This window comes from Amblyraja radiata, chromosome 5 (assembly GCF_010909765.2).
Source record: "Amblyraja radiata isolate CabotCenter1 chromosome 5, sAmbRad1.1.pri, whole genome shotgun sequence".
NCBI classification, from domain to species: Eukaryota; Metazoa; Chordata; class Chondrichthyes; order Rajiformes; family Rajidae; genus Amblyraja; species Amblyraja radiata.
The window spans coordinates 22,880,572-22,951,663 of record NC_045960.1 but is presented as its reverse complement, the minus strand read 5'-3'; the positions used below and the strand labels follow the sequence as shown (position 1 = coordinate 22,951,663).

At 45.5% G+C, this 71,092-nt stretch overlaps 3 protein-coding genes across 7 annotated transcripts; 1 reads left to right on the top strand and 2 right to left on the bottom strand.

The window, feature by feature from the left end:
• Window positions 1–13,260: 13,260 nt before the first annotated feature.
• On the bottom strand, window positions 13,261–21,572 carry glo1 (glyoxalase I). 2 transcript variants are annotated; one of them, XM_033020766.1, is made up of 6 exons: window positions 21,393–21,572; window positions 19,067–19,149; window positions 17,250–17,390; window positions 15,209–15,276; window positions 14,634–14,723; window positions 13,571–14,079 (listed from the first exon to the last, which is right to left on the bottom strand). In XM_033020766.1, the coding sequence occupies exons 1-6, from the start codon at window positions 21,465–21,467 to the stop codon at window positions 13,988–13,990; spliced, it is 549 nt and encodes a 182-aa protein (XP_032876657.1). In that variant the 5' UTR covers window positions 21,468–21,572; the 3' UTR covers window positions 13,571–13,987. The 2 variants fall into 2 exon arrangements, with proteins under 2 accessions (XP_032876658.1, XP_032876657.1); XM_033020767.1 differs by lacking the exon at window positions 14,634–14,723 and having other exon boundaries at window positions 13,261–14,079.
• A 10,522-nt stretch (window positions 21,573–32,094) lies between these two features.
• On the bottom strand, window positions 32,095–49,445 carry yipf3 (Yip1 domain family member 3). Of its 2 annotated transcripts, none has more exons than XM_033020762.1 (9): window positions 49,314–49,443; window positions 43,063–43,275; window positions 41,888–41,994; window positions 40,043–40,088; window positions 39,364–39,456; window positions 37,703–37,834; window positions 35,701–35,814; window positions 34,811–34,934; window positions 32,095–32,585 (listed from the first exon to the last, which is right to left on the bottom strand). In XM_033020762.1, exons 1-9 carry the CDS (start codon window positions 49,395–49,397, stop codon window positions 32,458–32,460), a joined length of 1,041 nt encoding a protein of 346 aa, XP_032876653.1. In that variant the 5' UTR covers window positions 49,398–49,443; the 3' UTR covers window positions 32,095–32,457. The 2 variants fall into 2 exon arrangements, with proteins under 2 accessions (XP_032876653.1, XP_032876654.1); XM_033020763.1 differs by having other exon boundaries at window positions 32,105–32,585; window positions 43,075–43,275; window positions 49,314–49,445.
• Window positions 49,446–49,518: 73 nt separating this feature from the next.
• polr1c (RNA polymerase I and III subunit C) lies at window positions 49,519–69,039 on the top strand. 3 transcript variants are annotated; one of them, XM_033020758.1, is made up of 9 exons: window positions 49,519–49,729; window positions 49,829–49,900; window positions 53,843–53,950; window positions 55,266–55,398; window positions 58,149–58,268; window positions 59,542–59,694; window positions 61,859–62,008; window positions 67,144–67,260; window positions 68,464–69,039. In XM_033020758.1, the coding sequence occupies exons 1-9, from the start codon at window positions 49,652–49,654 to the stop codon at window positions 68,580–68,582; spliced, it is 1,050 nt and encodes a 349-aa protein (XP_032876649.1). In that variant the 5' UTR covers window positions 49,519–49,651; the 3' UTR covers window positions 68,583–69,039. The 3 variants fall into 3 exon arrangements, with proteins under 3 accessions (XP_032876649.1, XP_032876651.1, XP_032876650.1); XM_033020759.1 differs by having other exon boundaries at window positions 49,644–49,729; window positions 53,851–53,950; XM_033020760.1 differs by lacking the exon at window positions 53,843–53,950.
• The last annotated feature ends 2,053 nt before the right edge of the window (window positions 69,040–71,092 follow it).

The window sequence follows — 71,092 nt, the reverse complement described above, 5'->3', positions numbered from 1 at the left end:
ATTCCTTCTCTCCAGAGATGCTGCGTTTCCTGCTGAGTTATCCAGCATTTTGTGTCTATATATTAATTGGAGCTAGGTTTCCAATGGCATATTCCATTTCCTTGTTCCTTGCATTAATTGGGAGCGTAATTGAGCAGTTTAAGCATATTCCTTTTGCCAGCAAGTCCGCATAACTAGACTGCTGTGACATTGGTAATTTCCATTTGATGTGCTTGGCTGGTTCTGAAAATAACCAATAATACCTGATCTGAATAAATGTCTACAGAGTGCTTGAATAAATTCAGAGAGCCACCGCTGTTCAACCTCAAGCATTCATGTTCCTGCAAAGTAAGAAAGTCAGTCTTGGTTGGACAACTTATTCAATGCCCCAGGAAGGTAAGCTCGTGGCATCTGCCTTGTTAAACCAATGGGCAATGCATGTATATCCTTCAATTCAATCAGAACTTTTCAGTATTCTGGATTTGCTGCTCTTGCCAGTACGTGTGAGGATCCTTTGACCACCATTACAAAGGAAAGGACCAATGTTCCATTTAAGAAAAACTGCACCTTGCCTTTGACTCCAGGGATTGTTACATTTTCAATTTTCCAGTGAATTGGGTTCCTTCCAGAATCCACAGGTTCTTGAAAGATGACAATACATCCATCTGCCGTCTGCCTGGAAGCATCGTCCGAATTGTGCAATGACTTCCTGCACTTCTTTATCAATAAGGTTGTTTCTATAAGGGCTCTCATCTCAGCTCCTGCCTCTGACCCCTCTGTTCCGGCCCCATGTGGCATTCGATAAGTTTGTGCCTCTGACATTGTCGGGTCTAGAGGATGTGGTTAGCCATATTAAGCCGTCGGGTTCCCCTTGTGATGCTGTCCCTCCTCTTCTTTTTAAAGAGGTTTTCCTGAGTATAGGGCAGTCGGTTCTCACCATCATAAACAGTAGCTTGTGTTCTGGGGTTGTCCCCGTAAATTTTAAACATGCAGTAGTGCAACCACTACTTAAGAAACCTGGCCTGGATCAAACTGTTCTGGCCAATTTTAGGCCGATCTCCAAGTTGCCATTTATCTCTAAAATCATGGAGAAAGTAGTTTATACTCAGCTGAAACTCTTCCTGGATGAGCACAATATTCGGGAGGTTTTCCAGTCTGGATTCAAAGCTATGCATAGCACAGAGTCGGCTCTGCTAAGGGTTTTTAACGACATCCTCCTGGCAAACGACTCCGGTAATTATGTGGTTCTTGTCTTGCTGGACCTATCTGCCGCCTTCGATACAGTGGACCATGGAATTTTAATTTCCTGATTACAGCACCAAGTGGGCATTTGTGGCAGTGCCCTGGGATGGTTCAGGTCCTATCTGGCAGACAGAACCATGCGTGTAAGCCTTGCTGGCTTTGAATCCTCCTCCACTCCCTTGGCATATGGGGTTCCACAGGGCTCAATTTCAGGGCCCCTGCTCTTCTCTCTATACCTACTTCCTCTGGGCTCAATTTTAAGAAGGCATGGCATCTCCTTTCACTTTTACGCAGATGATAGCCAGTTATATATGCCACTCAGGAAAGAAGACGACTATTCTCTAAAATCACTTCTGTCCTGTCTTGAGGACATTAAGTCCTGGATGGCCTTAAACTTTCTGGGACTTAATGAAAAAAAGACAGAGGTGATTTTGTTTGGCCCCAATGGCTGCCGTGAACCTCCCTTTGTTGACTTGGGTCCACTGGCATTGTCCGTAAAGCCAACAGTTTTAAACCTGGGTTTTAGGATGGACGGTGATTTTAAACTAGATAAACAAATAGGCGCGGTGGTTAAGTCCAGCTTCTTTCACCTAAGGAAGCTGGCAAAGGTGAAGCCCATCCTCGAGCGGCAGCATTTTGAAACAGTAATCCATGCCTTTATTACATCTAGGCTGGATTACTGTAACGCACTCTACTCTGGAGTCGCACGAGCTTCATTGGCTCGTCTCCAGCTGGTTCAAAATGCTGCCGCTCGCCTTTTGACCGGAACTCGAAAGAGGGAGCACATTACGCCAATTTTGGCCTCCCTTCACTGGCTCCCAGTGCACTTTCGAGTTCATTTTAAAATTTTTTTATTTGTTTTCAAATCGTTGAATGGGCTCGCCCCGCCTTACCTCTCTGAGCTGCTCCACCTATATGCTCCTGCCCGGTGCCTCAGGTCAGCTGATCAGCTGCTCCTTGAGGAACCACGGTCTAAGCGGAAGCTCAGAGGGGATAGAGCCTTTTCTGTTGCTGCTCCGGCACTTTGGAACACCTTGCCGTTGCACATCAGACAGGCCCCCTCACTGTCCATCTTCAAATCCTCCCTAAAAACTCATTTTTATTCTCTGGCTGAGACACTGGCTGAGACATTGCTCCTGTTCTTAGTGCTTTTAATGTCTTTTAATTTTTACTGTTTTTAGTCCTTCGTTTTACGGTTTTTAATGGTTTGTAATAACTTTTTGTCCATGAGTTCTCATGTACAGCACTTTGTGGCAACTGCGGTTGTTTAAAGCGATTTATAAATAAAGTTTATTATTATTATCATCTGCCAATTCTGAGAAGCTTGTGTTCAACACCACATCCAAGGGAGTTGTCATCTTTTACTCTCATTAGTTTGCCTGGTTCCTTCTCTCCAGTAATGGCGATTGCTGTAAGTTTCTCTTTTAAGCTCTGCTTTTTTGTATTTTAACATCTTGCCCCGCAAATGTGTATGTGATAACTTGTGAGGAAGGCTATAGATCTACAAACATTATAACATAGTAATTATTGCTAAAAGGTCTATTACCTCCCTCTTTGGTAGTTTACATTCACTAGGGATACAAGAGAAGGAGTGATCTTACTGTGTGTATTCTATTTGCAATATTAGTGGTTCATTTCAAAGGAACCGATCACTTCAAGAATCTGAATGGAGTACATGTCCTAGTCTGCATCAATGGTGCTGAAGAGATGGTCACAAACTTCCTGTTTCTAGGTGCAAATATCAACAATTTGTCTGGGTCCATCTACATTAACACTGGCCAAGAAAGCATAGCGACACCTCAACCGCCTTCAAAGGCCAAGGAAATTTTAAAAATTACCCGTTCCTACAGATGCCCCTTTCCTGACGCATCACAGCTTTGTATGGCAACTGCTCTGCCCAAGACTGCAAGAAACTGCAGCGAGTTGTGAATGCAGCCCGGTCCATCTCACAAGCCAAACACCCTCCCATCGACTTCAAGTCTTAAAAGCATGTATCACCAGATCAAAGAGCGGCTTCTTTCCTGTTATCAATTTCTTGAATGGACCTCTCATATTCTAAAGATAAATCGCAACTCAACCTTGTTGCCACCCTTGCATTATTTTTTCATCTCTACTCTCTCTGGAGCTTGGTTTAGAGTCTTCAATTAGCCTGAGTTAATTGCCTTCAATAGTATTTCAAGATTATAAATAGATACTGTTTCAAAGTTTAGAACATGGAAACAGGCCCTGTGGCCAACCGAGTCCACGCCGACCATCGATCACCTGTTAAAACACTATGTAATCCCTCTTTCTCATCTGCTCTATAATAGGGGCAATTTACAGAGGCCAATTAACCTACAACTCACAGGTTAATTTGGGATGTGGGAGGAAACCCGCCATCTTTAAGATGTAGGATTGATATCAGAGCACTGATGCAGTCGCAGGAAGAAAGTGCAAACTCCACACAGGCATCACCCAAGGTCAGGATCGACCCCGGGGTCTCTGACGCTGTGAGGCAACAGCTGCACTGCTACTACAGAACCACGACACTATATTCTGCACTCTTGTTTATTTTATCTTTTACACTACGCGATATTTGATTTATACAGCATCTACTGATATCTGGCCTGACCACAGTAACTTACAGCAAGAGTTTTGAAATGTTCGGAGTACAACACCAGCCAAATTTTCATTTCAAGAATCATTGCGCAGTATTTGGAAGATAAATACTGGTCAATGCTGCTTGCACTAGTTTGTTAATTCCAGAAAGTGTTTCGCTAGTTGTTTTTCTATATATTGCCATGGTTTAATTTCGCTGGTTGACTACAATGCTATTATTTAGCTGGAAGATTTATAACTTCCAAAGATTTCTTGACTCAAAATTCCAGTCTTTGCAATTTTATTCCGTTCAATTGCGTTTCGAGAAAGGAGTTTGAATTTATTTTGAATCAAGTTTGAAGGGTACTGCCCAAGACGTCATTACAATCTTTTTCTATAGCCTTTGTCCACCCATCTGCCAATAAAAACATCCCTCACCGGTATCCACCTCTCACTTGCCAGACTTTGTCCTGCCTTCACCTCCTTTCCAGCTTTCTTCCCCTGTCTTTGAAAATATCATTGATGTTCAGCGGGTTGGGCAGTGTCTCTGGAGAGAACTCAAAGTAAACAAACATAAGTCATAGAAAGCAGTGATCAGCTAAACAGCCCTCCTAGCTGCTGTTCTGTTCAACAACACCAAATCTGATTTGATGTTAGTCGCCTCTCAGCGCTTGAATTTTTTACGGTGATGATTAAATGCACTGATGACAACAGTTTGATTGATGTAGTCTACTTGGACCTCAATAAGGCCAGTGACAGTGCAGTTTCCTGCCACATCCAAAAGACATGCAGTTGAAATAAGGAACTGCCCGATGCTGGTTTATACCAAAGATAGATACAAAGTGCTGAAGTAACTCAGCAGGTCAAGTCAAGTTTATGCGTCACATACACATACGAGATGTGCAGTGAAATGAAAAGTGGCAATGCTCGCGGACTTTGTGCAAAAAGACAAACAAACAAACAACCAAACAAACTATAAACACAATCATAAACACACACATATTCTTTTACATATTAAATATTGGAAGGAAAAACGTTCAGTAAAGTTAGTCCCTGGTGAGATAGGAGTTTACAGTCCGAATGGCCTCTGGGAAGAAACTCCTTCTCAACCTCTCAGTTCTCACAGCATGGCAACTGAGGCGTTTGCCTGACCGTAGCAGCTGGAACAGTCCGTTGCATGGGTGGAAGGGGTCTCCCATGATTTTATTGGCTCTGGAGTTGCACCTCAGATCAGATCAGAATGCTTTATTGTCATTGCATGTGTCACATACAACGAGATTACTGTGTCTCTCCATTTAAAAGAACTTCAAACATTCACATACTCATACTTTTTACACTCCCTCCCTCCCTCCCCAAACCCACCCATGGTTCACATTTACATAAATTAACACTGTCTCCCACCCCCCCTCCTTCCCCATAACCCGCTCCCGAGACAGAGTTCAGTTCCAAGATTGCTGATGGGTAAAAGCTGTTCTTGAGTCTGGCAGTGCGTGACTTTAGCGACCTGTACCTTTTTCCTGAGGGCAGCAGTGTGAAAAGGTGGTGACAAGGATGTGTAATGTCTTTCACGATATTACAGGTCCTGCTGCGGCATCTGGAGTGGTAAATGTCCTCCAGAGGGGGCAGGGGGAGTCCAATGATACCCTGGGCAGTTTTTATCACCCTCTGGAGAGCTGCTCTGTCAGCTGCTGAACAGTTCCCAAACCAGGCAGTTATGCAGTAAGTCAGTATGCTTTCTACCGAACAGCATTAGAAAGACTCCAGCAGTTTAGCAGACAGATGGGCCTTCCTCAGTGTTCTGAGGAAGTAAAGTCTCTGTTGCGCCTTTTTTACAACTACAGCAGAGTTCACCTCCTGATGTATAGTTCTTGCAGGGGGGCGAGTGAAGTTCCCATAGTGCGTTCGGCCGAACGCACTACTCTGCAGAGCCTTCTTGTCCTGGGCAGAGCAATTCCCAAACCAGATGGTAATATTTCCGGACAAGATGCTTTCCACAGCCGCATCTCAGGAAAAAAAGGATGGGTGACGTTTCGGGTCAGGAAACCTCTTCAGACTGAACTGCTGCACGACTCGCTGAGTTACTCCAATACTTTGTATCTAAAGACGTGCAAGTTGGTGGGTTAGTTGGCTGCTGTAGATTGCCCCTAGTGTGTAGATCAGTGGTAGAACCTGGGGCTAGTTGTTGAGAATGTTGGGAGAATAAGAATGGGGTTCGTATAAATGCCAGGGTCTTGCCATTAATCTTTATAATCGGCTGGGTGGGGTAAAGCACCTCTCTTTTGGCACTGTAAGGCCCATCCTCTCGCTGATGACAGCATGGCCTCTGAGCATCTGCATTTGCCAGCGTTTGTACACAGCTTAACTGCTGAGATTTCAGTAGCCTCGATCATGATGATCGGTATGGAATTGGCAGACAGAAATACTTCTATGATTCTAAGTCTTCCAGATGCTAAAAATCTATGAATCTCGGGATTCTGTAAATTCAATGTGCCTCTAAGGTAGATAATTCAAAATATAATAGCGAAGGAATCTTTCATTTCAGTGCCAAATGGTCAATTTGTTATTCTGTGACTGCTACTACTGTAAACAAACTCAACACATTTCTCAACCTTCCTCGGTTCAAAGTTGTCATAGGGTAGAGCTAATGAGAAATTGTACAGCATAGGACAGGGTTACTGAATTCTCCATGGTAAGCAGACAATTCTCCATGGTAAGCAGATTTGGAGATGTTCAGAGGCTAAACTAACATACATCAGAGGATGGGCCTTGCAACTGACCTCCACAAGACAAAGGTCTTCCACCAACCTGCCTCTTCTACATCGTACTGGTCTCTGATAATAAATGTTCACGGGACAGCCTTTACCAGCTCAATCCTGGCCCTTTGTCTATCACCAATATTTAGCCATTATCATTCCTTCAGCTGCCTCAGCAACAGGTTTTGGAATATCTTGCCCCAAAGCATTACCATTCTCTATGTGTATTCTTAAATTTGGCCTTGTTTCTGTACTTGGAGCCAACAACTTCTCCCCTCCATGCACAAGGATTAGTGCAACAAAGATTAGTGCCACAAGGATTAGTGCAGGGGCCTCACTATTTACGACCGCTGAATGATTTAGATAAAGTAACTGAGAGTACTATGGTGATTCAAAACTAGACAGCAAGCAGAGGATGCAAAGGGATGTGAAAGGATTTCCCATGTCCTTATGCAGGACGTGGGAAATCAGGGAATTCTCTGATATTGCTGACAGCTACATCTGTAGGAATTATGTCTAGCTGACTAAAGTGATGAAGGCCAGTGCCAAAGATCATCACCGCCCTGCCCACTCATGTCGCCACTTTCATGGACCTGAACCCCTAGGTCTCTCTGTCCTTCAATACTCTCAACACCCCTGCCTTTTACCGTGAAAGTCTTGCCTGGTCCTAAGCATGCAGGTACGGCAGGCAGTGAAGAAAGCAAATGGCATGTGGCCTTCAAAGCGAGAGGATTTCAGTATAAGAGCAAGGGGCCTCACTATTTACGACCCCTGAATGATTTAGATAAAGGAACTGAGAGTAGTATGGTGATTCAAAAATAGACAGCAAGGAGAGGGTGCAAAGGGATGAGAATGGGTACAAAGTTGCCATTTGGAGTATAAAGTGGATTTTGTTTAAATGAAGTGAGACTACAAAATGTGGCGAAGAATTGAATCTGGGATGCCATCTACATGAAACAAAAAAAAATCAGTGCAAAAACAACACGTAATTAAGAAGTCTAATGCAGTGTTGGCCTCTAATGGGGTATAAAAGTAATAAAGTCTTGATACAACTTTATAAGAAGTTGATAGTGGCGACGCCAAGACACAGGGTGGTGAAGAAGCTTTTGGCATGCTTGGACAGCGCAATAAGTACACGAGTTGGGACATGTTACAAAATATATAAGCGATCACGAATATTGGGAGCAGGTCTAATTGCAGTTATAGCGAGGCTGTCATTAAGCTGGAAAGGGTGCAGATTGTTATGGGTCACTAGACCAAGTGGGACCCGTTGGGCCCCATTCCCCTACGCGGGGGGGGGGAGCGCGGCGGCGGCTCGTTCCATTTATGTACCACCTACCTTGTAAAGTTTTGAGCGGCTGTTTTGGGAAGTTGCTACATTTGAGTTCCATGTGCTCTGCGTGAGGAATAAATGCTGAGGCTTGGGCTTGACTGACTTTGGTGGGGAGGCCGAGCTGAGGTACAGGTAAGAACAGGGCACCTCTTAACTTTACTCTTCGGTCTCAGTGTAGTCGGAGTGGAAAAGGAGCAGTGGTATGCTCCTTATGCAGGACGTGGGAAATCAGGGAATTCTCTGATATTGCTGACAACTACATCTGTAGGAAGTATGTCTAGCTGCAGCTCCCGACTGACTGAAGTGATGAAGGCCAGTGCCAAAACTCTTCAGCGCCCTGCCCACTCATGTCGCCACTTTCATGGACCTGAACCCCTAGGTCTCTCTGTCCTTCAATACTCTCAACAGCCCTGCCTTTTACCGTGAAAGTCTTGCCTGGTCCTAAGCATGCAGGTACGGCAGGCAGTGAAGAAAGCAAATGGCATGTGGCCTTCAAAGCGAGAGGATTTCAGTATAGGGGCCAAGAGGTCCTACTGCAGTTGTGCGGGGCCCTGGTGAGACCACACCTGGAGTATTGTGTGCACTTTTGGTCTCCTAATTTGAAGAATGACATTCTTGCTATTGAGGGAGTGCAGCGTAGGTTCACCAGGTTAATTCCCGGGATGGAGGGACTGACATATGATGAAAGAATGGATTGACTGGGTTTGTATTCAGTGGAATTTAGAAGGATGAGAGGGAATCTTATAGAAACATACAAATTTCTTAAAGGATTGGATAGGCTAGATGGAATTCTGTGCCACAGAAGACAGTGGAGGCCAATTCACTGGATGTTTTCAAGAGTTAGATATACAGTGGCTTGCAAAAGTATTCATACCCCTTGAACTTTTCCACATTTTGTCACGTTACAACCACAAACGTAAATGTATTTTATTGGGATTTTATGTGATAGACCAACACAAAGTGGCGCATAATTGTGAAGTGGAAGGAAAATGATACATGGTTTTCAAATTTTTTTACAAATAAAAAACTGAAAAGTGTGGCGTGCAAAAGTATTCAGCCCCCTTTACTCTGATACCCCTAAATAAAATCCAGTGCAACCAATTGCCTTCAGAAGTCACCTAATTAGTAAATAGAATCCACTTGTGTGTAATCTAATCTCAGTATAAATACAGCTGTTCTGTGAAGGCCTCAGAGGTTTGTTAGAGAACATTAGTGAACAAACAGCATCATGAAGCCCAAGGAACACACCAGACAGGTCAGGGATAAAGTTGTGGAGAAGTTTAAAGCAGGGTTGGGTTATAAAAAAATATCCCAAGCTTTGAACATCTCACGGAGCACTGTTCAATCCATCATCCGAAAATGGAAAGAGTATGGCACAACAGCAAACCTACCAAGACATGGCCGTCCACCTAAACTGACAGGCCGGGCAAGGAGAGCATTGATCAGAGAAGCAGCCAAGAGGCCCATGGTAACTCTGGAGGAGCTGCAGAGATCCACCGCTCAGGTGGGAGAATCTGTCCACAGGACAACTATTAGTCGTGCACTCCACAAATCGGGCCTTTATGGAAGAGTGGCAAGAAGAAAGCCATTGTTGAAAAAAAGCCATAAGAAGTCCTGTTTGCTGTTTGCCACAAGCCATGTGGGGGACACAGCAAACATGTGGAGGAAGGTGCTCTGGTCAGATGAGACCGAAATTGAAGTTTTTGGCCTAAATGCAAAACGCTATGTGTGGCGGAAAACTAACACTGCACATCACCCTGAACACACCAGCCCCACTGTGAAACATGGTGGTGGCAGCATCATGCTGTGGGGATGCTTTTCTTCAGCAGGGACAGGGAAGCTGGTCAGAGTTGATGGGAAGATGGATGGAGCCAAATACAGGGCAATCTTGGAAGAAAACCTGATAGAGTCTGCAAAAGACTTGAGACTGGGGCAGAGGTTCACCTTCCAGCAGGACAACGACCCTAAACATACAGCCAGAGCTACAATGGAATGGTTTAGATCAAAGCATATTCATGTGTTAGAATGGCCCAGTCAAAGTCCAGACCTAAATCCAATTGAGAATCTCTGGCAAGACTTAAAAATTGCTGTTCACAGACGCTCTCCATCCAATCTGACTGAGCTTGAGCTATTTTGCAAAGAAGAATGGGCAAAAATTTCAGTCTCTAGATGTGCAAAGCTGGTAGAGACATACCCCAAAAGACTTGCAGCTGTAATTGCAGCGAAAGGTGGTTCTACAAAGTATTGACTCATGGGGGGCTGAATACTTTTGCACGCCACACTTTTCAGTTTTTTATTTGTAAAAAAATTTGAAAACCATGTATCATTTTCCTTCCACTTCACAATTATGCGCCACTTTGTGTTGGTCTATCACATAAAATCCCAATAAAATACATTTACGTTTGTGGTTGTAACGTGACAAAATGTGGAAAAGTTCAAGGGGTATGAATACTTTTGCAAGCCACTGTAGCTCTTAGGGCTAACGAAATCAAGGGATGTGGGAGAAAGCAGGAATAGGGTACTGATTTAGGGTGATCATCCATGATCATATGAATGGCGGTGCTGGCTCGAAGGGCCGAATGGCCAACTCCTGCACCTATTTTCAATGTTTCTTGCCAACATTAACTGAATTGAACTCCACCTGCCATTCCTCTGCCCGTTGACATTTGGTCAGGATCCTTCTGTTCCCAACATTCCCTACTTCTATCCCCCCCCCCCCCCATTTCACTTTTATTCCTCTTTCCTGTTCCACCAATATCCCTCCCTCCAGCTTTACATTTCTCTCTTCCTTCCTTATCTTACACCCTTTTGTATCCATTTCACACTTCTAGACTTTGTCACAGCTCCATCCACACGTCAACCTCACTCTCCCCCTCACCTATATCCAGTCCTTTTTATGCTTTGTTCCACCCCTACCTGACTTTTCCAGCTGTATCCCTCCACGCCATCAATCTAACGACTAGTCCCAACAGCAACATCGTCTGTTCAGTATCCTCCACCGATTCTGCCTGACCTACTGAGTTCCTCCAGCACTTTGCGGTGTGATTGTCTCTTAATTGTCTAACAATTCTTTCAGTTCTGGTCACCATATTACCGTAAGGACGTTAAGGTTTTAGAGAGTGCAGAAGATTTTCACCATAATGTTGCCGAGATTGGAATGTATTAGTAATGAATGGCTGGGCAAACGTTGGATTTTCTCTGGAATGTCAAGAGGCTGAGGGGCAATAAAATACAAGTATATTATGAGAGGTAGACACAAATGCTGGAGTAACTGGACAGGCAGCATCTCTGGAGTCTGAAGAAGGGTCTCGACCTGAAACGTTACCTATTCCTTCTCTCCAGAGATGCTGTCTGTCCCGCTGAGTTACTGCAGCATTTTGTGTCTACCTTCGATTTAAACCAGCATCTGCAGTTCTTTCCTACACATATTATGAGAAGCATAGAGTAGATTGAGTTTTTTTTCCTAGAATGGAAATGTTAAATGCTAGAGGGAGAAGGTTTAAGACAAGAGGGGGAAAAGTTTAATTGGAGATGTGCAGGCCGTCTTTTTCTTTAGACACAGCTGGAATATGCTGCCAGGTGAAATAGTCAAAGCAGATACGATGGTGGTGTTTAATAAGCAATTAGAAAAAGACATGAACAGGCAGGTAATGGTGGATACAGACAAAGTTCAGGCAGATAGGGTTAATTAGATTGGCCTGTTCCAGTGTTCATCTCGCCTATGTTACAGAGCACATGTGCTCCAGAAAAAGGGTGGTGAAAGGATTTCACCAACTACTGGCTACATTGATGCAGCCACACCAAAATATGACAGCACCAGAACGCAAAGTGTCATTGTGTGCTGGCCTCTCTGTTCCCACTGTTGTAAAGAGAGGCCTGGCCACTATAAGATCCTCCATTCAGTTGGACTGCTGCCCAATGTTCCTCAATAGAGGACTACTTTCACCACATGTCCATCAGGCAGCAATCTGTACAGAATGTCCTGCAAGAAAAGGTAGACTTTGGTGGAAGGTTCTGCTGGAAGGACATTTAGACCAATGCTCATCATCAAAACCTTTTAGGGAGTCTAATGCCCCTGTCTCACTTAGGAAACCTGAACGGAAACCTCTGGAAACGTTGTGCCCCACCCAAGGTTTCCGTGCGGTTCCCGGAGGTTGCAGGTAGTGGAAGCAGGTAGGGAGACTGACAAAAACCTCCGGGAACTGCACAGAAACCTTGGATGGGGTGCAAAGTCTCCAGAGGTTTCCGTTCGGGTTTCCTAAGTGGGACAAAGGGGCATTAGTGTTACAACACAACCTTCAGCCAGCTGAGGTGGGGATGAGACAACCTATTTCTGGAATGTGCCTTTGGCAAAGGGTCAGGACAGAGAAGTAATGGTCCATGTTGAGGATTGCCATAGAAGACTGTGGAGGCCAAGTCAACTAATATTTTTATGGCAGAGATTGGTTAATATGGGTGTCAGGTGTTATGGGGAGAAGGCGGGAAAATGGGGTAAGGAGGGAGAGATAGATCAGCCATGATTAAATGGCAGAGTAGACTTAATGGGCTGAATGGCCTAATTCTGCTCCTGGACTTACGGACAGCTGAGGCCCAAACTCTGTAGTACTGAGATAAAGAACGTTTGACAAAAGACATACGAATGGTCTGTCTGGGACCTGGGTATTCCAGGCCAGGGAGGTGCCAGTGAACAGACTGAAGGTCAGGAGGACCTGCAGGGCAATATACTGTGGCAGCTGCACTGAGCTTCAACAACACTGCCATGAATCAACAGCCACCAGTCCTCCTGCCGTTGGTCACTGAGGGGCTAGAACTCGCATTAACACCCTACACATTTTTGTGCATGCATCAATATAATATAAATTATGGAGGTGAAAATGACAGGGATGTTATCAAGAATGACAACGTTTTGAGTGATGTTTTTAGAAAGAAAGACAAGATGGCCATGGAATGGTAGACATTGGGTTTCACCCGGGAAGGCCACTGATATAAATGGTTTAACTGGTTCCAGAGGTGGGGAGTGATGTGGCGCAGGCGCGATAGGGATTTGCTAGTGTGTCACAATATTAGAAAACCATTTGGGATTAACTCCAAGAGGACTTCAAGCCCATTTAGATTTTATTTTATTTTGTAAAAACAGGCAAAATTCCAAAAATGAACATTAAGGAAAAACATTTATCACAAATCAGGCCCTGCATGATGATAATTTCTATTTAACAGAAATAGACATTCAATTAATCTACAAATTTGCAGGTGAGACTGTTGCCAAAAGTGTGCCTGGCTTGCTGCTGTTCAAAGCACAATAAGAATCCTCCTGATTAAGAAAATTTAAACACCAACAGGATTTTAGTAAGCGACGAGCCTGGGTATTTTTTACTCAAATTCTGGGCAGTGGTGACAGATTAGTCTTTAATACTGCAGTTATATTTCATATTGCTAATAGAAGTTAAATTAAGACTGGAAGGAAAGCAACTTCCAATAGAACAATTTCTCGTTAACAATTTTAAACAGCTGTGGGTCCCAGATTATCTCCATCAAGACAAATTTTCACCAACTACAATCCACTTCAGGATTTTCCAAGTTAAAATCGCTCATTGCAAGAACTGAGGTTGATTTTCTCCATCCTTTTGGCATTGAATTTACAGTTGACACTAGAATTTGAAAGTACTCCAACAGAAATGGAAATGGGGATTTGTAATTTAAAACTGGCTTCTAAACATATATGCTGCAAAATTTTAAAAAAATCAACTTCATTTTACCCTGCTCCTTTTGGTGAAAATTGCAAGGAAGAAATAATTGATGAATTAGGATCAACTCTTGACTTTAAACATGATTAGTCCAGGCTTCACACATTCGGCTCTTGGGGACTTCATACGTGTAGAACATTCAAGCTGCAAACTTCCTTTACAATTTATAATTTACCAGGAAGCTGGTCTTGACTGCCCAGAGACAAGCTAAAAAATACTATTCACAAAACCAGTTTGCCTGAATTCCAAAACAGTACAATTATATTTATAGTTGTGGCAAATCTCTGTCCTGCATGGGGCAGGTGATGTTGTCTAGTGTATCCAAATTGTTGTCGAGTCTCATAGTTCACGCTTCACACCTAAGGGACTATGGTAAGCATTTGGTTTGGGCTGAGAATCTCAATCCAATAACCATCTGGGTCCTGAATGAAAGCAAGCCCCTTCATTTTACCTGAAACAGAGAAAAATAGATTGGTTTACATATCATTTCTCAAAACTTCCGCTCAACTCATGTCTCACCTGACTTGCCCTGGAACAAGGGAATGGTAAAGCAAAACAAAACAAAAACCATAGTCCCTTAGGTGTGAAGTGTAGGAAATACAAAAGAAAAACAAAAGATGCTGAAAATATTGAGCAGGCCAAGCAGCATCTGTGGTGTGAGAAATGTTTCAAGTCAATGACCTTCCATCAGAACTGGAAAATTGAGAAAGCAAGTATGGTTTAGTTGCAGACGGGGAACACTGTGTCAAAGGCCTTGTGTCATGTGGACAGCCTTACTTCTCCACTCTATCCTGGATATTTCCCATTCTCTCCACTGTCACTGCAACAGAACACTCGTTTTCTCACATGTCCAGTTCTGACAAAAGGTCTTCAACCCAAAACATTGCCTCTGTTTCTCTCTCCTCAGATGCTGCCTGACCCGTTGACTGTCACAAGGACGTGAAATCTGCCTCCAATTCACTCAACAGTTGTTGAATGGGGCAGGATGACGACCTATGGACTCACCATCATCCACCTTCTTCACAAATTTCACCCCCAGTTCCTCAAACCGCTTGCAGGCTACGTAAACATCAGGGACAGCAATGCCCAGGTGACCTGCAGGCAAGGAGCATCGCCAGGTGAACATTACAAGCACGGACAACCCAAGACAATTGAACATGCAGCCACTTTCCCACCATCACAGTAAAACTAGGCCCACATTAGCCACCCCCTTCAAAGTCAGCCTGTCAACAGGAACCACAGCTGTCCTACACTGATCATGTACAGTCAGGATGGGCCGAATGGCCTTCTCCACTGTTAGTTCTATGATTCTCTCGGATGCCGTTCAGCAGCAACGGGAAAGCCAAGGAAGGAACTGTTGCACACGGATTGAGACTAAGGATCCATGCTGTCCCCCCACATGTAAATAACCACAACAGATGTTATCCAGATAGGAGACCATCTCCTGCAAGGTCCCCACTTCTCCATCACCCAGTACAATACAAACACTGAAGAAAGTCCTCCTCCTCATCTGGAAGCTTTTGTTCCAGTTTAGTCTCATGACTCAAAAACTTTAAGAGAGTCAAGGTGACCAGACTTACCAAATCCTCTGGGGTCAGAATTCCCATTGTGGTAGGCTTGGTTTTCATCAACCTCAGTGCCCCAGTTGCTGCAAGACAAACACGTGGATGAACAACAGGTGCCCCGTCCAACAGATCCTCCCCCCCAATTGATCAGCCCACTCCTTGTGCTGGCCTGAGGCCATGAATCAGGCAATGTCTCCGGAGAAAATGGATAGGTGATGTTTCAGGTCAGGACCCTTCTTCAGATTCTTCATCTCACGCCCGCTTCTATCTCTAGCCTTTGTCCAACAATCTGCCTATCAGGGAACCACCTCGCCCGAGGTCATCTGTTGCCAGCCGTGATTTGTTCAGCTCTCTATGCCCTGCAATCAGTCTGAAGAAGGGTCCCGACCTGAAAAGCACCCATCCATTTTCTCCAGAAATGCTGCCTGAACCACTGAGTTACTCTCCTGTGTCCATCTTTGCCAATCCGACTAATCTCCCTTTCCAGCTCAGTCCTGTTCTTGGCCAGCTGACTTGTACTCGTGGTCAGAAATTCTGCCATCACCAACAATCCAGATGGCAAGTTTCAAAACACACCACTGCCTTGATGAGATTTGTTTTTCTCAGCTCTCTCTACACCCCCCACCCGTAAAATAGGACACAAAACAGTACTGAACAGGAAAAGGACCTTTGCCCCACAATGCCTGTTCTGTACATGATGACAAGTTAAAATCATCTCCTCTGCCTCCATTAATCTGTATCTCTCTATTTTCTGCACAACCATGGGCCTATCTATTTGCCTGAGACTCCTTGGCATTAACATCTCAGATGACATATCCTGGGCCCAGCACATAGATGTAATTATGATGGCCGCACACCAGCACCTCTACTTTCTTATAAGTTCAAAGAGATTTGGCATATCACTGAATATTATAACAAACCTTCACAGATGCACTGTAGAAAGTACATCTACATTGTGGCCCAGAGCAGCAACACAAGAGTCTGCAGAGAGTGTTGCACTCAGCTCACAGGCACAGCATTTCACACCAGCCAAAGCAACCGAAGGCACTCCCTCAGGTAGGCCGGCATCAGTCATCACGAACCCCATAGTGCGGGCCATGCCCTCTTCTCGCTGCAGCCTCAAGTCCCACACTACGAGGTTCAGGAACTACTTTCCTTCAACTATCAGGTTTGTGAACCAACTCACATAACCCTAACCCTACCTCGTCATCTGAACACAATGGTCCACCTCTTGCACTATCTTGGATTTTTATAATTGTTTTTGCACTGTGTTGTTTATTAAATGCTTATTTTCTTTTAACTGTCTTGTGCAATTTATAAGTAATTTATGTATAAGAAAGTATTTAGGAATTCATGTTTTTTGTGTTCTCCGAGTCCATGTGCCTGTAATGCTGCTGCAAGTAACATTTCATTGTACCTATACAACACTCTTGTGCATCTGACAATAAACTCAACGCGACAGACTGCTAATCATGACTTGGCTGCAAATTGGAATTGGAAGTCTGAAGAAGGGTCTCGAAGAAACGTCACCCATTCCTTCTCTCCAGAGATGCTGCCTGTCCTGCTGAGTTACTCCAGCTTTTTGTGTCTATAATTGGAATTCCTTCCCCAGTTCTCTCCATCTCTCCTTTCACATGCACCTCAGAACCTCTCCCTTTGGCCAGGCCTGTTTCGCGCGACTTGTTGAGCATGTTCCTGTGAAGCAGCTTACTTAAGACAGTTTCCTGCATAATAGGTGATGTACAAGTGAAAATTGAGTCATAGGGCATGGAAACGGGCCCTTCATCCCATTGGGACTCTGCTACCTACTTATACTAATCTAATTATCAGACACTGCCCAGAACCCTATTCACCAAGGCTGAGGGCTACACATAACAGGCAAGTGAATTTAACTTCATAAAAATGCAAGCCTGCATGTGAAGAGCCAGCTGTGCATGCAAAACTTGCCTAGTGGTGGGTTCCCATTCACAGGGCCTTCAAACATGACACTGCAAACATCAGACGCTGCAGGTAACCAGCGAGATATCCAGTAGGCTTGAGCAGCCAACATACTCACTGCGTCAGCTCGATGGTGGCTCTCCTAGAGAACGTCCAGGCCTTGTGCTCATTCTTTTCTCTCGGGATTTCCTTTTTGTCCTCGAAGCCCAGGAAGTAAAGTGTGAACTTCATTGAGGGAAAGTCAAATTTCTGCAGCAGCCTGAGAGCAGGGTGGGGAAAAAATCCATCATAGAAAGGGAGCATGCACGCAGCAGGTTGAAGGTGCTTATTGTTACAAAATTCCTGGGAAACGTATGGAGCAAGATAGAGAGAAGGAAGGAAGGAGCAGAAGGATCATAAACCGATTAAGCATGTTTGAGAAGGCATAAGGGTCTGTGGACTCGCACAACTGCACTGGATTCTGCCCATTTAACTCCTGCTGGGATCACTTTGAATTAAGCTCCAGCGACACTACGACATTGAACGTATGCAGAACCTGCCTAGTGGTGGGTTCCCATTTACAGGGCCTTCAAACATGACACTGGGATGAAGGAGCACACCCAGGTTTCACATCAGCTGGGAACACTGGGGAGACAAGCAGGGGATTCTGTTGCTACAAACAGGACTCCAGGATGGTGTGTTGCCTTATTTACAATCATGAAGGATCTGGATGGGGTAGCTGTTCCCATTGGCAGAAGGGTTAAGAACCAGAGTACTTGGGAACTTGTCCATCACCAGGGGAAGTGATTCAATTAATTATTTTTTGTAAACTAGCAAGTTATTTAAGATCTGCCAGAGTTAGTGGAACTGAATGTTTCAAGGCAAACAAGAAATATCTTGACAGGAAGTCGTGCATTTGAGGGGTGGGACCAGTTGGATTGCTCTTGCCGAGAGCTGGCCTGGACTCAATGGGCCAAATGACCTCTTCAGTTATCTTTTGCAGCTCTGAATGCTGGTTCATAGAATGAGGCATAGGGGTTTAAATAAGGGAGAAACAGAGTATGGCTGCAGTGAAGGGTGATCATAGAGGAACAGTGCATCTTGGGACGAGTTGGATTGCTCTTGCATACAGCTGGCCTGGACTCCATGGACCTAATGCCTTCCTGCAGTTACGTTCTGCAAATGCTTGGGAACTGATCAGAGGTGCCTGTGGGACAGGCAATTAAGACATTTGTAAAATAATCAAATGGGAACAGAGGGAATTATTGGAAGATAACAAGGAACAGGAAATGTATTCCCTGGTTTTAATATGAAACAACAAATTCTAGTCATGATAAGGAGGTGTAATACTGGAGAAAGGTCAGAGGGTAATGGTAAAGAGCCAAATAGTAGCTATGGACAAAATACGACACAAGACCCTTGTGGTCACAGAGCGTTCTGTAAGCAGAAGCTACACCGTTACATGCTGGGTGAGGCAGGAAAAATTAATGTGTAATGTTAACAGAATGCAGACAACATTTCTGACATGTGTTTACCTGCAAGTTACTGTAGTCAGGACACGTGTCCCATTGACTCGACCGCAAAGTGGGAAATAATAAAAATAAATTGGCAAAAGAGGTAAGCCTCCAGAAAGCATGTAATATATCGAGAAAGATATGTACATCAGGCAAATCAACAATCTTTTAAAATCTTAACCTTTAAGATGGTTCAAATTCTTTGTAAATTCATCTATCTGCAACTAATTATTGCTCACTTCTGTCCCTGCTTTGGGAAATTTAGCTGTACAGAGGCATAACCTTTAAATAAGAGAGACCTGCACAACTTAAGATACAACTTTACACAAGACAAACTGAATGGTGTGTTGCATTACATTGTTTAATCTGTGGCTTCCTCTGTACTTCTTGCTTTCATTCTACCTCTAAACAACTCACTCACTTTACTTTCAATGTTTCTTACGTCATTCCAATGATTCTGGTATAAAAATCCAGAGATTTTTTTGGATCTTTCACTCTCAGCATGGTCTGTTGCATAATGAAATCCTGAAAGAGACAATGAGAACACTGGAAAATAGATGCACTCTGGCTGAGTTTTATTTATAACATATAGTGACTGAGGAGAAATCAAGTTACATGCCATACATTCATTTTTCCTCATCTCCTCTGCCTCAATGGTGAGGGAGGAAAACAAAAGCAACAAGCACTCACCTCTCAGCTGGAATTACACAGCACAGAAACAGGCCCTTTGGCCCACCACAACGAAACTGCCCATCATACCAACCCCATTTACCAGCACTTGAGCCATGACATATCCCGTGCTGATTCAGGTGCTGTGATGTTCAGAGTTTCTGCCTCCACCATCCCTTAGAAAGAACCTAACCACTAGATGAAAAGGTTCTTCCACAGAAACCCTCTACACCTTTTACCTCTTCCCTATATCTATGCTGTCTAGTTTTACACTATTTGGGGGGAAATGTTTCCATCCATCTACCCTGTGTCTGCCCATTATAATTTAGCAGATTTCTATTAGCTCCCCCTCAGCCTAATTCATTGAGTAACACAATCATCCTACCACAACCAGAGTCCTGAACAACGATCTACCTCTTTGGTGACCCTCAAAGACTATCCTTAATTGGACTTTGCTGGCTTTACCTTACACTAAACGTTATTCCCTTATTATGTATCCATACACTGTAAATGGATCAATTGTAATAATGTATTGTCTTTCTGCTGACTGGTTAGCATGCAACAAAAGCTTTTCAATGTAACTAAAACTGAAACCCAGTTACCCCTCATAACTGAATCTCTCTGGCCCGGGCAATATCCTGGTGAATCCCCAGCACCTATAGCATGGCCACTAGAACTGCACACAGTACTCCAGCTGTGATCCCATCGATGATCAATAAAGTTGCATTATAACCTCTTTGTTCTTATATTCTATGACCCATCTCATGATGGTGAGCATCTTGTAGACCTTCCTGCTCTGTCTAACTCTGACTGAGGTTCACATTCAGTGTTGACCGCACCCACTGATATCCCACGACCTGTGTCACTGCCTTAGCCTGGCATTCAGAAGCAACCAGGGTGGGCAGTTAACACTTCCCACCACACTTTTGTGTTTCCTGACCTCAATCTTAAATGGCTGTTTCAATTTCAATATAGGTCTGGATTCTCTCACCACAGAAAATAACTTCTATTTATAAAACATCCTCTTATTTTAGTCTTTCAAAGCTTAGTATGGTTCAAGTACATTAGGAATCTACAGCACCAGATTGTAATTCAGCCGTTGTGTGAACACTTGGAACAGACAGTAACTCCTCCAGAACCATTATAACATCCCCGATTACTGGTATATTATTGTCATGTGTACCACAATACACTGAAAAGCTTTGTTTGTGTAGCACACAAATGTAAATTCCGAGTAAACTATGCCATGAGCATATGGTGTCTATACTATACACAATAATTCTTATTCAGAACTTGGCCCTATAAATAGGCCAAGCACCATGTACATTGACACTTCTGCAGTCCAATCCAGAGCTGAAACTCCAACTTTCATCATCTGTGCTGGATCCCAAGTTCATTTGTTCATCTACAGCCAAGTCTTTAACCATTAAAACATTCTGATTTTCATGGATTTTAAAGGCGTTACCGTTGCCTTTAAAGATTGTTCTTGAAACATAGAAAAGGGCCATGTCAGCCCATCATGTCTGTACCAGCTCATAGAGCAATCCTCCACACTAATCTTTCTTTAAATCTAGTGTAAATCTAGTTAAATCCCATTAAATATAGTGTAATTACACCCATTGCCCTTACAGGGGGGGGGGGGGGGGGGACACGATATGGGAGGGTACGGAGAAGTTGGGGAAAGCCACGGCTTTGAGCCACAGAGAGAACGAGCAAAGTCCACACAGACTGCACTAACTTCCTTTAGCAAAGGGGAAAGGGAGTTAAAAAAATTGGAGAACAGAGATTTAAAATAATTAGCAGTATTGGAGCAAAGAGGCAACTTTTCACGCCCATCGGGTGAAGGCATAATCCCCTGGGGTGAATTGTCCCTGGGACCTGCAGGGTTCGGTGTAGGAATGTTGGGTCGCTCGGGCAGGTAAGGGCAGTACGGGCAGGAGGGGCCGCATGGCCTCCGCCTCAACGGCAACATGCATGCGGTGGTTTGTTGGGCCGGGAGAGTCTGCTGCACGGGTTTGACAGCCGGTGCCCCTGCCCCTGCCCCAACCCCAACCCGGCTGGGACGGAGGGAGGAGGTGACCCGGCCTCGGTTGCCACACCTGGGTATCGGGGTCCGGCTCGGAACAGGCGGCGTACGCTTGCTCGTCCGTGAGGCCGTTCAGCTCCTGCGCCATTGCGACAGTTTGCACAACTCAGAGCGACTGGGAAGCAGGAGAGCGCGCGGAGAAGGGGGGGGGAGCGCGCGGAGAAGGGAGCGCGCGGAGAAGGGAGCGCGCGGAGAAGGGAGCGCGCGGAGAAGGGAGCGCGCAGGGGGGGGGGGGAGCACGCAGGGGGGGGAGCGCGCGGAGAAAGGGGGGGGAGCGCGCGGAGAAGGGAGCGCGCAGGGGGGGGGGGAGCGCGCGGAGAAGGGGGGGGAGCGCGCGGAGAAGGGGGGGGAGCGCGCGGAGAAGGGGGGGGGGAGCGCGCGGAGGGGGGGGCGAGCGCGAACCCTGACAATGGCCCCGCCCCCCGGCCGCTCCGCCAATCACAGGGTAGAGGCCGCCCGCCCACCAACCGCCGCGGCCCCTCCGGCCTGTTCCATCCTGCCCGAAGATCCTATCCAACTCTACCCTCAGCATCAGCACCACCTTCCCGGTCTCTCCCCCTCAGCCCTCGACTCTCTTGTGGTTCAATCATCATCTCCTAGAGCAGGGGTTCCCAACCTTTTTCGCCCCGATTACCTCTGGCTACTTTAATAGCACATAACAATGTTATTTAACTTATTTACGAACAACTAAAGATGAACAGGTCCAGTCAGTCAATGAGAAAAAATATGTACAAATCCTGAATCAACAAATTCACCCCCAGGTTGGGAAGCCTTGTCCTAGAGTCAAGATATTAGCACAAAAAAAGGCCCTTCAGCTCACCCGGTCCGTGCCGACCATCAACCACCCATTTACATCAACATTATACGAATTCCAGTTTCTTTATTTAAACAGGTTGATAACGTAGGTAGAAAGGTAAGCCAACCTGGGTGTGATGCATCCGAGTGTATTGAGGGAAGTGAGACGGGATGTGGTTTTGTCTCGGGATACAATCTTGCAAACCCGTGTTCTGGGAGTCAAGCCTGAAAGCAGGAGGTCTGTAGACATTATTTCTCCGTTTAACCCGTTTAAAGTAGAGAATAAGACTCAAGAAGGGCCTCGACCCAAAACTCCAGAGATGCTGCTTGTCCCGCTGAGTTACTCCAGCATTTTGTGTCTATCTTCCCTAGAAACTACAGCCTGGGGCCTTACCTTAGGGCCGAGGAATTTTAGGAATTCAGCATCAGTTAGGAAATCGTGGGTTAGTAAATGACAGTCTTTATCAATTGATTAACCCTGTCTCACTACTTTGAGTAAAAAATCAGAAAATGATGAAAACACTCAGCAGGTCAGGCAGCATCTTTGGAGAGATAAATAAGTTGTAGACTATCAGAACTGCAAAGAAGAGTAAAGTTTGTGTCAAATTGCATGGAGGGTGCAGGAGGGATGGTGGGGCAAAGAGAATATATCTGATAGGGCGATGCCAACGTTGTCGTGAAAACATGTTGTCATAACTTAGTTGATGTATTAGGAAGAATATGGACCTTTGTTGCTAAAAACTATGAAATTAGGCCATTCTCTAACTGTTATTGAGTTAAAGAGGGTACAGAAGGAAATTGATAGGAAAAGTGAACAAGCAAGGATCCAGCAAAGGCATTATAATGTGGGGAATTCTGAAATTGTCCATTTTGGCAATTATTTGGAAAATAATAAAGGAGCATGTTATCAAATTCGCACAAGTTTGCAGAGCTCTGAGATGCCGAGGGATTTGGATGTCCTCAGTAGCCCGTTGACTGGACTGATGCCGAGGGTACTCCCAGTGTGCAGCTTATCAGCTCATGCAAGAGAAAGTAAACATGGGTTGGTGTTGATGACAGAGGAGGAAGCAGCATTTAAGAAGCATTGAAATAAAACCAGAAAATGCTGGAAGCAATGAGCAGGCCAGGCAGCATCTGTAGGGAGAGAGAAACGGTTCATGTTTCAATGTGTAGAAAGGAACTACAGATGCTGGTTTATACTGAAGATAGATGCAAAATGCTGGAGTAACTCAGCAGGTCATGCAGCATCTCTGGAGGTAAGGAATAGGTGACGTTTCGGGTCGGAACCCTTCTTCAGACTGGTTCATGTTTTAAGTTAAGAACACTTTAGCTGAACTGATGAAAGTCTTTGACCTTAAATATTAACTCTGTTTCTATCTCCACGGATGGTGCCTGGCCTATTGAGTGTTTCCTGCATTTTCCAATTTTATTTTAGATATCCAGCATTGAAGTCATTTTGAGTTTCGATTGCTGGAAATACAGAACTTGCAATCAGAGGCTGGGCAAGTGTCAGTGCATTCATTATCTTGTTAGAGGGACGGTCTCAGTACTGCAGCTGGAGCATGCGTTGAGTTTTTGTTTTAGAGATACAGCGTGGAAACAGGTCCTTCGGCTCACCGAGTCCACATCAACCATTAATCACCCGTACACTAGATTTATGTTACCCCACTTTTGAATCCTACACGTTAGGGGCAATTTACAATTAACTTACAAACCTGCCCATCTTTGGAATGTGTGGGGAAACTGGAGCACCCAGACAAAACCCACATTAGTCACAGGGAAAACATGCAAATTCTGCACAGACAGCACCCGTAGTCAGGATCAGACCCAGGTCTCTGGCGTAGTGAGGCAGAAACTATACCTCGTTTGTGAGACAACTTCAACTGAAATAATTGAACAGTCAATGTCTACACTTGATTTTATTCACAAAGTTGCCAACATTTGTGAAGATGGCCAAGAAACACAAAATAATTCTCCTGATATTAAATGCAAAACGACTGTAGCTTCCAGCCACAGGACCGCAGCAGAGGTTGGAGTTTAGTAGCAGGATCTGAAGCGCGTGGGTGGTCGTGATAGAGGAGGCCATTCAGCCCATCAATTCAGTGCCAGCTCCCAGGGCAATCACAATCCCCTCCACTCATTTTATTGTAACCTCGAGCATGTTTATGTTTCTGTGCTGAACGATTCCATAACACTGGTGCATTGAGTCCAACACTGGTCACCACATTTTTGCAAGAATTTAAATACCACAAGTAAAGTATGGAACATATTCACTAGTATGGTCCTAGGGAGGAAGTATTTCAGCACAAGATTAGTCTGGAGAAGCTGTTGTTTTCGGCCGGTAAGAGGTTGGTTGGAGGTTTCCGAAATAATAGTAGGAGTGGGTGGTGTAGAGGAGAGAGAAACTGTTACCATTGGTTAAAGTTGGGAACCAGGGCACACAAATTTAAAGTGTTCAGTAAAATAACTATTAGGTAGTTATCTGGAGCAAGTGGTTAACGTAGAGCCTGCTTTCAAAAGGAAATTAGATCAGTACTTAAAAGGGTTGGGAAAGGCATGGGATGTGGGAGACAGGAATAGGCTGCAGCTTTATAATATTTTATATCTGAATGATGACAGATTAGGAAAAGGGAAGGTGCAATGAGACTTGGGCGTCCTTGTACATCAGTCACCGAAAGTAAGCATGCAGGTACAGCAGGCAGTGAAGAAAGCAAAGGGCATGTTGGCCTTCATAGCGAGAGGATTTGAGTATAGGAGCAACGAGGTCCTACTGCAGTTGTACAGGGCCCTGGTGAGACCAAACCTGGAGTACTGTGTGCAGTTTTGGTCTCCTAATTTGAGGAAGGACATTCTTGCTTTTGAGGGCATGCAGCATAGGTTTACAAGGGTAATTCCCGGGATGGCGGGACAGATGAAAGACTGGATCGACTGGGCTTATATTCAGTGGAATTTAGAAGGATGAGAGGGGATCATATAAATCATGATCGTGTAGTATACCTGGACTTTCAGAAAGCATTTAATAAGGTCCCACATAGGAGATTAGTGGGAAAAATTAGAGCACATGGTATTGGGGCTAGGGTACTGACATGGATAGAAAATTGGTTGGCAGACAGGAAACAAAGAGTAGGGATTAACGGGTCCCTTTCCGAATGGCAGGCAGTTACTAGTGGGGTACCACAAGGCTCAGTGCTGGGACCACAGCTATTTACAATATACATCTATGATTTAGATGAAGGGATTCAAAGTAACATTAACAAATTTGAAGATGGCACAATGATGGGTGGCAGTGTGAACTGTGAGGAGGATGCTATGAGGATCCAGGGTGACTTGGACAGGTTGGGTGAGTGGGCAGATGCAAGGCAGATGCAGTTTAATGTGGATAAATGTGAGGTTATCCACTTTGGTGGCAAAAACAGGAAGGAAGATTATTATCTGAATGGTGTCAAGTTGGGAAAAGGGGAAGTACAAAGAGATCTGGGGGTCCTTGTTCATCAGTCACTGAAAGTAAGCATGCAGGCAGTGAAGAAAGCTAATGGCATGTTGGCCTTCATACAAGAGGAATTGAGTATAGGGGCAAAGAGGTCCTTCTGCAGTTGTACAGGGCCCTAGTGAGACCACACCTGGAGTATTATGTACAGTTTTAGTCTCCAAATTTGAGGAAGGACATTCTTGCTATTGAGGGAGTGCAGCGTAGGTTCACAATGTTAATTTCCGGGATGGCGGCACTGTCATATGTTGATAGAATGGAGCGGCTGGGTTTGTATATTCTGGAATTTAGAAGGATGAGAGGCTATTTTATTGAAACATATAAGATTATTATGGGATTGGACACGCTAGAGGCAGGAAACATGTTCACGATGTTGGAGGAGTCCAGAACCTGGGGCTACAGTTTAAGAATAAGGGGTAGGCCATTTTGAACGGAGATAAGGAAAAAAGTTTTCACCCAGAGAGTCGTGAATATGTGGAATTCTCTGCCTCAGAAGGCAGTGGAAGCCAATTCTCTGGATGCTTTCAAGAGAGAGTTAGATAGAGCTCTTTAAGAAAGCAGAGTCAGGGGATATGGGGAGAAGGCAGGAACGGGGTACTGAATGTGGATGATCAGCCATGATCACAGTGAATGGCGTTGCTGGCTCAAAGGGCCAAATGACCTACTGCACTTATTGTCTATTGAATTTGGAAGGATGAGAGGGGTCTTATAGCGGCCAAGTGGCGCAGGGAGAGAGTTGCTGCCTTGCAGCGCCGGAGCACCGGGTGCAATCCTAACCACTGGAGCTGTCTGTACGGAGTTTGTACGTTCTCCCCGTGACCACGTGGGTTTTCTCCGAGATCTTCGGTTTCCTCCTACACTCCAAAGGCAGGTTTGTAGGTTAATTGGCTTAGTGTATGTGCAAATTGTCCCTAGTGTGTGTAGGATAGTGTTAATGTGTGCGGGGGTCGCTGGTCTGCACGGACTCGGTGGGCCAAAGTGCCTTTTGCCAGAACCAGAGGTCCACAGCATTCGAATAAGGGGTAAGCCATTTAGGACTGAGATGAGGAAAAACCTTCTCACCCAGAGAGTTGTAAATCCGTGGACTTCTCTGCCACAGAACGCAGTAGAGGCCAATTCACTGGATGTTTTTTCAAGAGTATTGCTCTTAGGGCAAATGGAATCAAGGGATACAGGGAGAAAGTCGGAACAGGGTACTGATTTTGGATGATTAGCCATGATCATATTGAATGGCGGTGCTGACTCGAAGGGCTGAATCGCCTACTCCTGCAGCTATTTTCTATGTTTCTATTTTGGTTCAGCTGCATTTGGTGAATTGAACAAAAATACGATAAACATGATTCTAATCACCCTATTACAGGACCCACTGACTCCCATAGCTATCTTGACTGCACTTCTTTCCACCCCGCTTCCTGTAAGGAATCTATCCTCTACTCCCAATTCCTCCGTCTACGCCACATCTGAACCCAGGATGAGGTGTTCCAGACCGGGGCATCGGAGATGTCCTCATTCTTTAGGGAACGGCATTCCCCTGTTCGACTATAGACGAGGCTCTAACTAGAGTCTCCTCTATATCCCGCAGCTCTGCTTACTCCCCATCCCCCCCACTCGTAACAAGGACAGAGTCCCCCTTGTCCTCACCTTCCACCCCATTAGCCGTCGCATGCAACATGTAATCCTCCGACATTTTCGCTACCTCCAACGGGATCCACCACTGGCTACATCTTCCCATCTCCACCCCTTTCTACTTTCCGCAAAGATCGTTCCCTCCATAACTCCCTGGTCAATTCGTCCCTTCCTACCCAAACCACCCCCTCCGCGGGTACTTTCCCTTGCAACCGCAGGAAATGCTACACTTGTCGCTTTACCTCCCCCCTCGACTCCATCCAAGGACCCAATCAGTCTTTCCAGGTGAGGCAGAGGTTCACCTGCACCTCCTCCAACCTCATCTACTGCATCTGCTGTTCCAGGTGTCAACCTCTCTACATTGGCGAGACCAAGCTCAGGCTCGGCAATCACTTTGCCCAACATCTCCGCTCAGTTCGTACTAAACAACCTGATCTCCCGGTTGCTCAGCACTTCAACTCCCCCTCCCATTCCCAATCTGACCTTTCCGTCCTGGGCCTCCTCCATTGCCAGAGTGAGGCCCACCACAGATTGGAGGAACAGCACCTAATATTGCGCTTGAATGGTTTACACGGTATGAACAACATTGACTTTCTTCCTCCTTCCCCCCCTTCCCAGCTCTCCCACAAAGCCTACTGTCTCCGCCTCTTCCTTTCTTTTTAATGTTATTGTTGCACTATTTATTGCATACTTACTCCCTGTGCAAAGGGGACTGTATAATATCTCTGTCAGAAATGGGACTCCTATGGTGCTGAGGCCAAGACCTGGAGCTGTCAGTGTAAACCAGTGCTCGCTCTACTTACCGTTCCATGCTCTGCACCCCTTCTGTTTTACAGGTCGCCGTGATGCTCTCCCGCTTTGTAGGACAGACACCGCGGCTGACTGTCTGTGGGGTGCTCACTGTCCTGCACATGGTCTTCCTGCTTTATCTGCACTTTGCTTACCACCGGATCGTGGAAGGTACGAGAGTGGAGCAAACTTATGGGCCTGCCCCACTTACGCGATTGTTCAGGCAACTATTAAATTGCCGGCAGTCACCTGAAAGACTGGCGACTGGAACGGCAACTGTCTGAGTGGAACACACACATCGCTTCCTTCACCGCCCCGTTATGCAGGCGAGGGACAAGGCAAGCGGGGGGATTGCTGTCGGAGTGAAATTCACACGTTACAAAGCCAATGTGATACAGACACACACCGCGATGAACAGGAAGGTTGGCGCTGTAATTAAGACGGTGAAAGCACAGTGTACGGGAAGGATCAGGTAAGTCCTTTAAAAGAGGGAGAGGGGGGAAGAAGGGGTGGGGAGGAGTGGAGACAACTTTTAACACGGCTGTGAAGCTTGGCGGACATTAACATTACCAGTTGGTTATCCTTGGTTCTGAAAACTACTGCTTACGTTTTTTGTTCCCAATGAGCCAATGAAATTCACCGGTCAGCACTGGCTACAACCTACGAGAACCTATGACAACCTTCAACCTCCTGGCAACCCACTACCACTGCACCTACGGCACGATAATTCTTGCTACTCTACATGGCAGCTTCATTCTGGTCGCCGCTAATTTTTCAACATGTTGAAAAATTTGCGGCAATCATAATGAGGCTGCGACTTGTTCCCAAAATGCGGGAACACTTCACGATCATGAAGGCGTCTCCCCGGGCAACCACCCGCGAACATGCGGCAACCGCATAGTCTCCTGCAGTCACCTAAGTGGGACAGGCCGATTACTATTTCACAGTTCTACGTATACTGATTTGGGGGGGGGGGGGGGGGGGGGGAGACTGCTTTAATTCCCATTCAGATTTAAGGGTTGCCGAGCTTATGAAGGGGGTATTAATTCAATTCATTCCAGTTTCAACTCAAGACAGGAAGCCTGAATTTGTCAGAGTGTAACTTTGTGGAAAGGCTGACATTAAATCAGTTTAACCCCACCCCTGCCCAACCCAGGGAGAATTGGCCCAGCTTCTGTGATTTGAAGAAGTCTCGACCCGATGCTGCCTGTCCCGCTGAGTTACTCCAGCATTTTGTGTCTATCCTCTGTGATTTAGACACAGGTATAAACCAATGTGGCAACGGAGGGCATTCAGCGGCTCCAGTCCACACATGGGTCGTTCTAAACACAGCTAAAAACATTCCTCCCCTCCCCCATCACAGCAAACCATACTGGCTGCATACCTCCTGGAGAGCTGAGCTTTTAAACGGAGAGAACAAAGGAGGTGGGGGAGGGAGAGGCGAGATTTCAGCTTCCCTGCTTGGGAGCTCAATGGCAAGTTTCCACCCCAGCCCCACCCCCACCCATCTGCCTCTCGCTTCTGCTGACAAAGTTAGTTATTAAACTACCTTTGTGCAAAGAAGTTCAAAACCACCAAACATTTTCAGTGTTTATTTCAAATATTCCCACCTTTATGGTTTAATTTGCACATTAGCTGAACGTTGGCTATAATGTTACTGCATTGGATCTTTTTTTTTTTTTAAATGATCATTAAAATCAGCATTGGACCAAACTTTTCCTAGACTCATAAGAGACATGTGGGAGAGGCAACCATTTGGCACATCGTAAGGGTAAGCCATTTGAACGCAAAGCAAAGTAGGACAATATAACTGGTGACAGCACGCCCCTCCCTGACAAGCTGAATACCACCCTTGTTTTCAATAGAAATTCAGTGGAGTGACTTCAGCCGCCCAACAGTCTCAGGTGCACCCACAGCCATTTATCTATATACCCCCTGCTACCATCGCAGAAATCAGATTGTCCTTCCTCAGTGAACCCGCAACTGGCCTGGATAGTGTCCCGCTGTGTTCTGTGAACCTGGCAAGAGTATTCACTGACATTTTTAACCTTTCCTTACTCCATCTACGTTAAAATCACTATCATCCCAGTCCCAAAGAAAAGCAAGGTAGAGTGGCTTAATGACTACCATCTGGCAGCTCTGACATTCACCATTGTGAAGTGCTTCCAGAGGCTTGTCGTGACACATATTCATTCCAGCCTCCTACACAGCTTTGATTTACTGCAATTCACCTACTGCCGCAACATATCCATGACAGAAGGTACACAAAAATGCTGGAGAAACTCAGCGGGTGCAGCAGCATCTATGGAGAGAAGGAGATGGGCAACGTTTTGGGCCGAAACCCTTCTTCAGACTCCATGACAGACACCATTTCCCTGGTCCTACCCTGGAACATCTGGATAACAAAGACACCAACATCATACTCCTATTTATTGACAATAGCTCCGCATTCAATGCCATCATTTCAACTACACTCCTGGACCCCTGGTGAGGACACACTCCCCCTCGCCCCACAACTGGATCCTTGATTTCCCGACCCATAGACAACCATCAGCAAGGATAGCCAACAAAACATCCTTTCAACACAAAGCCCCGCAAGGCTACATTCTCAGCCCCTCACTCTACTGTGTGGCCAAACTGCAATAAACTCAATTTCCAAGTTTGGAGATGACACCACTGTCACTGTGGTTAATTAATGACATGACAGAGACAGAGAGCTTGATAGCGTGGTGTCATGGCAATAACCTGTTCCTCGATGTCAATAAAATGAAGAAGCTAGGCATTGATTTAAGGACCTTTCCCACCCTGGTTATCCTCTCTTTGCTTTCCCATCAGGTAGAAGATACCAATGTTTGAAAGCACGTACCACTAGATTCAGGACCAACTTCTTCTCCGTTGTTATCAGACTAGTGAACAATCCTCCCATAAGCTAGGGTATGTCCCGATCTTCCAACATACCTCATTGCGGTCCTTGCACTGTTGCTCTGTAACTGTAACTCTATAATGCTGTAACGCTATATTCTGCACTCTTATATTTTTCTCTTTGCATCATCTGTGTATGGCCTGACTTACTCACGTTTAATATGGTTTGATTTAACTAGACAGAACGCAAACAAAAGTTTTTCACTGTATCAAAGTACACCAATATTAATTTCATTCTGAATCCGACCTTTGTGTCCTCGGCTTCCTCCATGGCCAGGGTGCCACCGCAAATTGGAGGAGCAGCACCTCATATTTTGCTTGGGCAGTTTACACCCCAGCGGTATGAACATTGACTTCTCCAATTTCAGGTAGTCCTTGCTTTCTCCCTCCTTCCCCTTCCCAGCTCTCCCAGTCTACTGTCTCCGCATCTTCCTTTCTTCTTCCCGCCACCCCCCCCCACCCCACCCCCACAGTCTGAAGAAGGCCCGAAACGTCACCTATTCCTTCGCTCCATAGATGCTGCCTCACCCGCTGAGTTTCTCCAGCATTTTTGTCTACCTTTGATTTTTCCAGCATCTGCAGTTTTTTCTTAAATATTAATACCCTCAGCAACACAGTGCATCGGTACAATGACCAGCACTCGGGATGAAACAGCTAGAGTACTGCGTGAGAGATAGGTGACTGCAAGACGACGATGATGAGGGTGTGGTAATGGGAATGGGGTGCAAGGGATTGCATCATATGTGGCAGGGAAAGGAAGAGGTACAGTTTGATAGTAGACTGGGGGAGTGGAATAACATATAGAATTGAGCTGGAAATTAAACCATGATTTGATGAGTGAGAACAATCTGAAGGAAACAGTGACTTCATTCTTTTCCCATCTCTTTCACTCAGCATACACTCAGCATACTGGATGTCAGGGAGTGAGAATCCTAGCATTTCAACTTATCCTCTGTCTATAAGGACAGCTCTCCTGTGCAAGCTGCAGTGTCAATAGCACGACCTGAAGCTTGTTGCAGGGTCACCACTGATCCCTGCAGCTCGGCTCCACTCAGGGTGAAGCTCAAGTGGAAGGAATTTTGCATTCCTGGGCAAATAATGTTAGGTTTTTTGGTTTAATTCAATTCATGTTGCACAAATGATTTGCAATCATTTCACAATTCAATAACCCTTGCAAGCAATGGGAAATTAAACAACAAATTACATACAAATGTATATATATATTTTTAAAGTACAGCTCAATTATGTACACATTGCTTGATCTGTTGACTCGTGGGGAGGTGTTGAACCGCATCCCTGTCCCCACCAGCAGGATGAAGTGGCAAATTGTGCAGGTACAGCCGTGTGCAGGAGAGTGCAAGCCTGTCCCTTGGTACCCTCCAGCCAGCATGGTCCTCACACAATCACCCCACAGAAAACTGGGAGCAAGAAGAGAGAAGATCTTCCAAGGTCATCAAGGTCAACGCATCTGCAGGCTCACACCAATCAACCGCACCGTGCTGTTTGGCACAGACACAGAAAGTGCTGGGATGTCTCGGGGGAATCTCACTGGACCAGCGTTCCCTCCCTCCAGGGTATCCAGGATACCTGTCAAAATAAGTGAGGTTAACAGAGGTTGTAGAGGCAGCAACATAAAATCCAAACAGGGTGCTATTTTATCCCGAATCAATGTTAAATTGTACATACAATGCCCAGCACCATGACTAGGAGGAGCAATCCACCAGTGGATCTGTTGCAATTGCATCTTGCAGCAATGAATTACAGCATGGCAGCCAGGGTGCGTTAGATATCTCGGGTGCAATGGATTAGCCAATCTCAGCAACTGGGTACCATCATGACAGTGTGGAAACAGGCTCTTCGGCCCAACTTGCCTACACTGGCCAACATGTCCCACCTGCACTAGTCCCACCTGCCTGCATTTGGTCCATATCCCTCCAAACCTGTCCTATCCATGTACTGGTTGGCAGTCTGCCATAATGGAACCAGCGCAGCAAAGGTTACAGGTGACTGTGGACTCATCCCATGATAGGTCATTTCACTACTAGAAGCTGTCCAGTAAAGGGTACAGGCAAGTAAAGACTAAATCCCAGAACTGGTCATTTCAGAGGAACCAGCACAAGGTACAGGAGACTGGACTAGCGACGATTCACTTGCTCACAAGGTAGGGTAATAATTAGCAATGAATGAACTTGTTTTATTCTTTGTTACTTCAGCACCATCTCCTACCGCTGACTCCATATCCCCAGGCTCACTTAATATTCAAAAGTCCATACATTTCTCTCCAAAGTATACTCAGCAACCGCTACTCCACTCCACTACCCTCACAGATAGAGAGTTCTAAAGATGAAATACCCTGCCATTGCAGACATTTCTTCTCGCTTGTCCTGTGTGACATCTTATTTTGAGGCTGCCTCTTGTTTCTAGACAGTCCACACAAGGAAAACATCACCCTGGCTTCTTACAGAAGAGATCATTCAGCCCTTCGGGTCTCTTCTAGCATGCAGCTCACCTTATTGCCATATACAGCATCACTGCCAATTCTTTCCTTTGGTGCGGCTCCACTAGGACGTCTAACAGTATATTCCGCACTTCAGCCACTCACTGTGTAGAAACACCTTTCCACCTGAAGGGTTTTGGTTCTTTTGCCAATCACTTTCATTCTGTTCCTCATTGTCCTTCGTCACTTTAACCCCAGGAAGTCTGTCGCCTGTGCTAATATCCCTCAGGATTTCAAATCTGTCCATTAGATCCCCTCTTAATCTTCTCTGTTACAAGGAGAACAATCCCAGCTTCTAATTCCATCTACATAAATGAAGTCTTTCATCCCTGAAACCTTCACCCTCTCAAAAGCCTTTGTATCATTCAGGACTTCACCCCAAACTGGGGTCCCAGGTCTGGACTACACTCCAGTCCAGCTGAGCCAGTGAGATTCATAATGCCCATGATCAGCTGGGAATAAATGAGCAAACACACAGTCCAACTTCGCCCAGGAATGTCACCCTCTGTCAATGTGGTTGAGATCAGAAACCTTTCACCAATAGCCACTAATGGGCCTGTCCCACTTAGACGACTTTTTAGGCAACTGCAGGAGACTATGCGGTCTCACATCTTCGCGGGTGGTTGCCGGGTAGTCACCTTCATGGTCGTGAGGAGTCCCCGCATTCTGGGAACTAGTCGCGGCCTCATTATGGTCGCCGCAAATTTTTCAACATGTTGAAAAATTAGCGTCGACCAGAATGAAGCCGCTATGGAGAGTAACGAGAATTCTCGTGCCGTAGGTGCAGTGGTAGTGGGTCGCCAGGAGGTCGAAGGTTGTCATAGGTTCTCGTAGGTTGTAGCTGGTGCTGACCGGTGAATTTCATTGGCTCATTGGGAAAAGAATCGTAAGCAGTAATTTTCAGAACCAAGGCTAACCGACCGGTAATGTTAATGTCCGCCAAGCTTCACAGCCTTGTATCTCTGGCTTCTTAAAAGTTATCTCCACTCTTCCCCCCCCCCCCCTCTTTTAAAAGACTTACATGACCCTTCCCGTGCACTGTGCTTTCACCATCTTAATTACAGCGCCAACCTTCCTGTTCATCGCGGTGTGTGTCTGTATCACATTGGCTTTGCACCGTGTGAATTTCACTCTGACAGCACTCCCCCCGCTTGCCCTGTTCCCCGCCTGCATAACGGGCCGGTGAAGGAAGCTGTGTGTGTGTGTGTGTGTGTGTGTGTGTGTGTGTGTGTGTTCCACTCTGACAGTTGCCGTTCCAGTCGCCTGAACAATCGCGTAAGTGGGGCAGGCCCATAAGTTTGCTCCACTCTCGTACCTTCCACGATCCGGTGGTAAGCAAAGTGCAGATAAAGCAGGAAGACCATGTGCAGGACAGTGAGCACCCCACAGACAGTCAGCCGCGGTGTCTGTCCCACAGTGCGGGAGAGTATCACGGCGACCTGTAAAACAGAAGGGGTGCAGAGCATGGAACGGTAAGCAGAGCGAGCACTGGTTTACACTGACAGTTCCAGGTCTTGGCCTCAGCACCATAGGAGTCCCATTTCTGACAGAGGTATTAAACTACAGTCCCCCTTTGCTCAGGGAGTAAGTATGCAATAAATAGTGCAACATTAACCACACTGTGGTTTTCACGATTAATTACTGATCTGAACAAGCCGTAAAAATCTATCAATTACTTTTATTGAATGATTCTTCATTCCTCCCCCACCCATTGTTGGTACTCTGGTAGCATGGTAGATTGTCCATAGGATCCATGTCAAAGTCTATATACAACACCCAACCCTCTAACCCTCCCTTTATAATGTCCCATTCTTTTTGCTCTCTTCCAGTTCCTTCTGAAACACTGCTCCTTGTGAATAGCAAGTTATTATTGAGTACAGACATTTACCCGTGCCCCCCAAAGTTATGTGACAAAATTGTATTTTGAATGCTTAATCCTTATTTCTTTCCCATAAATTGTAGTGGAAGCGTCTTTTATACATATGCGCTATCAAACTCTTCAACAACTTGTAACTTGTCTGCATTCTCTCTGGAAACAGCCCTCAAGTTGTTTGTCCGGATGGGTTTAACATCTCAGCTCTGATGACATCCTTGTACATGTCCTTAATGCTCTTTCTAAATCCACAACATGCTTCTTTGTAAACATGGGAATCAGAATCGGGAAACTGCTAATTATTGTCAGGAAATCAGAGAATGACATCCTACCATCCTGAGGGTGGAGAGACCCCCAACGATGAGCCATAGCAGGTAGAAAAGGGAATGGAGATGTACGTTGTAGGTGACCATCAATACAACGCATGGTCCAAACAGACCATAGCCCTGTGAACAAGACACAGGAACAAACTTAAGACAGTGATACAGAGGTTCAATGCAAGTAATGGATTATTAACAGCATAGAGTCATCATTTATCCCCGACTGAGAAATATGATCTAAGGGCGAACACCCAGCCATTTTATTGTCAGGGCATCCATTATATTAAACTCATGACACCAAGGAATGCCCCACAATCCTCGTTCTAGCCCAATGACTGCAGCACTATTACTTACATTTAATTTACAGTTATTTACTATTTCTTCAAAGTGTCTACCAGATGCAGTCGGGCTCAGTTTGTCTTGCTGGGAAGATATAAAGTTGGAGTTGATAAGAATAGTTGGTGATATAATCCTGTCAGGTACATTTGTATCAAGCGTCAGAAACCCAGAGTATTTCCTTTCTTTACTTCCTTCTCTAACTTCTTCCCTGAGGGACTTTCTTCTCCCAACACTTTCCTGCACCTTCACGATTCTTGCTCACTTTCCTTACTTCTTTTATTTCTACCTTTTTTAAAGCTCGAAAAACGAAGTGGTACAACAAAATGTAATAAGATATATGTGATGTGTATTACTGTAATTTACTGTACTTCTAATAAAAATTAAAAAAAATTAAAATAAAAAAGAAACCCAGAGTATGAAAGGAGGTGCCCAAGCCCCAGAATACACTGCTGACCTGACATTGAGCCCAGTCCCCCAGCTGAGAATGTGGGCATGGATAATAATGTGGGAAAGAAAGAAACCGTATTTTACTATCCTTGTGTAATATAATCTACAGATAACAAAGCAGTCTAGCACTCGAGTCCAGTGCAAAAGATGAAATAACAGTACGTTGATCCACTAATGAGGTCACTAACGGTAAACAGGTCAGTGTGGTGCATGGTAGATGCAGCTTAACATGGATATACATACATGACATACGTGGCCGACTAGGAAAAGGGGAGATGCAGCGAGACCTGGGTGTCATGGTACACCAGTCATTGAAAGTGGGCATGCAGGTGCAGCAGGCAGTGAAGAAAGCGAATGGTATGTTAGCTTTCATAGCAAAAGGATTTGAGTATAGGAGCAGGGAGGTTCTACTGCAGTTGTACAGGGTCTTGGTGAGACCACACCTGGAGTATTGCGTACAGTTTTGGTCTCCAAATCTGAGGAAGGACATTATTGCCATAGAGGGAGTGCAGAGAAGGTTCACCAGACTGATTCCTGGGATGTCAGGACTGTCTTATGAAGAAAGACTGGATAGACTTGGTTTATACTCTCTAGAATTTAGGAGATTGCGAGGGGATCTTATAGAAACATACAAAATTCTTAAGGGGTTGGACAGGCTAGATGCAGGAAGATTGCTCCCGATGTTGGGGAAGTCCAGGACAAGGGGTCACAGCTTAAGGATAAGGGGGAAATCCTTTAAAACCGAGATGAGAAGAACTTTTTTTCACACAGAGAGTGGTGAATCTCAGGAACTCCCTGCCACAGAGGGTAGTCGAGGCCAGTTCATTGGCTATATTTAAGAGGGAGTTAGATGTGGCCCTTGTGGCTAAGGGGATCAGAGGGTATGGAGAGAAGGCAGGTACGGGATACTGAGTTGGATGATCAGCCATGATCATATTGAATGGCGGTGCAGGCTCGAAGGGCCGAATGGCCTACTCCTGCACCTAATTTCTATGTTTCTATGACGTTATCCACTTTGGTTCTAAATAAAAACATGTCAAAGCTCAAGGAGAATGCTCACCTTTAAAATATACCAGGGGAAAGACCCTGTCTGATCACCTTGACCTCCACAAACATTGTCTCCTTTACAAAGAAGGTTATTGGCAAATACATTCCCCTCTGAAAAAAAATGGGTGTCCTTTCCACTGACTGTTTAGCAAACAAACTTTGCTCCACTCTGAAGACTCACCACTAGTGACAGCATCTGCACCATTGTGATCTGGGCATTGCACAAGTAGCCCAGGAAGTAGACGAAGGAGGAGACGCCCAGCCAGTAGCCAAAGCAGGTTCCGATTGCAGTGCCCATCAGTGTGCCTTCTCTCTGTGGGAATACAGCAGCACACAACAGCGTAAAAACTCTTAAACAAAGTGGTGGAGTCACAGCAGGCCAGGCTGCTTCTCTGGAGGACATGGTGATGTTTCAAGTCCGCTAAATGTCACCTATCCATGCTCTGACTCGCGGAGTTACTCCATCACTTTTGTGCTTCTTTCTGGTAAACCAACATCTGCAGTTCCATGTTTCTGTGCCAGAACAACTTGGCCATTCTTGAATGCAAAGAAATGGCTTCTCAACCCTGCCCGTGCCATATTTTCTTCCTTCATTAGCTGTCTGTTCGGCAGCAGAGATTCATAACAGCGGTAAATTGGCCGCATGTCTTTATGATATGCAAGGAAAAAGGAGTAACTAGAGAAACCCACAGGGTCACAAGGAGAAATGTGCAAACATCACGCAGACAACACCGGAGGTCGGGATTGAACCAGCTTCATTAGAGGCAGCAGCTCCACTAGCTGAACCACTGTTCCAACATTCTTTCCAGATCTTTAGAATACACAGTAGTTGATTTTGGATTTATTACACTCCATCTCCATAGAAATTCCCCTCATCATCTTGTTATCCATTTGGATTATGTTTATGCAGAATCCAACTGTCAATTTGAAAGATATATTTACACAGCTTGACCAACACTATATCCTCAAGTGAATCTGCAGCTAAACCATTGAGCGAATGTCCCAATTTCCTGCAGTTTCCATCTCATTACCTTTATCGTACAAAATTTGCATCAAATTTCCCAGACAAAGCTGGCTAAAACACTGTTGCCATTCCTTAAACCTGATCACCAAACCTGATTTGAGTTTGATGACCTTCTCATCCCATAAAGATATTCATCCTCCCACCCAAAGAAACCAAGGTGAGAACTGAGAAAGAGCTAAGAAACTGCAGAATGGATTAACATTTTTTGTTTTATTTTGGTTTTAGTTTAGTTTTTCACTAATATTGGGATTTTAAAAAAAAAGTTTATTGTGTTATCTATTGAGTACTGTGTTTACAGACCTGTAATGCTGCTGCTTGTACAAATTTAATTGTTTCGTTTCAGTGCATATGACAATTAAACACCTTGACTCTTGAAAATAATCAAAAGGTATCAGTAATAATCAGCAAGCCAGATAACACCGGTGGGTTTAGACACAGAGCGAGTGTTTCATGCTGATGTTGAAAGATCCCCGAACTGGAATGTGAACACCCCCTCTCCCTGCAGATGCTGCTTCACTTGATGTCGATTTCCAGCAGTTTCCTCTTTTATTTCACCCTTTTAGTATCTGCAGTATTTTAGATAAATCTAATATACAAGGAGATATGGCAGCTATAGATATGCAAATTAATATATTCACCTAGAGACTTGTGACAAGAAGAGAAAAAAATCTGCCTTCAGATGAAAAATCTTTAAATTTTCAGTGCTGTTAAGAAAGCAATGACCATTATTTTGGTATTGTGTCCTGGTGTCACCTGTCAATATATAATAAACAGTGGTACTACTGGTTTATAGTCACATTAATCAAATTGACACTTACAATTACAGTTCCAGACGTCTTCATTCCGTGCAAAAGAATGGCCACCAGCGTGAAAACCAACATTAAGGGGCCATACAACTCTCCTGCAACCTTCTATGAGAGAAAGATACAATAAATGTCATTAAGTCCCTCACAAAATATTTCTTCCAAACACTGGCATTTGAAAACAATTCAAAAAGCAAGGTGTTTGATTTTATAGGATGAGGAAGGGACCATTCTGCCTCTCAGACCCATTCTCCCAATCAATCAGCATGGCTGGTCTGTTCTCTAATACGATCCAACTTTCCTGGTTAACGTTCTTGGGTTGTGCGTACAACAATAAACTTGACTTGACTAATAAAACCTTGCAACCTTTACTTCAAAATATTTACTTGGTCCCCACCTCTCCTGTCCAGTAACGGTTTATGGACAGGCATTGAAAGCATATTTCCAATGTAATCCTCCCCTTTTCCCCTTCCACATCTCACATTGCAACAGTCTTAGAACAATGCTACGTTTTTGCTGAATGAGATTATTATCTGATCATACGGCATGTATCTAACATATTCACTTTGGTTAATTCACATTAAAAAATATCTAAACAAGGTGCAATGTTGACCCGGTTGTCTGGCTACAGTTCCCTACAGATAATGAGAACTGACTAAGAGTGGATTGCAGATACAAGCATAAGTAAACAGACCTGAGGGAAATTGATCATCCGGACTGGAATCAGAGACTCCACCAATCTGAAATGGCAAAGAATGTTGATCATGAGAGTGTTTGGACTTATGATTTTAGACAAGAGAAACAGCACGGAAACAGGCTCTTCGGCCCACCGGGTCCGTACTGACCAGCAGATCACCCAGTACATTAGCACTATCCTACACACTAGGGACAATTTAAAATTTACAGAAGCAATTCACCTACAAACATGTATGCCTCTGGAGTGTGGGAGGAAATCGGAGCACCTGGAGAAAACCCACACGGTAACAGGGAGAACGTACAAACTCCATACAGAAGATCCGTAGTCAGGATCAAACCTGGCACTCCAAGGCAGCAACTCTACCGCTGCACCATTGTGCCACCCGCATCCAAGTGATGCACAACAAGACCCGAAATCAGGTAGACACCGTGCATATTTCCGAAGATCTTTCCTGGTCCCAGCACACTGATGCAATTATAAAGAAGGCACATCAGCGCCTCTACTTCCTGAGAAGACTACGGAGAGTTGCTATGTCAAGGAAGATTCTCTCGAACTTCTACAGGTGCACAGTAGAGAGCATACTGACTGGCTGCATTGTGGCCTGGTTCGGCAACTTGAATGTCCAGGAGCGGAAAAGACTGCAGAAAGTTGTGACCACTGCCCAGTCCATCACCGGCTTTGACCTCCACACCATCGAAGGGATCTATCGCAGTCGCTGCCTCAAAAAGGCTGCCAACATCATCAAAGACCCACACCATCCTGGTACCGGGAAGAAGGTACAGGAGCCTGAAATCTGTAACATCCAGGTTCAGGAACAGCTACTTCCCCACAGCCATCAGGCTATTAAACATGACATCAAATAAGTTCTGAACAATAACAGTCTATTATTAATATTGCACTATATCTGTTTATTTCTTGTGTGTAGATGGTCTATGGTCTATCGACACACTGAACTTTTATCTTCCTGTTCTGTATTATGTTTACTTATTCTGTTGTGCTGCAGCAAGTAAGAATTTCATTGTCCTATCTGGGACACATGACAATGAAACTCTCTTGACTCTTGAATTCTTAAACCTGAAGCATAGAAGCAAAAAAAAAAAGGGATTAAAAAAAAAAGTTCAGTCAAGGTACTGAACCCATGAATTATCATGAACAAAAGGAAGATTACAGAAAACAATCCACTGAAAAGAAAAGTTATAGTTAGCCCATTAACAAGACAATTTAATTCACACAGAGGTCATACAGTTATGAAGTCAAGAACTATAAAGAAGATCTTAGAGGGAAAAAAATAAATTTGAGCATTTACATACAGCAAAAATCAAAGTGCTGGAGTAACTCAGCAGGTCAAGCAGCATCTGTGGAGGGAATGGACAGAATGCGTTTTGGGCTTGGACCCATCTTCAGACAGTGGGCATTTTCATAAATGCTTGTGACATACGATTAAATAGAAACTGAGAAAGGATACTTTAAAAAAAACAGTACGAAAAGCAGTGTATTGCCAGGGATAACTTCAGAAGCTAAGATGGATGGGTCGTTGAATGACGCGATCATAGCTCCCATCTACAGGACCTGGCCTACAGGTTATGTGAAGATAAATGCCAACACAAACCAGCTAGGTTGAACGCCTTGTTTCTGTGTTTGTAACAGCTTTGGACCACATATCCATAACATGAGTTACAATTATCCCAGAATTTAACAGCTCCACCACCAATGTTTGTGGCCCCAGCTGCCACAGTGCTAGTGTTCCTTCCCAAACCTTTATGGCTTCATGATGTTCCTTAAAACCTATGTCTTTGACTTGGCTTTTAGTTTAGTTGAGAGATACAGAGCGGAAACACGTACCTGTTCCTGACTTGGATGGGCTCAACGTCGAAGTACGGTCTGAGAATATCAATGTTGCCATACAGATTGAATGCCTTTGATGCTTGCCTCTTACCTGCTTGCCACACCTGTAAAATATAATCCAAACTTATAGAGACAAATCATATAGTGGATGCCTTAAGGTAGCAGAAGACTCCACACAATTAGGTGGATGGCAACTCAATGCCAAGTTCAGCCTAGAGCATCGCAGCCGTACCTTAGCTGACTGGATATAATGCTGGACAGGATATATGCAGCAGAACTTACTTAGACAGCAAGAAGTTTGCCAGAGCAGTCATCTGGAGATGGTAAAACCATGAGTTCTTTCATTTAGAAGCAGGAGAAACTAGAAATAGGTGCAGGAGTAGGCAATTTAGCCCTTCGAGTCAGCACCGCCATTCAATATGATCATGGTTGATCACCTAAAATCGGTACCCTGTTCCTGCTTTTCCCCCATATCCCTTGATTCCTTGAACCCTAAGAGCTAAATCTACCTCTCTCTATTAGTTCTAACTTGTTCTTTATTGTTTGTGCGCATTTAAAAAAATAAACACTTTAAGTTATTTATTGTTATTAACACTGGGACAGTGTTGTCAGAATATTTTTTGTGATTTATTCAGAACTGGGATACAAATGAGACACTATCCAAGACAGAACTGTAATCTGCAGAGCATCTATGTTTCTAGAGGCAGTCAATTCCAGTCTCAGGCATAGTCAACACAAAAAAAATGAGATTAGCTTTGGATGCAAGGCAGCACAGATCAGAGGGCATCTTGGAATCATGTAGGCAAGCACATAAAACAAGAGGACTGCCTGAAGAACAGATACCAGTGTTAGAGTCATTTATGTCACAAAGTGGCACAGCAAATTTGAGCAACACCAGTGCAGGGGCTTCGGGCATTAGCTAGGATAGATATTGCGTGGGAGAAGAATCACTGGAGTCCTGTTTAGAATCTGGTTGGTAATGGTGCTCCCATTCAGGTCAAGGCCACAACTAAATCAGAGGGCCAGTCAGACCACCACTCAAATTTACTTTCAAATAAATCTCGCAATCACTAAGTCACATCAACGAGATACAAGATGATGTGGACAAGAACATTTTAATCACAAAGTGGGTTCACCTTGAAAGAGAATATCAGGCCCAACACAAGACAAACCTGGCTCCGCACCTGATCTGCTACTTCTCTGCCCAGCTGTCCTTTCAATCCCTTCACGCCAAGGAATGCTGCATCCTCCTCCTCTGTAGTCACAGGCTCCTCACCCACATTGTCTTCTTCTTTCATCTGCTGGTGCATCTCTCCCATATCCTCAAAACTTGAGCCAGACGTGTCGTCCATGTTCTCCATGTCGATCACTGCTGAGCTATTCCCCTAAATAATAGCATTTACACAATCTTAGATAATTACCAGAAAAATTGATAGATTAAACATAGCATTCTTAGAACTGCAGCATTGCATCTAATATCAGTCACCACTTTAGGAAGGTATTAGAGAGGATGCACAAAATATTTACCATGCTTTCCCACTAAAGAGAGATTTGAGCTTCAAAGATTGGAGAGTGGGATTGTTCTTTTGGGAGCAGAGAAGGTTGAGGGACCTTTAGTAAAGATGTAGTAACAATTCAGTCTAAAGAAGTCTTCACCATAAATGTCACCTATTCCTTTTCTCCAGAGATGCTGCCTGTGTTAGTTCAGCATTTTGTGTCCATCTTTGGTGTAAACCAGCATCTGCAGTTCCTTCCTACACTGGATTGGTTTAGACAGGTTTAAATAGAAATAAGCTATTGTCACAAGCTGAGTGAAGCACAGATTGAGCGGTTTAACCCGTGCAGGATATGAGGAAAGAGCTTTCCATACAGAAAGTAACTATGATATGGCACTCACTACCTGTGGGGATGGTGGAAACAGAATTAAATAAGACCTTTAGAAGGGTACTGAGTTGGCACTTGAGAAATGACACTTGGCAGAGCAGGAAAACAGGGATCTTACTTGGGGTCTGCAAAGACTTAATAGGTCACTCAGCCTCCTTCTTTGCCATTGCAATTCTATGAATCTTTGCCATTTTGCTTTGTATTTAGTGCAACTTTGTGAGACACCTATTATCTGTCATTGTACCTGATGTTTGATATGTCTGGCTTAACATGTTAACTCTAACACATGGACACGTATAGGTCTGTCGACATTTAAAACCTTCATTTGTAGTCCACATAAATGTAGTATTGAATTCAGTCATGTTGTGGTTACTGTTAGCTGAATATTTATTTACTGACAGACTTCTGGTAAATACACCACTTCTAATAATAACTGTCTCATATTGATTCAAGAACATAGGCTACTGGAAAATAGTCCTGAGGTTGTGTTTAAAAAAATCACGCTGTTGGAATTAAGATTATGCAGCAACTTCTCTGATCATTGTTAGCTCCATGGAGCTTGGGACTGAGGATAATGGAAATAGAGACATGGTAGAGATTCTAAACAATTAATTTGATTGAATTTTCACCATAGAAAATGTTTTTTTTTTAAAATCTCCATAATAAAAGGCCTATAAGGAAGGGTGGAACTTTTATAAAAAATCTCTATCGCTGGAGAACAATTACTTTGCAAACTAAAGACTGACAAGTCCTCTGGACCTGCTGCCCTACACAGTAGGGGTCTTGACGTGACTGCAAGGAAACTGGACATGTTAGTTGCATTCTTCCAAAATTCCAGAGATGTCTCAGGACATTAGAAAAAAATTGAAACGCAAGGGCATTATTTTTTTTAAAAGGAGGGAGACAGAACACCAAAAAAACGATAGGGCAACTATCCCAATGTTTATCATTGAGAAAATACTGGAATCATGGATGAAGAACATTTAGAAAAATCATAAACAGTGCTGACAAGTTTGTTGAGCATGTAACAAAGAGGATGAATAAAGGGGAAACCAGTAATTCTGGGTTTCCAGAAGGCATAAGATGTGTGCTTGGGGTTGGAGGCAACCTACTGAATGTTATGGGGAGAGTAATAATTAGGAAAGAGAGTCAAGATAAACAGGTCATTTTCAGATTAGCAGTTAGTAGGAGTACCCCAGATAAGCGCAAGGCCCTCAACTGTTTATAATCTGCAAATAGTTCTGCTGTAACACAACAGTAGGTTTTCTATGAAACCACAAGTTACAGAAAATTGCATTATACGAACAATTGTGTCAATGGGGTTAGGGGCGAGAGGGGTACAGACACGCTCTAATAAAGTTATTTTTTCTTGCAAAAATAAAAGTTCTTTTTAATAGCATAGGTTTATTTTTTACCTGTAAATACGAACGGCTATAGAGAACATTGTTTTACAGAGTATCACTGCACGTGTCAATAGAAGTGATTGATTGTCAATTTCAATCACTTCCCGCCCTGAAAGTAGCAGCTGTCTTCTGAAGAGACAATGTGTCCGATTATGCTAGGAGACTATATAGAAACATTTTCCAAAACAGCTTTTTTTTCTCTCTTGCCAATTTCCAAAGTTACTTTTAAGCGGTTCTCTAGGTCTGAATAATACAATGGTATCATGTTCCCTAATTCATTGATCATGTTGTATCCAATTTGCACTGCAGAAACCCGCATTATAGAAACATAGAAATTAGGTGTAGGAGTAGGCCATTCGGCCCTTCGAGCCTGCACCGCCATTCAATATGATCATGGCTGATCATCCAACTCAGTATCCCGTACCTGCCTTCTCTCCATACCCTCTGATCCCTTTAGCCACAAGGGCCACATCTAACTCCCTCTTAAATATAGCCAATGAACTGGCCTCAACTACCCTCTGTGGCAGAGAGTTCCAGAGATTCACCTGTGTGAAAAATTTTTTTCTCATCTCGGTTTTAAAGGATTTCCCCCTTATCCTTAAGCTGTGACCCCTTGTCCTGGACTTCCCCAACATCGGGAACAATCTTCCTGCATCTAGCCTGTCCAACCCCTTAAGAATTTTGTAAGTTTCTATAAGATCCCCTCTCAATCTCCTAAATTCTAGAGAGTATAAACCAAGTCTATCCAGTCTTTCTTCATAAGACAGTCCTGACATCCCAGGAATCAGTCTGGTGAACCTTCTCTGCATTCCCTCTATGGCAATAATGTCCTTCCTCAGATTTGGAGACCAAAACTGTACGCAATACTCCAGGTGTGGTCTCACCAAGACCCTGTACAACTGCAGTAGAACCTCCCTGCTCCTATACTCAAATCCTTTTGCTATGAAAGCTAACATACCATTCGCTTTCTTCACTACCTGCTGCACCTGCATGCCTACTTTCAATGACTGGTGTACCATGACACCCAGGTCTCGCTGCATGTCCCCTTTTCCTAATCGGCCACCATTTAGATAATAGTCTGCTTTCCTGTTTTTGCCACCAAAATGGATAACCTCACATTTATCCACATTATACTGCATCTGCCAAACATTTGCCCACTCACCCAGCCTATCCAAATCACCTTGCAGTCTCCTAGCATCCTCCTCACAGCTAACACTGCCCCCCAGCTTAGTGTCATCCGCAAACTTGGAGATATTGCCTTCAATTCCCTCATCCAGATCATTAATATATATTGTAAATAGCTGGGGTCCCAGCACTGAGCCTTGCGGTACCCCACTAGTCACTGCCCGCCATTGTGAAAAGGACCCGTTTACTCCTACTCTTTGCTTCCTGTTTGCCAGCCAGTTCTCTATCCACATCAATACTGAACCCCCAATGCCGTGTGCTTTAAGTTTGTATACTAATCTCTTATGTGGGACCTTGTCGAAAGCCTTCTGGAAGTCCAGATACACCACATCCACTGGTTCTCCCCTATCCACGCTACTAGTTACATCCTCGAAAAATTCTATAAGATTCGTCAGACATGATTTACCTTTCGTAAATCCATGCTGACTTTGTCCAATGATTTCACCACTTTCCAAATGTGCTGCTATCCCATCTTTAATAACTGACTCTAGCAGTTTCCCCACTATCGATGTTAGACTAACTGGTCTGTAATTCCCCGTTTTCTCTCTCCCTCCCTTCTTAAAAAGCGGGGTTACGTTTGCTACCCGCCAATCCTCAGAAACTACTCCAGAATCTAAAGAGTTTTGAAAGATTATTACTAATGCATCCACTATTTCTGGAGCTACTTCCTTAAGTACTATGGGATGCAGCCTATCTGGCCCTATATAGCAGATCTACCTGTATGTTAACAATTTGGATGAGGGGACAGAGTGTTCTGTAACCAGTTTTGCTGATGATAGATAGGCAGCAGATTGGCAAATTATGGGAGGGCAGAGTGCCTGTGAAAGGATCATACAAAGATAATTGGATATATAGACATAAAATGCTGGAGTAACTCAGCGGGACAGGCAGCATCTCTGGATAGAAGGAATGGAGTCTGAAGAAGGGTCTTGACCCGAAACGTCATCCATTCCTTCTATCCAGAGATACTGCCTGTCCCGCTGAATTATTCCAGCATTTTGTGTCTATCTTTGGTGTAAACTTGCATCTGCAGTTCCTTCCTACACAATGATTGAATATAAAGTTGGCAAATTGTGAATAATGGGGAAATTGTACTAGGTTATCCACTTTGGAAGAAAGAATGGATTGTGGGGAAGGGGGACACATTGTGGGGAAGGGGGACACATTGTGGGGAGGGGGGACACATTGTGGGGAGGGGGGACACATTGTGGGGAAGGGGGACACATTGTGGGGAGGGGGGACACATTGTGGGGAGGGGGGACACATTGTGGGGAGGGGGGACACATTGTGGGGAGAGGGGACACATTGTGGGGAAGAGGGACACATTGTGGGGAAGGGGGACACATTGTGGGGAGAGGGGACACATTGTGGGGAAGGGGGACACATTGTGGTGAGAGGGGACACATTGTGGGGAGAGGGGACACATTGTGGGGAGAGGGGACACATTGTGGGGAGAGGGGACACATTGTGGGGAGGGGGGACACATTGTGGGGAGGGGGGACACATTGTGGGGAGGGGGGACACATTGTGGGGAGAGGGGACACATTGTGGGGAGGGGGACCACATTGTGGGAGAGGGGACACATTGTGGGGAAGGGGGACACATTGTGGGAGAGGGGACACATTGTGGGAGAAGGGGGAGGACACATTGTGGGAGAGGGGACACATTGTGGGGAGAGGGGACCACATTGTGGGGAGGGGGACCTACATTGTGGGAGGGGACAACATTGTTGGGGAGGGGGAACACATTTTTTTTTTTTTTGGAGGGGACACATTGTGGGGAGGAGGGACCCACTATTGTGGGGAAGGGGGGACACATTGTGGGGAGGGGGGAACACATTGTGGGACACATTGTGGGGAGAGGGGACACATTGTGGCGGAGAGGGGACATATTGTGGGGAAGGGGGACACATTGTGCGGGAGGGGGGACACATTGTGGGGGGACACATTGTGGGGAGAGGACCAGTGGGGAGAGGGGAAACTTGTGGGGAGAGGGGACACATTGTGGGGAGAAGAGGGGACACTATTGTGGGGAAGGGGACATATTGTGGGGAGACGGGGACACATTGTGGGGAAGAGGGGACATATTGTGGGAGAGGACCTTGATGGGGAGAGGGGACCATTGTGGGGAGAGGGGACATATTGTGGGGACACATTGTGGGGAGGGGGACACATTGTGGGGAGGGGGACACATTGTGGGGAGGGGGGACACATTGTGGGGAGGGGGGACACATTGTGGGGGGGGGGACACATTGTGGGGAGGTGACATATGTGGGACACATTGTGGGGAGAGGGGACACTGTGGGGAGGGGGGACCACATTGTGGGGAGAGGGGAACATTGCGGGGAGGGGGACACATTGTGGGGAGGGGGGACACATTGTGGGGAGGGGGGACACACTTGTGGGGAGAGGGGACCATTTGTGGGGAGGGGGAGACCCATTGTGGGGAGGGGGGACAACATTGTGGGGAGGGGGGACACATTGTGGGGAGGGGGGACACATTGTGGGGAGAGGGGACATATTGTGGGGACACATTGTGGGGAGAGGGGACACATTGTGGGGAGGGGGGACACATTGTGGGGAGGGGGGACACATTGTGGGGAGAGGGGACACATTGTGGGGAGGGGGGACACATTGTGGGGAGAGGGGACATATTGTGGGGACACATTGTGGGGAGAGGGGACACATTGTGGGGAGGGGGGACACATTGTGGGGAGGGGGGACACATTGTGGGGAGAGGGGACATATTGTGGGGAAGGGGGACACATTGTGGGGAGGGGGGACACATTGTGGGGAGGGGGGACACATTGTGGGGAAGGGGGACACATTGTGGGGAGAGGGGACATATTGTGGGGACACCGTGGGGGCTGCCGACAGACCAGGGGGATCTGCAGGGAGGGGAGATGTCAAGGGATCCACGGTGTACACTCTAAACGGCAGAGTCTCTTTAACCTGCAGCATTGTCTCCTCGAAGGCTCCCCATTCGCCGTTCTTTGTCGCGCCGCTGCCGGTCCCCGCAGCCGCTGCCGCCGCCATCGCTGGTGCCACCACCGGTCTGGCCCCGCGGCGATCGCAGTAAACACCGACCGTCAACACCGGAGGCCGTGACGTGGACCACAAAGCCCCGCGCGACTACGCCGAGGACGTTGCGGGAGGTGTGGCGCACGTCATGCGGGAGACGTAGTGTACGTCATTCGGGACCCACGGTCCCTGGGAGGCGGGGCATGCGCTGTGCGTGCGGGTTTGAACTGTAACCATCAGGCTGCTGCTGCTGCTGCTGCAGCTGCGCAATGGCAATGGCGGGCGGCCGGGAGCACGTCGAGCTGATTCGCAACCGAGTGGTTCTCAAGGAGTTCAGTGTCCACAATGTGAGTGTGTCGCCCCGCGAACATGGTTCACGTGTGAATTCGGCTGCCGTCGCCACTGATTTGTCATGTAGCTGCTGTTAATTCTTTATAACCCCTCAGGCCCACACCACCGACTTTCCCGGGAACTACCCCGGCTACGATGACACGTGGAGCCAGCGTCGCTTCGAGAAGGTGAGGAGCCGACAGACAGGGGGTGGGGACAGTGGCAGCCAGGGGTGGGGGTGGGGACAGTGGCAGCCAGGGGTGGGGACAGTGGCAGGGTGGGGGTGGGGACAGTGACAGGGTGGGGGTGGGGACTGGCAGCGTGGGGGTGGGGACAGTGGCAGGGTGGGGGTGGGGACAGTGGCAGGGAGGGGGTGGGGACAGTGGCGGGGTGGGGACAGTGGCAGCGTGGGGGTGGGGGTGGGGACAGTGACAGGGTGGGGGTGGGGACAGTGGCAGGGTGGGGGTGGGGACAGTGGCAGGGTGGGGGTGGGGACAGTGGCAGGGTGGGGGTGGGGACAGTGGCGGGGTGGGGACAGTGGCAGCGTGGGGGTGGGGGTGGGGACAGTGACAGGGTGGGGGTGGGGACAGTGGCAGGGTGGGGGTGGGGACAGTGGCAGGGTGGGGGTGGGGACAATGGCAGCGTGGGGGTGGGGACAGTGACAGGGTGGGGGTGGGGACAGTTGCAGGGTGGGGGTGGGGACAGTGACAGCCAGGGGGTGGGAACAGTGGCAGGGGGGGGGTGGGGACAGTGGCAGGGTGGGGGTGGGGACAGTGACAGCCAGGGGGTGGGGACAGTGGCAAGGTGGGGGTGGGGACAGTGACAGCCAGGGGGTGGGGACAGTGACAGCCAGGGGGTGGGGACAGTGGCAGCCAGGGGTGGGGACAGTGACAGCCAGGGGGTGGGGACAGTGGCAGGGTAGGGGTGGGGACAGTGGCAGGGTAGGGGTGGGGACAGTGGCAGGGTGGGGGTGAGGACAGTGGCAGCCAGGGGGTGGGGACAGTGGCAGCGTGGGGGTGGGGACAGTGGCAGGGTGGGGGTGGGGACAGTGGCAGCCAGGGGGTGGGACAGTGGCAGCCAGGGGTTGGGGGTGGGGACAGTGGCAGCCAGGGGGTGGGAAGCCGACAGCCAGGGGGTGGGGACAGTGGCAGCCAGGGGGTGGGGACAGTGGCAGCCAGGGGGTGGGGAGCGGACAGCCAGGGGGTGGGGACAGTGGCAGCCAGGGGGTGGGGACAGTGGCAGCCTGGGGGTGGGGACAGTGGCAGCCAGGGGGTGGGAAGCCGACAGCCAGGGGGTGGGGACAGTGGCAGCCAGGGGGTGGGGACAGTGGCAGCCAGGGGGTGGAGAGCTGACAGCCAGGGGGTGGGGACAGTGGCAGCCAGGGGGTGGGGGTGGGGACAGTGGCAGCCAGGGGGTGGGGAGCCGACAGCCAGAGGGTGGGGCCAGTGGTAGCCAGGGGGTGGAGACAGTGGCAGCCAGGGGGTGGGGAGCCGACAGCCAGGGGGTGGGGCCAGTGGTAGCCAGGGGGTGGGGAGCCGACAGCCAGAGGGTGGGGACAGTGGCAGTCAGGGGGTGGGGACAGTGGCAGCCAGGGGGTGGGGAGCCGACAGCCTGGGGGTGGGGAGCCGACAGCCAAGGAGTGGGGACAGTGGCAGCCAGGGGGTGGGGAGCCGACAGCCAGGGGGTGGGGCCAGTGGTAGCCAGGGGGTGGGGGCGGGGACGGGGGCTGCTCGAAGGGTGGGGTATGGTTGTAGCCAGGGGGTGGGGGAATGGGGTGGGAAAACCAGGTATCCAGGGTGTGGAGTTAGGTATGGGAGCAAGGAGGCGCGCACAGGTCTCTGTTGATACTCCCTCCTGCCTCTGCATCGAGCCCCTTAAACTTGTGCTCCCTCGTCTTGGGTCATAAGAAATTGCAGATTCCAAACAGTACTTGAAATACCTTCATTAAATCGTACAGCACAGAACCGGGGCCCTTTCAGCTCACATCATCAATGCTGACTGTAATACTTATCTATACTAATTCCATTTGTCTACATCAGGCCAAATACATCTGCACCTTCCATGTCTTAAAGTATTTGTTCCAATGTCTTTTAAACTTTGTAATTATATCTGTCACCTACCACCTCTGGCAGCTTATTCCAGATAACCACCAATGCCAGCATTTAGTTCAAGAGGGCTAGAATACAAAAACAGGGATATAATGCTGAGGCTCTATAAGGTGCTGGTCAGGCTACATTTGGAGTGTTGTGAGCAGTTTTGGGTACCATATCAAGTCAAGTCAAGTTTATTCGTCACATACACATACGAGATGTGCAGTGAAATGAAAAGTGGCAATGCTCGCGGACTTTGTGCAAAAAGACAAACAAACAAACAACCAAACAAACTACAAACAGAATGGAACAGAATCACATATTCTTTTACATATTAAATATTGTGGGCGGAAGGAAAAAGTGGAAAAAACAGCAATTTAAAAAAAAAAAGCAGAATGGTACAGTAAATGTTAGTCCCTGGTGAGATAGGAGTTTACAGTCCTAATGGCCTCTGGGAAGAAACTCCTTCTCAACCTCTCCGTTCTCACAGCATGGCAACGGAGGCGTTCGCCTGACCGTAGCAGCTGGAACAGTCCGTTGCAGGGGTTGAAGCGGTCTCCCATGATTTTATTGGCTCTGGAGTTATACCTCCTGATGTATAGTTCCTGCAGAGGGGGGGAGTGAAGTTCCCATAGTGCGTTCGGCCGAACGCACTACTCTGCAGAGCCTTCTTGTCCTGGGCAGAGCAATTCCCAAATCAGATTGTAATATTTCCAGACAAGATGCTTTCCACAGCCACTGAGTAGAAGCACTGCAGGATCCTCGGAGACACTCTGAATTTCCTCAATTGCCTGAGGTGGTAAAGGCGCTGCCTTGCCTTACTCACGAGTGCTGCAGCGTGTGATGTCCATGTCATATCCTCAGAGATGTGGACTCCCAGATATTTAAAACAACTCACCCTATCCACAGTATCCCCATTTATCCTCAATGGTGTGTACGTCCTCGGATGATGTGCCCTCCTAAAGTCCACGGTCAGCTCCATAGTTTTTTTGATGTTCAAGAGGAGGCTGTTGTCCTGACACCAGAGTGCCAGATCAGCCACCTCCTCCCAGTAGGCCTTCTCATCGTTGTCTGAGATCAGGCCCACCACCACAGTGTCATCAGCAAACTTGATTATCTGAGGAAGGATATGCTGGTCCTGGAGAGGGTCCAGAGGAGGTTTACAAGAATGATCCCAGGAATGAGTAGGTGAATATATGATGAGCGTTTGACGGCACTGGGCCTGTACTCGCTAAATGAGGGGGAACCTCAGTGAAGGGCTTGTATAGAGTGGATGTGGAGAGGATATTTCCACTAGTGGGAGAGTCTAGGTCTAGAGGTTACAGCCCCAGAATTAATGGACGTTCCTTTAGGAAGGAGATGTGGAGGATCTGGAATTATTTGCCACAGAAGTCTGTGTAGGCCAAGTCAGTGGATATTTTGAAGGCAGAGGTAGATAGTTTCTTGATTAGTACAGTTTTAGTTTAGTTTAGAGATACAGTGCGGAAACAGGCCCTTCGGCCGACCAAGTCCACATCGACCAGCGAGCTCCACACATTAACACTATCCTACACACACTAGGAACAATTTACACATACACCAAGCCAATTAACCCCCACGCGGTCATGGAGAGAGCGTACATGCTCCATACATACAGCACCCGTAGTCGGGATCGAACCCGGGTCTCCGGTGCTGCAAACGCTGTAAAGCAGCAACTTTACCGCTGCGCCTCTGTAGCCACCCTGTGGGTGTCTGGAGTTATGGGGAGAAGGCAGGAGAATGGGGTTAGAAGGGAGAAATAAATCAGCTATGATTGCATGGCGAGTAGACTTCTTGGGCCGCATGGCCTAATTCTGCTCCTTTCACTTAAGACCTTAGAACCTCTGAAAAACAGTTTGCTTGCAGCATTACTCACTTTCAATTAATGGTTGTGGAGAAAATTGTTGCCTGGCTTTGTAAACTATGCATACACCAGAATCAACTCTGTTTACCCAAGGGGTAGAAGTGAAAAATCATGAGTCCCTTGTAAAGTGAGAGGCATTTGACCTTTGTCTGCATTAGAATTTCAGGATTGACATTTTACAAATGGAGGAAGACACTTTGGAGTTTGACATGATTGGAATTGATGCCGCTATTGCAAATGCCTTCCGCCGCATCTTGCTTGCTGAGGTGATGTAATCTCAATATCCAGCTCTACTACGTTGCCTTCAACATAGGCAGTTTAGAACCGTATTTTGCAAAATAGAATTGATACCGCATTTTTTAATAGAGCCGTAATACACGGAAATAGGCCCTTTGCCATAACTCATCCATGTTGATCAAGATGCCCATCTAAACTAGTTCAATTGATAGTCATGGTGTATATTGGAAATCAATAGTTTTTTGGGGTGAAATGTAGTCAAAGCTATACATTGGATCATAGATCACCCATGACCTCTGTTTAATAGTTTTGAGAGACTAACTGGCCTATTTGTGTTCATGTGTCAACCAGAATGGATACTTTGCATAATTTCCCATTTCCAGTAATTAAAACAGGAGCTCTTATCTGCCTCCTCCATCCAGCGGTTCAGCTACAAGAACATTTAGTTTAGTTTAGAGATACAGCACGGAAACAGGCCCTTCGGCCCACCGGGTCCCTGCCGACCAGCGATCCCCGCACATTAACACTATCCTACACACACTAGGGACCATTTTTCCATTTACCAAGCCAATTAACCTACAAGCCTGCACGTCTTTGGAAACCAAAACGCTGGCAGGAGTGTAAGTATTATACAAGGATGGCTTCAACTAGATTGACAGGGGGACAGGATGCAATGCACATATGAAACAAGTGGGAGGCTGGATGTCGATACAGAAATTTACGAGGATGTTTCCAGAACTGGAGGGGCTAAACTAGGGAGAGTTGGGGCAAGCTGGGACCTTATTCCTTAGAGGATATGAAAATGAAGAGTAATTTTACAGGTGTATCAAAATATGAGAGAACAGATGGGGTAAATGCACGAGAATACTTTTTCCCAGTGTTGGGGAATTAAAAATGAGAGCACATAGGTGTAACGAGTTTAATACGAATCTGAGGGGTAGCCTTTTCTCACAGAGGGTAGTAAGTGTATGGAACAACCTGCCAAATAGACAGGTACGTGGATAGGGAAAGGCTTTGGGGGATATCGGCCATGCACAGGCAGATGGGGCTAGCTTAGCTGGGGCATCTTGGTCAAGTTGGGCCAAAGGGCCTGTTTCTGTGCTATTCCTATTTCCATTGTAGAAGGTGAAATTTGAAACAAAGATACTAGACCAAAACTCCCTTCAAAGAAAACCCTAATGGAGGGAGCATACAAGAGCCTAACTATGGCTCTTCATCAATTTAACAAGAGTAACCCATTCAGCACAGCTGTGAATGAGTGTTGAGTCAGGACTGTGGCTCAACTACATTGAGCCTCTCGAGAACTACTAAGGCACAATTTGACATTGTTTGCTGTTGCATTAGGTCCCAACCATGGCTGTGGAGAAGGCATTTATCTACAACAACACCTCCATTGTTCAGGATGAAATCTTGGCGCACAGACTAGGCCTCATCCCCATCAAAGCAGACCCACGACTATTTGAGTACAGGAGCACAGGTGAGGATGTTGTTTTGTCTCAGCCATGAAAAGATATGCTGGGGACTTCTCAAAAGCATGGTGCCCTATTTTCATTCAAATACCCACTAACTCTAGCAAGCTCTTAGAGCGGGCAGAATCAAAGGATATGGGGAAATGGCAGGAACGGAGTACTGATTGTGGATGATCAGCTATGATCACATTGAATGGCGGTGCTGGCTCGAAGGGTCGAATGGCCTACTCCTGCACCTATGGTCTATGTATCTGTGTAATTCCTCTTTAATTTTTGAAACTCATTACTCTGCTGGGGGTAATTTGTAGTACCCAATTATCCTGTAAATGTTTTGGTATTGGAAGGAAATGGAAGCCGCTGGAGGAAACCTGTGTTGTCACAGAAAGAATATGCAAACCTAAACGTGCAGCACTAAATTGAATCAGGGTTAATGGAGTTATGAGTAAGAAAGAACGGCAGATGCTGGTTTAAAACTAAGATAGACAAAAACCTGCAGTAACTCAGTGGGACAGGCAGCATCTCTGGAGAGAAGGAATGGGTGACATTTTAGGTAGAGACCCTTCTTCAGACTGTTAAGGGATAAGGAAAATGAGATATATAGATGGTGATGTGGAGAGATGAATAACAATGAATGAAAGATATGCAAAAAAGTAATGATGATAAAGGAAACAGGCAATTGTAAGCTGTTTTTAGGGTGAAAATGAGAAGCTAGTGCGACTTGGGTGGGGGAGGGATAGAGAGGGAATGCCAGGGCTACCTGAAGTGAGAGAAATCAATATTAGAGATTCAAGAGAGTTTATTGTCATGTGTCCCAGATAGGACAATGAAATTCTTGCTTTGCTTCAGAACAACAGAATATAGTAGGCATAAATAAATACAGAACAGGTCTGTGTGACCATTGACAATGGACGAGACTGAGGACAGAAAGGTCTGTGTAGGAATGGGAAGGAGAATTAAAGTGTCCAGCAACCGGGAGATCAGGTTGGTTCACGCGGGCTGAGCGAAGGTGTTCCGCAAAACGATCGCCCAGTCGGCATTTGGTCTTGCCGATGTATGAGTCCACATCTTGAACAGCGGATGCAGTAGATGAGGTTGGAAGAGGTGCAAGTGAACCAGTGCCTAACCTGAGGACTGTCGGGGTCCCTGGACAGAGTCGAGGGAGGAGGTATAGTAACAGGCGGTGCATCGTCTGCAGTTACTGGGGAAGGTACCTGGGGAGGGGGTGGTTTGGGTGGGAAGGGATGAGTTAACCAGGGAGTTGCAGAGCGAAATGTCTGCGGAAGGCAGAAAGGGGTGGAGATGGGAAAATGTGGCTAATGGTGGGATCCCGTTGGTGGTGGCGGATATTTCGGAGGATTATGTGTTGTGCGTTATGGTGAGTTATGAAGTAATTGGTACACTGGTACACAAAACCCACTGTGTCGAATAGCTGTTATATGATTTAACATCCACGAGACACAAAGCAAAACTTGGTATTCAGGTATCCTTTGACTGAATGTTTATGTTTTGAGGGAGAATTTAAAAATCAGAAACTGGCACAGATGGAGGGAGAAGCAGTTAATATTTTGAGTGGATTAACTTGAAAGGTCTTGTCCCAATATGTCGGCTGTCTATTTCATCACAGATGCTGCTTCACCTGTAGAAACAAGGAACTAAGATGCTGGTTAATACACAAAAGTAACTCAGCAGGTCAGGCAGCATCTCTGGAGAACATGGATAGGTGACGTTTCGGATCAAGACCTTTCTTCAGACTGATTGTCGATGGAGGGAGGCGAGAAGAAAGCTAGAAGAGGAGAGAGGCAGGACAGTGCATGACAGGTGGTTGGTAAAGCAGGTTTTTTGATATGCAGATGGTTGAAACAAAGGGCAGAGATAAAAGCAGACGGTGTGAGCCAGGTTTGAAGGGTTGCGAATTGCGATGCGAGGGAGATGCAAGTTAGGGGCGGGGGGTTGTGGGACAAATAGGTGGGGTACGGGAGGAGGTGGGGGGGGGAGAGAAAAATAAGGGAGGTTGGGTGAGCTTGTGGGAGGGTTTAGTAGGGGGTTACCTAAAGTTGGAGAGATCGATGTTCATAATGTTGGGTTGTAATCTACATATGAGGTGCTGTTCCTCCATTTGTGTGTGGCCTTATTCTGGTAATGGAAGGGGCCCAGGACAGAAAGAGTAGGGGAATGGTGCGAGGAGTTAAATGGCTAGCAACCGGGAGATCCAGCAGGCCATGGCGGACAGTGCCTGCCATGTTTGGTCCTGTCTCAGTCCTCTTTCTACCTTTCTCCTCCCTCGACATTCAGTCTGAAGAAGAGTCTTGGTTCGAAATGTCACCTATCTATGTTCTCCAGAGATGCTGCCTGATCTGAGTTATTCCAACACTTTGTATCCTGCTGCTTTACCTGTTGAGTTTGCTTTTTGCTCAAGACCAGAATCTGCTGTCTCTTGCATTTGTATTAACTCTTCTCTCTTCGTTGATGGTGTCAAACTTGCTGAGTATTTCCAGCATTTCCATTTCTCTTCCTGCCTGTAGTTAAATGTGGGTACAGGAATAAAAAAAGTGCTTCACTGAAATGACTATGCTTTAACATGAAGCAGCTGAAATGCCCTAGCCTGACAAGAGATTGTCTGAAGAAGGATTTCTGCCCGAAACATTGCCTATTTCCTTAGCTCCTCACCCGCTGAGTTTCTCCAGCATTTTTGTCTCCCTTCGATTTTCCAGCATCTGCAGTTCCTTCTTAAAGAGATTGTGTGTTATTATTTCTATAGGGGATGAAGAGGGAACAGAGATTGACACACTACATTTCCACCTGAAGGTGAAGTGTACCAAAAACCCTAAAGCACTGAAAGACTCTTCAGACCCTGAAGAACTGTACTTAAATCATAAAGGTAAATGAACTGAAATTCAGTTATGATATTTTGAATTTCTTCGCAATGTATTTACTAAAGCTCGACCTAAGTTGGTTTTGCTGAAATTTCAAATTCTCTGTTAATGCTCTCTCACGAAATCTTCTGAAGCAAAGTGATTAGTGCCTGTGGTCCCATGTCAGAGGAAAGTAAACTGCTAGAACCTGGGGAAAACAGAAGTTACTGGGAATTATGCACCAGTGAGGGGCAGTTGGCAGGCTGGCTGACCAAATCTAGGGGCTGGATCTGGTTGGATGTCAGTTTCTGATCCCCAACCCAGATGTGAAAAGGAATGAGGAGCCTTTTTCCTCCCTCCCCACTTCCCTTTTCTGAGCTACTTGCTCAGTCTCGGGTCCACCTGAAAGAATAATGGCCAGCGGTTGAGGAAGGACTGCAACTGGTTCTCAACAGGAGCCAGACAATAACACAATTGCCAACAGGTATAAAATGATTTTCAAAAATCATGTTGGTCCCCTATCCCCTCCCCAGTAATGCATATACCTGTAGAAAATGCTGCAGTCGTAATGCTTCAAAGATTTTTGTAGATTGTAATCACAAAAATATACTCTGAGCCAAAGTGTGGTGTTGGCTGGAAGCATGTTATCGTCTTCTTCTTGCATTAGGTGTGCACAACCTAAAGTTTGAGGACAAATTGTTCCATTTGATCTTATTTGATTGTGCATGGCAGGTTGATTGCATTTGTCGAAACAGGGAAGGTTGCAATCTCCCACCCCCAGCATGTTATCTTGAAGACACTGCATTATTTCTTCATAGCAAGGGAAATTATAAATTGGGTTTTTTAGGTTCTGAACATGACCACTAACTAGTGTGGTAATTTTGTTTTATATTGCAGTTTAGTTTAGAAATACAGCTTGAAAACGGGCCCATCGCCTCACTGACTCTGCACCAACCAACAATCCCCGCATATTAACACTATCCTACACACACTAGGGACAATTTACAATTTTTTCCAAGCCAATTAACCTACAAACCTGTACGTCTTTGGAATGTGGGACGAAACCGGAGCTCCCGGTGAAAACCCATGCAGGTCACGGGAAGAACGTAAAAACTCCTTACAGACAATACCCGTAGTCAGGATCGAACCCCGGTCTCTGGCAATGTAAGGGAGCAGTTCTACCGATGTGCCACTGTGCCAGTTATTGATATAATGGTGTTTTGTGAATCATATTTGCTCCAGTATTTCAGTCCTGCCAAAGTTACAGGATAGTCTTGCTTTCTTCTATTTGTCCTGTAGTCTATTCCAAGCACTTGAAGTGGGTGCCCATTGGGAATCAGGCGGATCTCTTCGGGCAGGTTGAAATCCGACCTGTACACAATGATATCCTTATCGCTCAACTCCGCCCAGGGCAGGAAATCGATGTGGTCGTGCACTGTGTAAAAGGAATTGGTAAGTCAAAAGGAGGGAGAATCGCACTGCTTGCAACACTCCCCATGGGTAAATGGAACGAGCGCTAGAGGGCTGTTGGCTGCTTTGTTGGGAACACAAACAACCTCAGACTACTTTCTAGCAAGCAGTAGACAGTCGACCAACACATACCTTAATCAGTGGGAACTGGCAGAGAAACAACCTGTATATTTCACCTGTAGGCTGTGGGCCGAGCATCAAAAATGTGTCTAGAAATAGGATTTTGTGACCCAAGTCACCAAACTACATGAAATTTTCACATATTGTGTAATTTTTTAAATATAAATCACCCCTGAAACTCGATATGAAGAAGACTTGCACATTTTTATTAAATTAGAGAAAAACGGGGAAAATGTCGGGAATTTTTTAGTCAAATCAAAGCACGTTTAACATTGAGTTGTCTGCCAGTTGGGCAATCACGTGCTTTGTTTCAGGCTAGCACACAAAATGGCTGAGGGGGCTTCACAGATGCCTGTTTTACTGGAGATTCCGATGTGTTGTTCTGTGGAATAAATGTCGTGGAAACTTGCAGCAGGTTAATTGTATTTAGTGGGAAAAGCATTAAAAAGGCTGAAGAAAGTGCTGCGGAGTGGATTAAAGTGCAAAAAAGCCTTCAAAGTCCCTGCTGATGTGCTGGAACACAAAGAAGGACCCCATGAATCAACTAACTAAAAGGTAAGACTAAAGTCTGAATTTATGAAAATCTATCTGTATGGACTTTAATTAATTTAATTGCACCCTTTATAATGTGAATAAATTCATTCATTCATTCATTCCTTATTCATTCATTCACTCACTCACTTACTCATTCATTCATTCATTCATGAAATTGAGGGCCTAAACTATAACAGTAAATTAAACATTGTCACTAATGCCAGCTTGTAGTAGAGTAATAAGTCTTTAACAACTAATCTCGGAGCTGCCTGCGAAAACTTACTGGGAAAAAGTGCTCCGATCGCGGGGCCTAGGTACTCGCGGTAAAGTGAAGCCGCGGTCTCATTTAATAAGCAGCCGATTCGCGATCGCGGAGCCGCGGTTCATCTCCGTGGGGGGGAGGAGGCTGTACATAGTGCCGTCTGTAGCGGTCGTTTTCAGACCCCGATAACGGGAGAAAAACGGAGGGATATCGATCGCTATTTACCGCGAGCACCTAGGTCCCGCGATCGGAGCACTTTTTCCCGGTAAGTTTTCGCAGGCAGCTCCGAGATTAGTTGTTAAAGACTTATTACTCTACAACACGCTGGCATTAGTGACAATGTTTAATTGACTGTGTTATAGTTTAGGCCCTCAATTTCATGAATGAATGAGTAAGTGAGTGAGTGAATGAATGAATAAGGAATGAATGAATGAATGAATTTATTCACATTATAAAGGGTGCAATTAAATTAATTAAAGTCCATACAGATAGATTTTCATAAATTCAGACTTTAGTCTTACCTTTTAGTTAGTTGATTCATGGGGTCCTTCTTTGTGTTCCAGCACATCAGCAGGGACTTTGAAGGCTTTCTTGCACTTTAATCCACTTCGCAGCACTTTCTTCAGCTTTTTTAATGCTTTTCCCACTAAATACAATTAACCTGCTGCAAGTTTCCACGACATTTATTCCACAGAACAACACATCGGAATCTCCAGTAAAACAGGCATCTGTGAAGCCCCCTCAGCCATTTTGTGTGCTAGCCTGAAACAAAGCGCGTGATTGGCCAACTGGCAGACAACTCAATGTTAAACGTGCTTTGATTTGACTAAAAAATTCCCGACATTTTTCCCGTTTTTCTCTAATTTAATAAAAATGTGCAAGTCTTCTTCATATCGAGTTTCAGGGGTGATTTATATTAAAAAAATTACACAATATGTGAAAATTTCATGTAGTTTGGTGACTTGGGTCACGAAACTGCAGAATAAAGCTCCTCGGCCCACTGCCTACTGGTGTCATTGAGGTTATGATTTTTTTTGGATAATTTTTAGTCAGTGTATTAAAAAGAAAATGAGATTGGGTCATGTATAGAAAATCATTTCTCTTGATGAGTTTGAGTCTGGGAGACATAGCTATAAAAATGTCACAACCTGATAAGGAATGCAAATGAAACTTTGGTGTGCACTGCAGCATTGTGCATGAATGTAATCTCCCTCGTATTTCACTTCCTAGCAAAAGACCATGCCAAGTTCTCTCCTGTTGCCACAGCAAGCTATCGACTTCTACCTGAAATAACTCTACTGGGTCCTGTAGAAGGGGAATTGGCAGATAAATTAAAGCAGTGCTTCTCTCCTGGTGTCATTGAGGTTGAGACTGTGAATGGTGAGTCAATTCCACAGTTGAATATGATATCTCTGATTTTTAGGGTAATGTACTTGATCCAAGAGCACTCTTTAGACCAGAGGACAGTAAGGTTAGCCTCAATGGAAGTAAACGTTGGAAATGTTCAACAGAAAAGGTGTCATCTGTGCACAAATGTTTTGTGTCAATAACTGCTTCTCTCTCTACTTATGAGACCTAACCTGCTGAATATTTCCAGCTTTTTTAAATTATAGATATGTCGCATCTCTAATAATTTGATTTTAGTATAAGTTTGGAGAATTGTGGGGTTGTGTAAAGGAAGGATTTGTCCAGTGGGAGAAAGATCAGTACCTGACTCCATTTTAAAATAATGGGAGATATTAAGCTATTATTATTTGATGTGCTGCCTGAAATTACGGTTGAAGCTAATTCAAATTTATTGAGGTGATTTATATTTAGCTTTGTCTTACCAAATATAAATATATTCAGGATGAACCAGGTCTCCTTTAATGGGGGATAACTGTGATGGGCTGCAACTTTTTTACAGCATTAAGTAGGGCAAGAATAATATCTTGTTTACTCCTGATTTCTTTAGTGCAGGTTAACCCCAAATAAAGTCACAAACTAAACATATTCACCAATCAAGACATGATATATACCACAATGAAATGCAGCAAAATTACAATACAGTATCTCATCTCTTTTTACACATTGCAATGAATGCAATTTCTATTATTTCTTTCCACTTCCAAACAAAATTCTGGTTGGATTATTCAGCGTATGATCAACCTCGGTGAGACCAAGTGCAGGCTTGGCGATCGCTTCATTTCAACTCCCCCTCCCATTCCGAATCAGACCTTTCTGTCCTGGGCCTCCTCCATGGCCAGAGTGAGGCCCACAGCAAATTGGAGGAACAGCACCTCATATTTCGCTTGGGTAGTTTACACCCCAGCGGTATGAACATTGACTTCTCCAATCTCAGGTAGTCCTTGCTTTCTGCCTCCTTCCCGTACCATTCCCAACTCTCGCACAGCCTACTCTCTCTGCCTCTTCCTTTCTTTTTCCCGACCCCCCCCCCCCTCCCGACATCAGTCTGAAGAAGGGTCTCGGCCCGAAACATCGTCTATTCCTTCGCTGCATAGATGCTGCATCACCCGCTGATTTTCTCCAGCTTTGTCTACCAACGGGATACCACCACTGGCCATATCTTCCAATCTCCTCCCCTGACGGCTTTCTGCAGAGAACGCTCCCTCCGTAACTCCCTGGTCAATTCGTCCCTTCCCACCCAAACCACCCCCTCTCCTGGCACTTTCCCTTGCAACCACAGGAAATGCTACACTTGTCGCTTTACCTCCTCCCTTGACTCCATTCAAGGACCCAAGCTGTCTTTCCAGGTGCGGCAGAGGTTCACCTACACCTCCTCCAATCTCATCTATTGCATCCTCTGCTCTAGGTGTCAGCTGCTCTACATCGGTGAGACCAAGCGTAGGCTTGGCGATCGCTTTGTCTAACACCTCCGCTCGGTTCGCAATAACCAACCTGATCTCCCTGTGGCTCAGCGCTTCAACTCCGCCTCCCATTCCGAATCCGACCTTTCTGTCCTGGGCCTCCTCCATGGCCAGAGTGAGGCCCACCGTTTTGCTTGGGCAGTTTACACCCCAGCGGTATGAAAATTGACTTCTTCAATGTCAGGTAGTCGCTGCTTTCTCCTCCGCTTCCCAACTCTCCCTCAGTCTCCGCCTCTTCCTTTCTTCTTCCCACCCCCCCGCACCCTCACAGTCTGACGAAGGGTCTCGACCTGAAACGTCGCCTATTTCCTTCGCTCCATAGATGCTGCCTCACCCGCTGAGTTTCTCCAGCATTTTTGTCTACCCATTCACACAAGTTCTGTTATCCCACTTTCCTCACCCACTCCGTACACATTAGGGGCAATTTTACAGAGACAAGTTAACCTACAAAGCCATTGCGTCTTTGGGATGTGGGAGGAAACCTACACGCTTGCAGGGAGAATGTGCAAATTCAACACAGACAGTGCCCGAGGACAGGATCGAACACAGATCCCTGGTGTGTGAGGCCTCAAGTCCACCAGCTGTGCCACTATATTTTATTTTCCAACACACAAAAAATTACACGTTGATAACTTTGGTTACTAAAAATAGAAACTATCCATTTTCAGTCTTAAATCTCTAAGTGACGCAAAGTTCCCCTTTACAGGTACTGTATGTTTTAATTCAGTTCAAGTTCATTGGCCATAAAGTTGCTGCCTAAAATTGCCAGAGACCCAGAATTGATCCTGAATAAGGGTGCTGTCTGTATGGAGTTTGCTCCTTTTCCCTTTGATCGCATGGGTTTTCTCCGGGTGCTCATGTTTCCTTCCACATTCCAAAGGTGTGCAGGAACCTTTTTCAGACCCAACCCAAAATGTAATATTTTCCTTTTGTCCAGAGATTCTGTCTGACCTGTTGAGTTACTCCAGCTTTTTGTGTCTATCTTCAGTTTAAACCAGCATCTGCAGTTCTTTCCTACACACACGATACTATACGATAGAACTGTATTAATCCCAGGAGGGAAATTGTGTGTGTGTGTGTGTATAGTTATATATTCATATGTAATATACTGTTTTGTTTTCTCGTTTATAACAGTGTTTACAGAGTACTATGTTTACATATTCTGTTGTGCTGCTGCAAGTAAGGATTTCATTGTTCTGACTGGGACGTGAGAGAATAAAACACTCTTGACTCTTGACTTGCGTCGCTAATGTGTGGGATAGAACTAGTGTACGGGTGATCGGTGGTCGGCGTGGACTCGGTGGGCCGAAGGACCTGTTTCCACGCTGTATCTTTAAATTAAACTAAAAACACTAATACCAGAGGAAATCTAAAGAAGGGTCTCTACCCGAAACGTCACACAATTTCTTCTATCCAGAGATGCCGGCTGCTCCATGGAGTTCCCCCGCACAATTAAAGCATGGAATAGTCTTCACCCTACTATAGGTACCCAACCAGACGCAAGTAAATTTAAGGTAGCTCTTTTTTTTCCCCGAAGAACCCTTTTTTGCTTAAGTCCAAGTCAAGAGACAAGAGGGTTATATTGTCATGTGTCCCAGATAGGACAATGAAATTCTTGCTTGCTGCAGCACAACAGAATATGTAAACATAATACAGAACAGGAGATAAAAGTTCAGTGCGTCTATATACCATAGACCATATATATATATACACAATAAATAAACACATAAAATGCATTAGGCTGTTATTTTTCAGAGTTTGGTGGTGGTGGATCCACTCCTGTTTAAATTCCATGTTGAATATTTTTGGAGGACCAGGAAACCAAGAAGCAAGAGTTACTCCAGGGAGTTACTCCAGCTCCAGCGAGTGATTCCAGCGTGGGTTTTCAGCGGTCGCGGCGAGGCTGCGACTGCACAGCAATGGCGGTCAGATCTCCCACAATGCAAAGGGAGGGAGAAAGTGGCCGACGCCGACCAGTGGCAGTGCGCATGTGCAGGGCGGCACATGCGCACAACCACGGCCAATGATGTGCTGGCCAAAGATCCTCGCTATAGGATGTTTGGTGCTGGCCGTGGTTGTGCACATGTGTAAGGCGGCCGGCCGTGCTGGCGGATGAGGAGAGCGCGGAGACCCGGCGGCCCGGATACGGGTGGCGGGCGGAGACGGAGAATGACAGAGAGCGAGAGATGGAGAGGGGGCCCGCTCAGAATTAAACGATAGGTATCCCGGGTGCTTGCCAAGCCGGGCAAAATGGCACGGCTTTTAGGTTGCCCAGCGGGACTGTAGGTTGCCATTGGCAACCAGGCAATGGCTAATTTCGAGCCCTGCCAGTTATTTACAATATATATTAACGATTTAGACGAGAGAATTAAATATGACATCTCCAAGTTTGCAGATGACACAAAGCTGGGTGGCAGTGTGAACTATCAGGAGGATGCTACGAGGCTGCAGGGTGACTTGGATAGATTGGGTGAAGGAGAAGATGCAGTATAATGTGGATAAATGTGAGGTTATCCACTTTGGTGGCAAGAACAGGAAGGCAGATTATTAGCTGAATGGTGTCAGATTAGGAAAATGGGAGGTGGAACAAGACCTGGGTGTGCTTGTACATCAGTCTCTGAAAGTAAGCATGCAGGTACAGCAGGCAGTGAAGAAAGGAAATGGCATGTTGGTCTTCATTGCGAGAGGATTTGAGTTTATAGGAGCAAGAAGGTCCTGCAGTTGTAGAGGGCCCTGATGAGACTGCACCTGGAATATTGTGTGCAATTTTAGTCTCCTAATTTGAGGAAGGACATTATTGCTATTGAGGAAGTGCAGCAAAGGTTCACCTGGTTAATTTTCGAGATGGCGGGACTGACATATGATGAAAGAATGGGTCAACTGGGCTTGTTTTCACTGGAATTTGGAAGGATGAGAGGAGATCTTATAGAAACATATAATTCTTAAAGGATTGGACAGGCTAGATGCAGGAAAAATGTTCCCGATGTTGGGTGAGTCCAGAACCAGGGGTCACAGTTTAAGAATAAGGGTAGGCCATTTAGGACTGAGATGAGGAAAATCATTTTTATCCAGAGATTGTGAATCTGTGGAATTCTTTGCCACTAGATGTTTCACTAGATGTTTTTTTTTAAGACTTAGCTCTTAGGGCTAACGGAATCAAGGGATATGGGGGGGGGGGGGGGAAGCAAGAGTGGGTACTGATTTTAGATGATCAGCCATGATCATATTGAATGGCAGTGCTGACTCGAAGGGCCGAATGGCCTATTCCTGCACCTATTTTTCTATGTTTTTCTAAGTAGGATGCAAGACTGTTGGACTGAATGTCTTATTATAGGTTCTGCATAAAGTCTGAGATTTGTACTGAGTCATGAGTCAGCTCATTGATTTAAAAGAAAGTAACCATTCTGAGGTTTGAGTCTTGCCTAGCCAAATTTACTGATTTCAATGTTCCCACATAGTGATATAAATTAGGGAAACCCTATTTTATCTATACTATATTGATGCAATTTTCCAACTGGTACACTCTTAGCCAGGGCTTATTAACTTTTGAAGCAAATAAACAGGAATAAGATTACATTGGTGTCTAGTCTGATATATAATATTGTCTCTGACCGGGAATTGAGAACTCACTTGTCCCTCTGGCCTTAGGAAGAAAATTTGCCACAGTTGTGAACTCTCGTTTGGACACCTGCAGTCGGGAGATATTCCGGCATGATGACCTTAAAAACCTTGTCCGTCTTGGTAGAGTTCGAGATCATTACATCTGTAAGTACATGCTGTGGTTTGAGGGAGGGTTATTCTAGGAATGTCGAGCAATGAAAGGCAAGTATATTTTGGGTTTGGGAATATTTTGAGTTAATTGTGTAGCTGCTCTGTCTGTGGTGCACAGAATTGGTCTGGACACCCTACCCACCGTGTAGAGATTGAAACCGCATTGAGTTATCTTCCCATTGTGGAGTCAACTGGATCTGGACTTGGTTCCATCGCACAATGTAGATAATTGGATCTCTACTGGACTCTTCCCATAGTGTGGACAACAGGAATTGGACTGGGCTCCTTTTCTGTGGTGTAGACAACTGTTGACTAGGCACCCCGTGGTGTATACAACTGTTGGACTGCTCACTGGCTGTAGAGTTCAGCTGGAGTAGACTGAGTTGTCGCCATCCCCCACCCCTTTCCATCCTCACCAAACCACCTCCCCATGCCAAAGGGAACCCAATAAAACCAGATGCTGGACATATTCAACAAGTTTGGCAGAATCTATCGAGAGAGAGAGAAACAGATCCAATTTTGGGTCAAAGCCCTTTGTAATCAGTTGCACATTGATTTTGACTGTCTCTTCAAGTAATAAAGATTCTTACGGTACTTTTCAAGATCAATGTTACACCACTCAATACAAAGGACACAAATTGTTTGACATGGGCAGGTAGCGTCTGAGGAAAGGGAATTAATATTTTAGGTGGGAAGGAGAATGGTTGCAGAGGTGATCCAAGGTCATCAGATCCCTATGGCAACCCCATCAGATATATTCCCTTTACCTGATCCACCCTTACCCTACTTTCTCCACTACTTGAAACATAACACTTCATTCTCTAACTCTGTTTCTAGAATTTTGTGTTTTTAATTTTAGAATTCCAGCATTTACAATTTTTATTTTAATACAAATGAGGGGTATGTAGCCAGCAACTTGGTTGAAAAAAGGTTTGTGTGAGTGCTGGAACAGAGGGAGATTCGTTGATTCTGTGGTGGGATGTTGTCCATCGGAATCCGGGGTGAGTGACTTTGGATGTAACGGCCTCCCTTCCATGTAGTTATGTTTGTTCACACAGAATGGGGAAGGTTCGAGAAGTCGGCAAGTTCAACTTTTGGGCAATGGGAGCTAGGTTATCCTTTTAAAAACATCAGTTGCCTTGGCTTTTCCCAATTTCTTGGGATGTTGCTGTCCACTAAGCTTCTTTATCTTTAAAGTTTCAGTAGAATCAACTGGAATTCTTCCACCAGATGTGTTAGTGTCTGAAGCCATGAAAGTCCTGATAACAAAATGTAGAAGATTTCTGAATGAACTGGATGCGGTACAAGTAGACTGAGCTCCACACTTGTTGACTGGCTTTGGTGGCTCTGGACAATGGGAATGGTGTGCTCCTTCCTGAGCACTCATTGAATCTGACAGAACTGGAGTGTCACTGACTTGGTTTAGCGATGATCTCCCTGCACTGCAAATTAATGGGAGGACAATGACAATTACACTGATTGTCTGATAATGGTCCATAATTTCAATACAAATAAAAATAATATGATGGAAATATGTAGCAAATCGGGCAACATCCACGAGTTGTTTCGGATTGATGACCTTTCATCAGAACTCGTACATGTCATCATCAGGTTACAACAGTGTTCTGCTCTTGTGAACTGTTTGTAACCCATTCATATGTACAGACTGTACACGAGTCAGACGTTCATAAACTGGGATGGACTTGTGATTCCAAGGTATTGTCATCTGTATGTGTAAATATGTTGCAAGAATAAAGTGTTTTCGTATCGACTCTAATCTCAAGAGTCAAGAGTGTTTTATTGTCAAATGTTCCAGATATTCTTATACATACATACTCAAAAAACAAACAAAACAGTGCAATAATAAATAGTCTATTGCAGTTCAGAGGTTGTAGTGTTTAAGAGCCTAATGGCGGTTAAGAGCCTAATGGCTGTAGGGAAGAAGCTGTTCTTGAGCCTGGACGTTACAGTTTTCAGGCTTCTGTATCTTCTTCCCGATAGCAGTGGTGAAATGAGTGTGAGGCCAGGATGGTGTGGGACTCTGATGATATTGGCTGCCTTTTTGAGGCAGCGACTCTGATAAATCCCTTTGATGGTGGGGAGGTCAGCCGGTGATGGACTGGGCCGTGTTCACAACTTTTTGCGGTCTTTTCTGCTCTTGGATGTTCAAGTTGCCGAACCAGGCCATGATGCAACCAGTCAATATGCACTCTACTGTGCACCTGTAGAAGTTCAAGAGAACCCTCTTTGACATACTGAATCGCCGTAATCTTCTCAGGAAGTAGAGGCGCTGATGTGCTTTCCTTATAATTGCATCAGTGTGCTGAGTCCAGGAAAGATCTTCGGAAATATGTACGCCCAGGAATTTGAAGTTTTTTACTTTCTCCACCATCGTCCCATTGATATAAAATTAACTTCATACAAAGTGGGTGATTATAACTTGCATTTCCATTCGCTGGAAAAATCAATGACACTTTGATGGATTTGTGTCTCTCCAGATGTAGCTACAGATTCACATGCCTTAGCTTCTCTTGCTGCTCATCCATTACCCCTGGTGACACAGAAACTGTGGATATTGAAATCTTAAGTAAAAGGGAAACTGCTGGTGCAACTAGGCCTCTCAGGCAGCATCTGGTGGGAAATGGACTGACAATGTTTCGAGTTGAAACCCTGCTTTGGACTGAATCAAGAGTGTTTTAAACAGAAATAGTGCAACGGTCCTTCTACAGACTGAATTCAAGCAGGCAATTAGAAAGGCCAAAAGGAGGCATGTAATGTCATTGGCAAGTAGAATTTTAAAGAAGTCCCAAGGATTTTTATATGCAAATTTAAAAACAATAGGGACACTAGTGAGTATGTAGGACCATTTATGGATAGATGAAGGAATTTTTGCTTTTAGAAGAATGTAGGTGAGGTTCTAAGCGAGTACCTTGCTATTCACCAAGCATGTGGTGGGTAGTGAGATCAGTACAGAGAAGACTTGGGTAGCTTGTGATCAAGGAAGAGGTGGTGTTCGGTCTCTTGGAAAACCATTAAGTTGGATAAAGCCCATGTTATTGAGTGGACTGAAGAGTAGCCAATGTTTTTCCTTTGTTCAAGGGAAGTAAAAATAATCTAGGAAATTATAGGCTTGGCTATGGGAGAGAAATTCTGCGGGATATGATTTACTTGAATTTGGAGGAGAATGGGCTAATTGGGGAAAGCCAGCATAGCTTTGTCTGCGGTAGGCTATGTCTTACTAACCTGATCGAGTTTATTGTGGAATGATAAAGGCGTTTGATGAGGATAGGGTTGTAGTCCTTCATGGTAGGCTGATGCAGAAGCTTAAGATGCATGGCATCCATGGTGACCTGACAGCCTGGATTCAGAACTGGTTTATTAACAGAAGACATGTTTGTGATGGAAGGGTGTTATTCTGGCTGGAGGGAGTGATCGGTGTTCCGCAAGGATCTGTGCTGAAACCGTTGTTGTTTGTTTGTGACATATATAAATGTTTTGGATGTAAATGTCAGTGGTTTCACTGTTAATTTTGTAGACAATGCTATAATTGGTGGAGTTGCCAACAGTGAGGAAGGCTATCAAAAGATCCAGTGAGATTTAGATCAATAACAGGTATGGTCGGAGAGATGGCAGGTGGAATTTATTCTGAGCTTGTGTGATGTGTTGCACTTTGGGAGGTTGAATGGAGAAAGTATACCGTTAATGGCAAGACCCATAACAGCATTGATGTTGGAAGGGATCTTGGTGTCCAAGTCTATTGCTCCCTGAAAATGGCAAGACAAGTAGATGGAGTGGTAAAGAAAGTGTCAAGTGTATACTATAGGAA

Bases quoted from the DNA above. Each gene is read 5' to 3' on its own strand.
- yipf3 (XM_033020762.1), bottom strand. From the start codon at position 49,397: ATGGCGGCGGCAGCGGCTGCGGGGACCGGCAGCGGCGCGACAAAGAAC. The intron at 40,089-41,887 runs GTACGTGTTTCC...TTGCCATTTCAG, and splicing joins CCCATCCAAGTCAGGAACAG to ATTGGTGGAGTCTCTGATTC. The intron at 39,457-40,042 runs GTCTGTTTACTT...TTTCTCTCATAG, and splicing joins GGATGATCAATTTCCCTCAG to AAGGTTGCAGGAGAGTTGTA.
- polr1c (XM_033020758.1), top strand. From the start codon at position 49,652: ATGGCAATGGCGGGCGGCCGGGAGCACGTCGAGCTGATTCGCAACCGA. The intron at 49,730-49,828 runs GTGAGTGTGTCG...ATAACCCCTCAG, and splicing joins AGGAGTTCAGTGTCCACAAT to GCCCACACCACCGACTTTCC. The intron at 53,951-55,265 runs GTGATGTAATCT...CTGTTGCATTAG, and splicing joins GCCGCATCTTGCTTGCTGAG to GTCCCAACCATGGCTGTGGA.
- glo1 (XM_033020766.1), bottom strand. From the start codon at position 21,467: ATGGCGCAGGAGCTGAACGGCCTCACGGACGAGCAAGCGTACGCCGCC. The intron at 17,391-19,066 runs GTAAGAAACATT...CCCTGCTCTCAG, and splicing joins ACCAGAATCATTGGAATGAC to GCTGCTGCAGAAATTTGACT. The intron at 14,080-14,633 runs GTGAGTCCATAG...TCTCTGTTTCAG, and splicing joins TGTGAAGAAGGTGGATGATG to GTAAAATGAAGGGGCTTGCT.